A 72,089-nucleotide genomic window follows, 5' to 3' on the forward strand; every position below is an offset into this window, starting at 1 on the left:
ACAATTGTCATTATCCACAATATGGCTAAGTGTGTTGGGCCAGTAGTCAAAGACAAGTAGGATCCAATTACAATGCTACCAACCTATGACAGGAGGCTGACGATTTGAGGTCAGACCATCCAATGTCGGGTAGGACCATGTATACTATTGGACAACCTAGAAGAACCAGGGTCCCTAAGCCACATACTTGTTGTTTAAAAATAAAAGGGGGAAAATGTAGAGAGCCACAAACAAGTCAAGATGGCGCCTGGCACTTTGCCAAGAGGAGTGGTGTGAGGTAAAGTTATGGAGTCATTAAGATGATGTTGATTGAGTTGAGCTGTGTATAACTGTTAAGATGAGAGGATTGCTGTATCTGAATGATGTTAACTAATTATACACAGCTTGTTTCAATTAGGTGTATATATACCTCTACTCTCCTACAATGAAGTGGCTCCCTCTGTATCAACCTTTACAAGTTGCTTGTCACGTTCCTCCCCTCCCCCCCCAGTTTTTTGCCCAGCCAGCCAGACTCCAGCACAAAAGCAGAATGATATTTTCAGAATGCCATGTTATGTTTGTAGATAGACAGATAGATAGATAGATAGATAGATAGATAGATAGATAGATAGACAGATAGATGATATACAAATATGAGAATGGTCTGGCAGTATATTTTTTTAAATAATAACATCTCAGGAGTGTGGAGGTACTAGCAGATAAAGAGGACTGTAGCTACATGTGCAATGGTTTAACTTCTAAAGAGTTTTTAAAAGGTTTACTGACAAAAATTTCAAAGGGTTTCAGTAAGTTTTGAGGTGTAACTTAGTAAAATGAGTTTAGAGGTGACAAGGAATCATGTGCAGTTCAATAGAACCAGGAATAATATGCATACACATGAATCCATGAATAAGAGGAAAGAGGAAAATTAAATAAAAATCAGAAGAACTGAGGAGAGATTAGGAATATGGAGGTGTATAGGAACAGCTGGATAAGAAAGCATGAAGTGGGCAGAAAAAGAGGAAGAAAAGGCCTCCCAGCTTGTAAACTGATCCATCCCTCCTGGGTAGTACAACTGTATAAATAACAGAGTGGATGGCTTAGTGGGAATGTACTTTTGAAACTCTGTTGACACAGACAACAGAAAGTGCCATGAGGGTGGCAAACTGAACCCGGTAAGCCCAATTAACCCCTTTGCCTTGGTATTATAAAGTAGCTATCTATCTTACAGTGCCTCTGTTGATCTACATTGATATGTTTTAGGACCAAATGCAATGATAAATCATTGTTTCATGTATTGATGAATTCTCCCAATTTCACAAAGCACACATCCATTTTATTGTGTGTTCTGAATATCTTCTTTTCTACTCACATCTGGTTTTAAGAAACATTTTGAAAGGAAAGAAGATATCACTAAGCCACCCACATCCTTTATTATACTACAAATTGAGTGTTATTTCAAGTTGTTTTTTTTTTTTTTTTGCTCCTCAAGATAGCATGTCAAACATAGAAATTGTCATTCTCCTACTAGGTGTACAAATATTTGCAAAAAAACACGTTGTGCAGAGTTGAAATATGTGAAAGCCTCCTTTTTATAAAGTACAGTAAATACAAAAGCTTGTAATTGTCCAGTTAAAAAGGAAGTCAATTCTCATAAATGCTTATTCATCAATTCTACCACTGACTCTTCTTCAGTATCCACCATGCAAAGGTGTCAACATCATCCCACCATCAACTGAAGTACCATGTCAAATTTTCTCCTGGCCATATTATTTATCATTGGAACCTATTAATAATTACTTTCCTAAATGCTAGTCAAACAATGGGAATTTAACAACAGGTTCTTTTGAGGAGGGCAATTAAGGAATAATACACTGTGTTTCTTATCCCAACAAAGATCAACAGCACTCTGAAAAGATTGAAAAACAATGAATGTTTTCCTGCTCTGCTTTTTCTCTGTGCTTCCCACTGAGTAACAAAATGCAAAAGAGCTGGAGAATCCTGTTTTCCTCATGAAAGGGATGTTCTGCTGACTTCTGTAGGCACATCAAAATTGGAGAAGGAGAAGAGATGAATTGCAATTTCAGCCTTTCTCTTAATCTTAAAGATCTCTGATTTCTCTTATTTTCATTCCAACACCAGCACAACCATTGCAAAAGCAACCAGTCAACACAATCAGCATCAGTAAAGAGGCAAAGGGCCAATGATGAGCAAGAGAAGAATGAAGCAGATACAACCCCACATGTGCTCTCTTGAATCAGTTGGGAGCTTCTTGATGTTTTATAAAGGTAGGCAGAAAATGGAGTGGACATTCCCCACACTACTGGACCCCTACTCTTTTTCAATAGTCTCATGATCACAAAAAGCAGAATACTCATACTTAAATACCAGGCAACATTTAAGGCTTTATCTTAGCAATTTAAAGAAATTACCAAACTTTATAAAGGAAAAGAAAAAAACATTCCAAGTAAACACTGTGTAGCTAAAAGCTACATTCTACATTTTCTAATTAATATACAAAGCTTAATTTCTAGAAAGGAATCATTGCCATATTATTTTCTAGAAAACTGTAGATATATATATAGAAACAAAACTATGAATTAAGTTAAAGATCCTGAAAAAAAAATCCCAAAGTAAAAAACCGAAGCAAAAATATATGTGGCTCCAAGTGTCTTTTGAATTCTTTAACTACAGGAGTCAATTTTGAACTGAATACCAGAGTAGGAGACTAAATTACATGTGCCTAGTAGCCTATCTTCAATTAGTATAATTTTTTTTCTCCATTAAACAAAGTCATCCTAATATGCCCAATAGAATATTTATATTAGAGGCTTATATTCTGTTATCTTACATGCCATTAAGATAATTACATCATTCTCAATCTCCACTTTCTATCTGGATAATGAGGATTTATAATAGGCCATCTGTCTCTTTAGGAAAGTAATAGACCATTTGTCTCTTTAGGAATGATGATAAAATTTTCTAATACAAAAATTCTTTGAAAAATCTCAAGAAAACTAGAATTTTTTTTCAAATCAACATGGGGGAAAAATCCATTCCCAAGATACTTTTTACATTCTCTATATCACACAAAACATTATATAATATTTAACTGCAAAAAGGTTATTTACTTTTTTGTTCGTGTGCCAGGAAGTGAACCCAGAGGCACGTTACCACTAATAAATATTGCCAGCATTTTTTTTTATTGAAGACAGGGTCTTGCTAAGTTGCTGAGACTGTCATTGAACTTGCAATTCTCTTGGTTGAGCCTCCGAAGTTGCTGATATTACACTAGTACACTACCATACTAGATGTTTATTTTTTAATATAAATGGGAATATCTATATACTATATAAAGACATTTACTTGATTATATTATTTAGATAAGCATAAATAATTTCTCTCTAAAATTCTTCTAAATTACTTCCATCTTTTTTATTTCTCAACAACTAGATATATATGAACAATATATTTTCCTTAATTAACTTTCTAATAAATAATATAATATTCAAGAAGTAGTAAAGAGTTCCCTAGCCACCTGCCACCCTAAAGTATATCTTCACCCAAAGAGGAAATTTGAACAGAAACAATATGTAAATTGAAAAAGATTTCTTCTTATTTCTTGAGGCAAGATTTTGTGGTACTGATCGACTCATTTTTTTAAGTTGGCTTTTTCACTGCTGTGACCAAAAGACCTGACAAGAAAAATTAGAAGATGAAAAATTTATTTGGGGGCTCACAATTTAAGAGGTCTCAGTCCATTGAAGCTTGACTCCATTTCTTGAGTGTAGAGATGAGGTTGAACACAATGACATGAGAGTGTTGTGGAGGGATATTGCTCAAGATATCAAACCAGGAATAGGGGAGTTTAAGAGGGGGGAGAGGAGGAGAGGGAGAGAAAGAGAAAGAGAAAGAGAAAGAGAGAGAGAGAGAGAAGAGAGAGAGAGAGAGAGAGAGAGAGAGAGAGAGAGAGAGAGAGAGAGAGAGATGGTGCCAGCTGGTGCTTATTTCACTAGGACAAAATATAAACATCAAAGACATGCCCCAAGGACCCACCTTCTCCAGCCATATCATACCTGCCTATAGTTACCACCCAAGTTCATTCCTATCAGGGAATCAGTGTACTGATTAGGTCAAACCTTGTCACCCAATCATTTCATCTATAAACTTTCTTGCATTCTCTCTCAATTAGCTTTTTGGGGACTCCAAACATCTAAACCATAATACTGACAAATTAAATCTATAGAATTTAGAAACCCTCTCCTTTCAGTAAATTGGGAATGTCAACAAGTGAAAAGATCAGTTCACAACTTGTTATGACTGAGGAGGATCAGCAACATCTCCCATTGGAACTGCATTTTGAAAAACTGGGCAATGCTAGGACATAGCACAAGCAAGCCTAGTGTTTATAACTGCACACAGCATTCTACCAATTGATTATATTTTGTCTTATAATACTTCCAAATTATTTTCAATCTGTAAAGAGTAGGAATTGTATGATTCTTCAATATTTTTTCTCTCATAAAACCTAGCCCCAAGTTGGGGACTAATGAAATGGGTGAAGGGATAGAAGGAGGCAGAGGAATATGAGAAAAGGAATTTAAAAGACTGTACAACTATACACAAAACTACCACTGAATAAAAGCCTCTATAACACCCAGGTATCCAAAGATTACTTCAGGAAACCACTGTTTATTCAGAGACTCTACAGGTTGAACAAGCAATATTTTAGAAACATCTAAGACTATAAAAATGCACATGTTGGAAATAGAAACTCTGGTTAAGTATTGTTATTGAGAGGTAAACATAGTAGTAGTCACTCAGCATATTGACAGTTAATTACTGCTAGAAGTTTTTGTTAATACATATAAAGTTCCATAAATTTTGAGGGCTCTACCCTAATCTATTTTTGTGTGTTTAATTCTTGTTATTTTTAGGCTACTATTTTGCAGACTATAAAGTATGTATAGCATTATAGCAGAAATACCTATACTTGGATCTCATCTATCTAAAGTAAAAAATAATGGACAGAAAGCAAATTTATGTTAGAACTCTAATAAAGGAAATATCCTCATTTGCTTTGTTTATTTTTTCACCATAGCTTTACTGATGAAGCCTTCTGCAAGTCAGGCTAAAATGGATAAAAGGATTTTTATGCCTTCAGCTCCCTTCACTGTTTCTGATAATAATCAAAGCTTTCTGTTCCAGTGAGCACAAAACTCATTGTTCTTATTATGAACACTACAGAGAGTATGTTTATTTGATATAAATTTATATATCTGAGAAATCCCTTCTATAGCATTAGCTATAAATTTTGTGCTAAATATGCTAGTTTTTAATAGTAGTAAACAAAAAGACACAAAAATCTAGATATCAAATTATAATACATATATTTTCTAATAATATTCCATTGAGAAATACGCAAAGGCACTTCAGAGACTTAAGCACATTTAGTGCCTGCATTTTGATATCTAAACTAACTATTTGCTAATAAAAAAACAGACATCCTTAGAAAAATGACTGACTCAAGGGCAAGGGCAATGGAAATACAGGACTAATACATAATATTATATAATAAGAAAAATAAAAGAAAATATCTTGAAAAATAATATGAATAAGACAAAGAAGACAGGAATCAAGGTAAATAAATTTCCAATGGCCAAATGTAGTATGGTATGAGCAACAAAATAATGATAGAAATAGAGTAAAATCCACTGAGTAAAATAAAATTTTATGTTGTTTCAATGTTTTCATTTAACTCTTAAGAATATGTTTATTTCTTTCTTGATTTCTTCTATCATTTCATTATTCAAATAGTGTATTATTTAGTCTCCATTTGTTACCATAGTTTGTATTTTTTATTTTATCATTGATTTTTAATTTCATTCCATTGTGGCTGGTTAGATTGCAAGGTATAATCTATTTTTTTTTCAATTTACTAATAGTTTCTTTCTGGCATAAGATTTGCTCCATCTTAGAGAAGAAGCCATGCGCTGCTGAGGAGAAAGTATATTTGCTTATTGATTGATGAAATACTCTATATATCTATGTTAAGTATAAATTATTAATTATATTATTTAGTTTTATAGTTTCCTTATTTTGTTTTTTTTTTTTTTGGAAGATAAGACATGTCCAGTAGTGGGAGAGGTTTGTTAAAATCACCCAGTAATATTGTATTGTGGTCTGTTTGTCTCTTGAAATTGAGAAGGGTTTGTTTGATGTACATAGATGCTCCATTGTTTGGGGCATAAATATTTATAAGTGTTATGTCCTGCTTATATATACTTCCCTTAAGAAGTATAAAATGTCCTTCTTGTCTCTTCTAATTAACTTTGGTATGAAGTCTACTTTATCTGAGACGAGAATGGAAACCCCTGCTTTTTTATGTAATCCATATGAGTGATAAGTTTTATCCCATTCTTTCACCTTAAGCCTATGGATCTTTGTCCATGAGGTGAGTCTCTTGAGGACAGCATATTGTTGGGTTTTACTTTTAGTCCCATCTGCCAATCTATGTCTTTTCATTGATGAGTTTAGGCCATTAATATTCAAAGTTATTATTGAGATATGATTTGTGATCCCTGTAATTTTATTTATTTTTGGGTTTTGATTTGTTTTAGTTTCTCCTTTTGGTTCCTTTAGTGTAGATCCTCCCTTTGTTGGTTTTTATTTTTTTTTTCACTTCATCCTCATGGAATAGTTTTTCAAGGATGCTCTGTTGTGTATGCTGTGTAGTTTTGAATTCTTTGTATTTTTGTTTATCATGGAAGGTTTCCGTTTATATCCAAAGAACTTAAAATTAAAATACTACAATATTTTACCACAGTATTTACCACATCAATGTTTATAGCAGCTCAATTCATAATAGCTAATCTATGAAACCAACTTAAGTGTCTGTCCTTCAATAGATTAATGGATAAAGAAATGTGATATATATATATATATATATATATATATATATATATATCACTGAGTGTGTGTATATACAAAATCAGTGGGATATCACTCAGCTTTAAAGAAGAGTGAAATTATGTAATTTGCCAGTAAATGGATGGAATTGGAGAATATCATGCTAGATGAAACAATCCAATCTTAAAAAAATATATCAAAGGCTGAATGTTTTTCACTAATATGTAGATGCTAGTTCACAATAAGGTGGGGGGCACTAGAGAAGAATAGTGTTACCTTAGATTAGGTAGAGGGAAATATTGGGAGGGAAGGAGGTGGGATGTGGGGATAGGAATGATAGTAGAATTAAGTATACATTATTACTTTAGGTATATACGTGACTGCATAACCAATATGATTCTACAACATGTACACTCAGAAAAATGAGAAATTACATCCCATCTATGTATAATATATTAAAGTGCATAAATGCATTCTACTGTCATGTATAATTAAAACAAATTTAAAAATTAATTTAAAAACAAAATTTATGTCTATCCTGATATAAATAAATGAATAAAGAGTTAAAAAAAAAACACCTTGTTCATCATAGAATTCCAAGGAAAAAATAGAATAGTGAAAAGAGAAACATCACCGTTTGGCAAATATTATGCCAATAATGATTGTAGGCAAAAATCATTACTGGATGCTAAAATTACTGGGTAAAAATATTATAAGTAATAGGATATTTGCATAGTCTGAAAGTACTGTCATATATGAAAAAAAAACACACTCCAAATATTAACTCTATGGTAGAGAAAAGACAGAAAATTTTAAAATGGCAGATATTTAATCAAGTGATCAAAGCAGATATCATCTGTGATGAGACATCTTCTTTAAGAGCACATCACTTCCATGGTGTTTATGGAGAACATGCATAGTCTGAATTTAGTCATAAAGAGTTTCTTTTTTTTTTTTGAGACAAGCCTTGCTATATTGCACAGGCTGGCCTCCTGCTTCTAGACTCAAGCAATCTTCCTGTCTCAGTTTCAAGAATAGTTGGAATTATTAGTGTGGCCACTAAGCTCAGCTCATGAAGACCTTTTAGTCAAACTCAAATTGAGGGACCTTCTAAAATATAGCTGTTCAATGCTCTTTTAAAAAAGGACCAAGGTCAAAAAAGCCAAAAATTAAGATAGTGTCCCCTAGTGGAGAAAATTAATGTGATAACACAACTTAATGTGTGATTCTGGAACAGGAAAAGGAAGCTAATGGGACAGTTGACAAAAATTGAATAATATGTATACATAAGTCAATACTATTTTATCAGTGTTAATTTCCTGGTTTTCATCAATTCAGTAAGGTTATGAAAGACATTTGGAAAAGCTAGGTGAAAAATATACCAGTATCCTATTCTTTGTGCTAGTTTTAAAGTCTGAAATTATTACAAAATGAAAAAGTTTAAGTGAAAATGAGCTAGAAATATATTTTTTTAAGTCTAACATTTGAAGTTAGGAATCATATATCTCCTCAGCCTTTCCTTTGTATGCTAAATATGTTTCACTTTGGACAAGATTCCCAGAACCTGTACTATATTTGCAACTCCATTATTTAAAACTCATTTGTCAGTAGCCCTTCTAATGTATGTTACCAGGAATGTCTATAATATACTGATACAGAATTTTTTAAATGTAATTTATGAAATTTAATTTAAATTTTAATCAAATTTGATGTCTTATTTTTTTTAAATAAAAGAGCTGAAAGTTTATTAGTTAAAATTGCAGTTAAACTTTAAAAACAGATTAAAGCATACAGTTGGATTAATTCAACATGAATTCAAATTAAACTTGAGGATTTCTTTTCACTGAGGTCAAACTATATTTTCCCATCTTATCCTATGCAATTGATTGGTTTAAGCCAACTGTAAAATTACATTTTCCCTTCAATATTCCCATCCTTTTAATTTTAACTTATATTTTACACTGGTTTAGCAATGTTAGACTAGTCTGATTATTCTGATTATATCTGACTATGATGAATATATTTTTTGTTTTCAATTGACAAAAAGAAAAAGTATATATTTGTGTCCTACAATATGACATTTTAATACATGTACACAGTGTGAGATGATGAAGTCAGGCTAACTGGCATATCTGTCATCTTAAATATTTTTTGTTGTTGTTCTGGGAACATTCAAAATTATTTTTACTACTTATTTAAAATATTCAGTTAATCTTTGCCAATTATAAATATGCTGCTGTACTTGTAAAACTTAAGAAGTTTTTCTACCTACACTCTGTTAGCCATCATCTCTTCATAACCCCTTCGCAGGCTCTGGACTTAACAGCCTAGCGAAAGCGACCTCACAAACTTGGGTCCCTGGAGGCTCGGGGCCCGCCCTAGCGACCAACTTGGGGCCCTGGAGAAGGGAATCTCTGCCTGGAGGGGCGGACGGAGGCGTCGCACCCTGCGGTTTCCTGGGCAACCAGCGCCGCCTCAACTCCGTCTCCGCCCCTAGTGCCTCGCTGCAGCGCCCCGCCTCGGCGCAGAGGCACCAACAAGCGCCCTAGATTCTTTCCAGAAAGCATTCGGCCTTTCTCACCTCTCAGTGCGTGGTGCATGCCACCAATGCCGCTGTACAGCTCAAGGACCCGCAAGGGCTCCATTCCTCCAGCCGCCACCTCCAACGCCGCAGCCTGGGATCTAGGCCTGCCGGTCCCTCCACTCCTGCTCCCGCAGCCCCCACCGCTCCCTCTGCCTCTGATTCCGCGATTTTTCGGTTCCCTCGACTCTGTCGCTGGGCTCAGGACTTTACTGGGCAGCGCAGGGCCTGGGGACTTGACAGATGTGGTGGTGGTGGTGGGGGGAACAAAGCACAGAAAACTATGAGGCTTTCAACTGAGTAGCAGCCATTCCAGAGCCTGATTGACGTTCATTCTTCACTGATTGTTTGCTGTGGCCTTGAGTGGGAAAGAAACCCGGAGCTCAGTAGAGGAGTGAAAAACTGCCTTGCCTTCGAAGTGAATCCAGAACAAATTGTTTTTCAGGCGGGCTATTTTTCTGCCCCTTGGAAGTCTGAAGTGTCCAAACATTCCTTCTACTAATCTTGAGCAGGATCACCTACTCAGTGGTGTGTGGCTGCAGCTGCCTGCTGGGATGATGCAGATAAATCAACCAGCCTATTCTCTAGAGAAACTTCCAGAATTAGAAGCAGAACACTGATTGAGTGACAATAACTCCAGCGATGCTTATTGTCATCATTAATAGTGTTAATTATATTTCAGCTTGGGAAATAAGCCCACATAGGATACATTGTTCTTAATAGTTCTCTGCACTATGAGCTTCCAGGAACTAGAGACTTGACTCTCCAGGATGGTCCTTGTGATCAAGTGGTTAGAGGTTCGATTATAAACTAAGATAAGTAGCCAGGAAAGAGGAAGAGGAAATATTCTCATGGTGAAGAGAATGTCCTTCTATTTGTTCTCAATACTGCCACAGGTTAACCTTTGTTAAGATCAATTTAGAGGTGCTGCTTGTAGAGAAAATGATTTGTTAGAAACTTTGCATGCCTGCTAATGTAATGGTAACAAAAATTTTACTACTATATCTGAATTATAGAACTGACTGACTGATCCATTTTGATGTGATCTATTTTTAATTGCAAGTGTATGTTAGTCTTTAAATATTTTGTTTTTATTGGTCACTTATTTCAGATAAGAAGAGTTTCTATGATAGAAAGATACCAGAAAACTGAATTTTAGCCTTGGCATTGCCAGTAACTGATTGTGAGTTTGAGATAAGTGGTGTTGTCTCATCTGTAAAATAAATGGGAAGGAAGGAAGGAAGAGATGAGTGCTGACAGTGTTGCAGTTCCAAGATTCCATGGTTGGTTTAGTATTTGAAAAAATAAGTTCTTTTTTGGCCCCATGATAAGTATCTCTTCCAATTAAATATCTAGAAAGTTTTTTTATCTGCCTTAAACAAATATAGTTTTAAACAAACTCATAAAACTATACATATATACACAAATATATACACAACATACATGTAATGCATGAAACAAACTCATGATATTTATTATATGATATTAACACCATAAACAATTTTCCGCACATAAAGTATAAAGGGGGCTTGATAGTTCCAGAGATTTATATATAGTCAACAGCCAATTTAATAAATAAACCTAGAATTTGTTCAGCATTAGCACTATAAATCAAAACATACAATGGAGAGCCTTCCCTTGAAGGAGGGGCCAGTACATACATATGTGGCACAGTTGATGAAAAATACCAACCTCCTAAAAGAAAGGAGGCTAAACCACCATTCCTGCACAGGCTAGTATTTAAGTATTCAATCTGATACTTGAGAGTCTTTGCAATGTAGCCTGGAACTTATTTTTCTTATTTTGATTTCTCCCTTTCTTGAACTCTGTTGTAAACTAAGTTGATCAGCATTCCCTAGACATACCTGTCACTTCTCTGCCTCTTTCCTTGCTGATATTCATTACCTTACCTAGAAATCTCCTAACCGTCTTTAATGCCTACACTTCAAGTGAAGCCTTCCTTTTAAATTCTCAGGCTAGACACCTTAACTCATTTCAGTTTTCTCAATCTCCCTCCTTTGCTGAAAACACAGGTTCCTCCCTGTTCCTACACTAAATCCTTTTAGTTCCTTCTAAACCTGTTTACAGCTCCCATGAGCCACATCATCTCTTTTTGTGATATTTTCTCTCTAAAGTTCTTCGTATGTGATAAATTTTTCAAGAAAAAACTTTCTGCATAATCATAATTCATAACTACCTCCATGAAAGTATCTGCACAAGTTAGGATCCCTTGGATTACATGCACTCTCTTCCAATTTCTGATACAAACTGTGTGATTTAGGAAGAGAACCAGGAGGGTTGACACAATGGGGAGCAGCTGAGAAGAAAGATAGGATGAACAAATAGAGGTGGAAAAGAGAACATATATTGACTTATTTTTTTTTCCTCAAACTGAATCTAGAATGTTCACAGGGGAGAAGAAAAACCTCTCTAATCCCCTTGTTTCCCATAAAATTATCCTTACCAACATTTCCAATAATGCTTATATTCTAATAAGAGAAAGTCAACACATTTTCAAAAATACAACTATCAAATCTTAGATTTTAGTATATTCAGTGTATTTTCTTTTAAAACATAAAATGCATCTTTAAGAAATAAAAATGTTAGTGAATCCATGGAAAATGAAGGCACATATAAAGCATATCAGAATTCACCAAGAGCACTTTGTAATACCAAGATGAATATTAAAATAATAGCAGGACTCTCAGTTATAGAAGGGCACATCATGCAACTTGGAATCCAGTGTCATTTTCTTCTTCCTTTCCTGCTTGTCATTATTGTCTAACAAGATTAAATAGATCTGTTTAAAATACTTTTGGCAATCACCTTAGGGTTTCCATGATCCAGCTCATTTTTTATTCCTCAGTGAAAAGTGAAGTGGATTCCTCTACAGGTTCACCTACAGTGAGAGAATACCCTCCTTCTGCCAATTTAGGTAATAAACAAATTCCATTCTGGTTTTACATAGAAAAAAGAATCATCTTATAAATTTCATAGAAAATGAAAGCTCATCATATAGAATAAATTGATAATAAATGTCCTCAAGAGACAAATTATAATCAGAAGAAATTTGAATTGGAAAGGTCCCTAGCAGGCATGTGCCACTCATGAGCTCCCATGAATTTAAGAACTCTTTCTACCAAGTTACTGATATTTGAGCATTAAAAAACGCAGGCATTCAAGTAGCTAATGAGGGTACATGGTACTACCTAGAGTGAGCAGTTTGATCGTGAAGACCTTGAATTATTAGAAAACTGTTCTTTATAATTACTAAACTCAATTCCTTTTAGACTTGCCCTCTGTACTGACTTTTAAAACTCTATTTTATTATGCATTATAACTAAAAACACAAGCTCAAGAGCTAGAATGTAGATAGGAATCACAGGTCTCTACTTCTTACCTGGGTGACCTGGATTAAGTCACTTAGCCTCTCTGAGCCTAAGCATAACTCTAAAATATACAAATAAATTGGACATGTGATTGCTGAAAAGGTTAAATGAGGATCATTTAATTATATTCTGGTATGCAACTTTGCCTGTTGCATACCAGAATATAAATAGCTGTATGCTTATTGAATAGTTTCTATATACAGTAGCCCCTCCTTATCTGCTGTTTCACTTTCTGCAGTTTCAGTTACCTGCAGTCAGCTGGGGTCCAAAAATATTAAATAGAATTCTCCAAAAACAGTGCTTTAAATTATGCATTATTCTGAGCAACAACATGAAATCTTGTGCAGTCCCATTCCATCCTGCCCTGAACATCAATCAGTCCTTTGTCTGGTATACCCATGTTTGATATGCTACCTGCCATTGACATCTTGATTATCAAATAGACTGTTGAAATATTGCCATGCTTGTGTTCAGTAACCTTTATTTTACTTCACTGCAGCCCCAAAGCACAAAAATAGTGATGCTGACAATTTTATTACAGCATATCATTATAATTGTTCTATTTTGTTATTATTGTTATTAATCTTTATCTGTTCTTAACTTTTAATTTTAACTGTATCACAGGTGTGTATATGTGGAAAAAACACTATGTACACACACACACACACACACACACACACACACACACACACATATATATATATATATTTAGAGAGAGAGAGAATTTTTTAATATTTATTTTTTAGTTTTCGGTGGACACAACATCTTTATTTTATTTTTATGTGGTGCTGAGGATTGAACCCAGCAACCCGCACATGCCAGGTGAGTGCATTACCGCTTGAGCCACATCCCCAGCCTCCACATTATATTTTTTTTTTTTTAAAGAGAGGAGAGAGAGAGAGGAGAATTTTTAATATTTGTTTTTTAGTTCTCGGCGGACACAATGTCTTTGTTGGTACGTGGTGCTGAGGATCGAACCCGGGCAGCACGCATGGCAGGCGAGCGCGCTACCGCTTGAGCCACATCCCCAGCCCTCCACATTATATTTTGAGTTCAGTACTACCCATGATTTTAGGCATCCACTGGGAGTCTTGGAGCATATCTCCCAAGGATAAAAGAGGACTAATGTAATGGTCCCTTCAACTCTGATGTGACATGAATCCAATCTTTTATGTCAGTTATACTCCAGTTTGGTGATGCTCATTTTAGGAGCTAAAACTGAACATTGGACCCTGAAAAAGGTCAAATATTCAGACTATAGAATGGTCCAGTTAGCTACAGTCTAAGGGCTCTAGGAACGGGTGGGCCTTGTTGTAGGTGTTCAGGAGTAGCCTGGGCTTGGGCCAGGGTGAGTAAAACTGGAAACTAAAATCCATAGACCTTGCTGAGAAGATGATGAGTGTGAAAACACAGGAAGTCAAAGACAGACTTTTCCATAGGTAGTAAGAGACACCTCCTAATTGAGGTTAAGCAGACCTGGTGTGGAGGTGGAGGGTACCACTAAAAGCATAGTCATTTGTTAACTGTTTTATGTTCCCGGCACTGAAGAAATATTTAATCAAAAAATTTAAAAATTTTTTAAAAAATCTATTTCAAACCATAAATTGTCAATAGTATTTTAAAAGTGGGGAATGTCTTCTATTTCCTAAGCATAGGACTTTTTACTAATTTCACTGATTGTTGATCAAAATTTTCATTGATTCTCTAGAGCTAAACTTTACAATAGAAGAGCCACTACCCACATCTGATGACTTATTTAATTCACAAAAAATGTAGTTCAGCAGTCACATTGGGTAGATTCAAGTGCTCAACAGTCACAAGTCGCTACTGGTTACCCTATTGCTTAACACAGAGAGTATTTTCATGTCACAGAATGTTCTCCTGGGTAAAACCACTCTAGAATGATGGTCTCCAAGTTACCACTTTTATGTCTAGGACTTCCATAAAGAAACTGTGCCAAAATGTCTACAAACTGCTTAATAATTCATATTGAACACTGATTTAAAATAAGACCCCCAAAATAGGACTAGAAGGAACTCAAATAAAGCAAGTTTTGCATCGAAACTCCTTCCCTTTCTCTAGCATCTAGTTACCTTTTCGATTGACTGTCACAACAGAAAAGAGCAGATGTGTTCTGTCAGCAGCATGATAAATTTTCAAGAGAAAAAGAACAGATGGAAAGTAAACTTTCTGGTGTCTTCAAGGAGTAGTACTTTTCTATTGAAAAAGAATATTCTGGTGACCTCTAACTGGGAATAATGTTATCTTATACTTACCCCAGAAGAAAAAGAATGCTTTTAAAAAAAACAAGAGGAAATTTTATTTTAATTTCTACTGGAACACATAAATACCATGCAGCCTGCCTGATATCTTGCCATAATTTTGCTACTTGAGATTATTTTTGAAATTTCTCATTCAAAACTGTTTGCAGCAATATTAAATATTATATTTTAGTCAAATTAAAGATAGAGGGGGTCTTTGGGGGCTGGGGTTGTAGCTCAGTGGTAGAGCACCTGCCCAGCCCATGTGAGACACTGGGTTCAATCCTCTGCACCCCATAAAAATTAATTAATTAATTAATTAATTAAAGGCATTGTGTCCAACTAAAAAATATTTTAAAAATATATAGTGGGAATCTTTCTTTAAAACTGCTTTTACCAGCTCCTTCCTCTGGAATGAACCTTAAGAACTATTTGGTCCAGTGTTTTCCAAATTCTTTTTTCCCCCAAACGTTTGTTCAAACACAAACTCATTTAGAATCAGAGCCAAGAGAGATGGAGACATAGAACAAGTGCAAGGTCCCATGCACACAAATCCTAACTGCTCTGTTGTTGAAGCATGGATGGTAGTGGGCCCAGAATAATGCTAGATTACCTCCTATTCTCCATCAATTCCTATGGCTTCCTCCCCAAAAGACCTATATCGTATACCACTGATTTCATGTAATCTGTTTTAAAGATGAAGACCTGGAGATCCAGAAAGTTTTAATATTTTGTCTGGTGTCACAGCTAGGTGGAAGAAGCCCAGCTCAGTTCCCTCTCAGTTCCCTCTGTCAATCATGGCTTTGCCATAATATAATACAAAACATGCTGAGTAGGCTCAGTGGACCCAGGCCTGCTGGGCCCCTTGACACAGAAGCAAAGCCAGGAATCTAAAGTAGCTCTAGGATGAAGATCACATTGCTTCCTGAGAACAGGCTGACCTGAGAACTGAGGGCAACTTTTGAGATCTATCAAGCAAACCAAAGCCAACAAAGCAATGCATGTTATAGAGGTCAGACAAAAAAGGTTAACATTGCATAGTAAAAGAGGACCAATCCACAGACTAATTAGCAGCATGTGTGATAGCTCTTCTGCCAATCACTCTAGCAAGACAGCCTAATACAGTGCGAGAAACATGGCCCTTAGAATCAGATGGGTTAATATGAATCTTGCTTCTTGCTTAAAATACTCAGTTCTCCTACAAAATAGGTAATATTTGCTAAAAGGTAGCTGTTTGTACTCAATTTTATACATATGTACTTCATAGATGTGGAAGATGGATAGATACATATAATCAATAATAAGCCTAAAACATTAAATAATTTTTTCTTCCAATTTTCTGAACAACTTTGTCAAAACATAAGATATAACCCATTCTTTTCTAATAGAGGAAATTCTAGTATGCTTTCAAAAGCAGTATATTAACATGAGATCAGTTTGCATATTACACAACAAGATTTCTTTCCTCATCTATTTCTAACACAGCTTTCATTCTTCCATGTGGGCAAATATAGCCCATGTTGGGACCACAGGAGAGCTGTTGTTACTTTGTTCCTTTTGTCTAGCAATTCACCCATTCAGATCTGCTGGAGGGAACCAAAACATACAATCCAGAACTATCAATATTAAGAAAAGGAAATAAATATTCAAACTCCATGAACTCTTTATTCTTCTTCATAGTCTGTTTCTGTTTTTCATTGCTACATCATTAGAATGATAAACTACAATACAAAAATAAAGGAAATACTTACAAGATTTTTTCTATCCCTGTTTATTTAGGACTAGATTAGTTACATGAAAGTATCACTTAGAATCATCTGCATATGATCCAATCATGATTAAAATAGCTAAAATGTAATAATAGTTCCCTGGAACTACAATCAATCTATTCTGTCTACATAAGAAAAAACCCTATACTTATTCTAAATTGTTAACTTATCAGCTTACAAAGTCAGTTTTAGAGTCTAATACAAGCACACTTATTCCCCAAACTCTCACTTCATATGCAGAATCTATCAATCCTTATTTTACAGAGCTAAACTTTTTCCTGCAGACAGACCATGAGTGTTTCATTTCCATGTAGGGTAACTATTGCTAAGCTAAAATATCTAAATTCCCCAAAGGAACTTGTTCTATTTTTACTCACTCAAAAAATACTGAGTGGCTAAAATAGGCTATATTTCAATTGATGGCAAGAGTACATTTTACCAGTAGGGTGGTATAACTAATAAGATAATCTAGGCTTTTAAGTTTCAAAGAATTTTAAATAATTAAAATGTTTATTAATCAGTTTTAGACCTATCAGCTTTTCTTGTTGAATATTCAGTTTTTTTATGAAGAAAAAAAGAAAAACTTCATGTTTATAAATTAACATATATTTGCAAATCACATAATCACATATATAAACAAATGAAAATAAAAAGATAGCACCAGCTTTATCTTTAAAAAAAACCCCTACAAGTTATCAAATAAAAAAAAAGAGTTGGCAAATATTTTAAGGAAGAATTCCATATTAGGAGTTTTAAAAATGATTCTTGTTAGGAAAGAATGTCAGGAATCCACATATCACATTCTCTCTTATTCCTTTCATTTTAGGGACTACATTCTAAAGTAGGGTGGAAAAATGCAACAAAGACCATTTTGTATAAATCCTTGTAGTTTAAAGATTTAATATCCAAAACTTAACATCACAGTTGAATCATATCACTTGTTCCTTCTAGGGCAAGATATTACTATTTGGAAAACAATTTTTAAAATATTACCAGAAGCGAGAGGGTCCTGATGAGCAGTAAAGTAAAAATAATCAGTAAACCTCAGAATATTGGGAGCCCAATCCAATTGTAAGAGTCTTCTGACCATTGTTTCTCAATTTTGCTAATAAGAAAATGTTTACCAATAACACATAATTTAGAAAATGAAGAAATATATAAACAAAGAAAATCAGAACTACATTAGATACCCATGGCTGAATTTTCATGTTTTTCCCTTTAATATTTGCACTAATTGTCTTTTACCAGACCTATTTACCACTAATTATCTTTTAATCAGAACATTATTGCAGATCCATCCTACATATATGAGCCCTCTCATCTAGTATTTTAACATGATCAGTTCTGTTTTTCATTAGACATACCAAAGAGACCTGTGATTTTTAAATTTATTTTTATTTTTTCTGAATTTTAGAAAGAATATGTGCTGATGGTGAGGGGTAAAACAAATGACACAAATTTAACATTCAAAGCTCCTAATATATTCTTCAGATAGAGTCTACAGGTGGGATTCCTGGGTAAAGACTTATAATTATAACCTGAGTTCTTGAAACTGGTTTCCCCCTCTGCACTGTCATGAGACGTGAGCCAAAACAGCGTATCATTTTTATTTACCATTACTGATTAGTATTGAGGGTTAATTATTGTCATCTGTTTTTTTTTATTTTGTCAATTACTGGTGATATGTGTTCTTTTCTGATGAAGAAATATTGTGTTTCTTACTGAATAATCATAATTTCATTTTTATCATTTATTTTTTAAATGAGCCAAATTTGCCTACATGTTCTTATTTTTAAAATTTATTTTCATGTAGGATGTGAAATGAGGTTTTAAGACTAAACTTTTCTCCAAATATCCAGTTTTTCCTTTCATATTGTTTTGTGATACTTTTTAAAAACAAGTTATAATTTTATTTGGTATGATCTGTATTCCTGTCATGTGTCTGCTATTTTTTCTGAAAATTTAACCCAGTAGTCCCCCATTTTCCCTGAAAAAAAATGAAATGTAGTCTTTTAATTCAAAGGATACAAAATATTAGACTTGCTTTCTTTAATGAAAAAGGTGTATTTATTTCCACCATTTCATGAGAAAATGGAAACATTCCTTCAATGGAGCATTAGAAGACAAATAAACATACCTATTTTTTATAACCTTAAAATCTGCTGATATGCATACTTATTCTACATTCCCAGGTGATGTCATCATATCAACAATCATGAAACTTAACCAACCCAGACACAAAATAACAACAATCACAACAACAATACTTAAAAATGGTATGTTCGATTTTTAAAAGCTGCATTTTCATACTTACACATTATTTTCACAATAATCCTGTAAGTAGGCATTATCAACATGATACTTTAGATGAAGAAAGTAAAGTTAAAAGCTCTTAAAAATTGTGATTTGTTGGGGCTTGGGTTGTGGCTCAATGGTAGAGTGCTTGCCTTGCATGTGTGAGGCACTGGGTTCTATCCTCAGCACCACATATAAAAAAAACAAAAAAAAACAAAAAAAAACAAAGTTACTGCTACAACTAAAAAACATTTTTTAATTGTGATTTTTCTAAAATCAAACAGCTCATATATGACTGAGTCAGCACCAAAAGGAACCTCTATCAAAGAGAAATTAAAATAAGCAACTAATTTTTAAATCAAATCTACACCCCGGACTCCCACAGAGTCAGAGAGGAGACCCACGGTGCCAGCGCAGCGACTCTCCGGGAATTCACGCCAGGCTCCCGGTTTGGAGAGAACTTGCCGCCTGGGGATCCACACTGGATCCACCGCAGCTGACCAGGTTTTCAGCCCAGCACTTCTCACCTAATTCAGCCGACTCCTGACCTAGAGTCCCGCACTCAAGGGCGCGATCTGGGTCCGGCCCACGGTTTCCAGGAGGACGTGTAAACCCTGAAGGGGTCGGATCCGAAATGGGAGCTCCCGGAGTAGGTAGAAAGCCCGAGGGCGTATTCTCTAAGAGGGAGGTTAAGGAGGCTAGGGCGCAAGTGGAGACGGCGGTCACCTGCCTCTCTCTCCTGGTGCAGAGGCCAAGGTGCTAACCGGAGGGTCCCCATAAGGGAAGGATTCTGGGGAAATTTAAAGGTTCTTCTATCCTTCCTTATGCCGCCTCCTCAGGAGCTTTCTGGCTTCCTCTGGAGTTGGCAGAGGCAAGCCTGGAGTCTCCCAGTCACAGCGGCTGGCCCGAGCGCGCAGGGAAAGAGGACTCGGATGCGCAGGGCTCCCATTCCCCTGACGCATTTTCTGCACCACTGGTGGCCGTCGGGGAGGTGGTGGGGAAGAGTAGGAGGTTCTGGGGATGAGGCGGTTAAAAAGCACAGGGACTGGGGGGCTCCGGATTGTGCAAGAACCGCCCCCTCTCCTTTACCTTCGAGCCTACCCTGGGCTCTCCAGGCTCTGGGCCCGTCCCGCGCCCGCCGCTGGCGGATATGGAGCGTGTTTCCCGGAAACCCCCAGGTAAACCTTCCTGAGTTTGGAAGGGGGACAGCTCTTCCGGGAAGCCAGTGAGAGCCGAGAAGACTATGGGATAACGTGGAGGGGAGGGAAATTTCCTTTTTCTTTTCTTTTCTTTCTTTCTTTTTTTTTTTTTTTTTTTAATATGGGAAAAGCTGCCCCTGGACGGCGGGGCCTTTCCATCTGAGGCTCTCTGTCTTGGGGAAAAAGCAGAATTGCGGGTGACACCTGGGAAGGGAGGAAGAGAAGGTCCTTAGGGGAATATTTACAGGTCAAATCGATATCCCCGTTGGGCTACGAGGATGGCCAATTTCAAAGCAGATTAGATTACTTTGTGGCATTTCAAATAAAACGGCAATTTCAGAGCCTTGAGCATGTGGGCGACCTGCGGGAGCTGTCCGCCTGCTTGGCTCAGTGAGCGCAGGGGCACTCTGCTGGAGCCCTCGAAGGGAATTCCTCCTCAGGTATTTTTCTTTTAAACCAAGGGCAAAGGGGCGGCTGCGAGGGCACAGGCTGCAGCATGCTGGGCAGAGGAGAAGCAGGGGCACGCTCCAGCCTCGAGGAGCTCAGGGAGCTCAGGCTCTGAGCGCTCTGGGTGGCGCCACCGCCTCTTGCTGAACGCTGCCGTTTACTGGTTGTTTCATTTCCTGGTCCAGGTTTAGGAGATGCATGGGGACAGCCGAGTCGCACCGGGCCTCTGGATAGTGTCGCCAAGGAGCTGGGATCGCACTTGCTGCAGGTAGAACCACCGCGCCGTGGGAGGAGCGCCGCCGCCGCCAGTCGCCCTGGCGGGGGCTCCCTTCCAACCCTGTCACCCGAGTTTCTAGGTGCGCGGCACAAATCCACAGGCCGCCCCCAAGCTGAAGAAGTCCCAGGGGCGGGGGTGGCTCCCGCCCGGGAGGGTCAAAACCCAAGCGTGGATGCTTAGCCTGTCCGGTACAGCCTCAGCCCCAGCCCCAGCCTGCATCCCTCTCCATCCCAGCGCCCCAGGGGTTTCTAGCTCACCCAGACCTAGGCGGAAAGGCGCCCCTGAACGTGGTTAAATCGTTTCAACCTTACTTCGGTTTGTCCCAGAAACCGGGCCAGGCTCTGGAGCCAGAGAAGCACCGTTCAGGAAGCATTGTGCCACAATGTGGCAGCGTTTAGCAAGTGTGAGTGTGTGTGTGTGTGTGTGTGTGTGTGTGTGTGTGTGTGCGTGTGCGTGTGTTGTTTTTGAAAATACATGTGCGAGGGAGAAGGGAATGGGGGAATATTTGAAACCCGGAACTTTCACAACTAAAGAGAACTGCGGTGGCATAGCAGCCGGCCAGGTAACACTCTCTGGGAGCCTGGCCCACACGCCCTCGGCTCGCCGTCTGCCCGCCCTTCCAGCTTTGCGCTGCATGTTTTCCGTGTTTCATACTGTCCACATTATAAGTGACACTAATATCAGGGAAAACTAAGTGCTTGCAGGGGAACTTCAGAGAAAGTCTGGTGGGCAAAGTCAACACTTCCAGAGGTCTTACATTTAATTAATTCCTGGGTGGTGTGTGGATGGCTGTCTTTGCAGTTATTATACATGTAAGTGAATTAGGTAATTGAAGCTAGGAAAGCACACTCCATGTTTTCAATTAAGAATATTATTTTTTAAGCTACTGCTGGTAACGTTTAGAATTTAATTATGATAATTTCTTCACTTTTATTTGTTTTCCTAGATGTTGCAAGAGATCTGTTTTGTTAAATGTATCTCTAATGGTTTTAGAGTTTAGCAACTATGCAAAATACATCAAAGTGTCTGTAACTTTAGAAATTGCTTTATAGTTTGTCCCAGATTCTGTTAGGAAAATGTGTTGTAGCTGAGTTAGAAACCTGAAAGTAAGACATAATCAAGTTGCTGGTCTCAACCTAGCACAGGGAAAGGTAGTGATAATTTAGTTAGCAAAGAATTTTTGCAGCAAACGGTATTTGAGACAGCAGAATGTAAGGATATCTTTCAAGTTTCATTTCTGCTACATTCTTTATAGCCCACCTCCAAGGGGGAGAGTAGAAAACCCAAAGGTAATCTGGTTTCAATTACATGCTGTAAAAATAGAATTTGTGGCCAGAAATTAATTTGTAATATTTTTTTATGGGAGTTGCACTGCGGATTGTATGGGTCTTTCACAAACTTTATTGCTTTTCTTTGGTTCTGGATCTAAAATATGAATGAGTAAATAAAGTACAGTTTCCTTTTTCAAAAGTTAAGTCTTTGACACAGAAAAATAATCATTACCTTTTTATTTGTCTTAATTATCTCTTATAGTTTTATCTTATTTTTAGAGGGATTAGGTAAAAATCAGAATTTCATTTGGGTAGTTTTAATTTTTTTGGAAGATACTTTTTCTCCTTGAATTTGGCAAAAGTTATTCAATCTTTTACAAAGTTGAAATAGTTAATTCTATAGACTTTGTCTGGTAAAATAATCAGGTATTTTGTTTTATTTTCTGGGGAGCAGCAGTGGTCGGAATTTATTATTCAAATGGTACTTATGGGTAACTAGAATATTGTGGCAAATAATGAGTATGTCCTAGTGGTATAAATGACTGCCAATTATGACTTAAATGGTCTATATAGTAGTGGATGTTCCCCTAAGTACCATAGAACTCTGGATTTGTGCTAAGTGCTAAAATAACTCCAAACAATAAAGCTACTACATTTAAAGTGAGCATGATAGGAATTCTCAAATGTTTCAGATGATTTTTGTGATGTGGATGTAAGTTTTTTTTTAAAGTGCTTTAAAAACATTTCAGAGCCTGGCTTGGGAAATAAACCTTGAATGTTGTCACCTGTGGTCCTCATGGCCCTGACTTCTTTTTTGAATTTAACAAATATGCATTGATTTTTTTTTCCCCAGTTCTGGGCTCATGGATGCTGGCGAACACTTCACCACTGAGCTTTATGCCTTCCTCCCACTTCACCTCCAGCCCAGTGACAGCAAAATTTCTAGATTTAATGCTGGTGTAGAACTAACATCTCTTACCCTGATACGTTTTCTGTTTCAGACTTTGGATGGATTTGTTTTTGTGGGAGCATCTGATGGCAAAATCATGTATATATCCGAGACGGCTTCTGTACATTTAGGTTTGTCCCAGGTAGGTATGGCCTAATTTTATGTACAATCAAAATATTCGATTATATTGTAGCAGATTGTGACAGCTTTGCCTAGCCTGAAAATGAGTCTGCATTAGTTTATGAACATTATTCATAACTGCAAAATACCCCCACCCTCACCTAGTGCTGGGGATTGAACAAGCTCTATGACTGAGCTCTACCCCCAACCCCAAATTTCTCTTTAATAGGATTCCCATGCAGTTTTCTTCTTTTTCTTCTTCTTCTTCTTCTTCTTCTTCTTCTTCTTCTTCTTCTTCTTCTTCTTCTTCTTCTTCTTCTTCTCCTTCTCCTTCTCCTTCTCCTTCTTCTTCTCCTTCTCCTTTTTCTTCTTTGCATTTTTACCTTTTTCCTTTCTTTTTCCTTTGAGGCTTGTGACAACTATGTCTTCACTGTGGCCAGCCCTGTTCTGAGTCTGTCCTATGTATGCCCTGCCCTACCTGCTCACCTAGTGATGTTAGATGGCACAGAAAAGAGCTTCCCCAGGGGACCTACAGTCAGGCCACACATGCTGGGCTGCACATGGTATTGTGCGTTGCTGTGAGGTGAGAGGAAGCTTCTGTAGAACATGGATTTATGCGGCATGTGTTTTGGGGAGACAGAAAGGGAAGGGGTAGATTTATGAGTGTTCACATGGAATTCAAGGTCATTTTTCCTGAGTTTTTCCAGTTCAGTGGTTGTTTCAGTAAAGCATTTTATATGCTTGTGATAGAAACTCATAAAATTCAGTTTACTACTGTTTTGCACTGCGAGGTTCTGGTTTCTTTAGAACATTTAAATATTACCCATTTTTCTGGAAAAGTGAAACCATCTTCTGAAAAGGGGGTTCCTCCCTTAGAAGGAAAAGATGACCTCAGCTTGTGGACCCCCAGCCAGATGAGGGTTGGGTTGAGGGTCCGGCTGCTGTCTGGGCCTGTGGATGGCCCGGACAAGGAGAAGCAGACTGGGTTTCCCTTTCACATCTCTGATTTAACAAGCGTGGGGAAGAGAGATAAAAGTCACATTTTTTTATACATGCCAGGACTAAACGTTCCTTTATATTGTGAGCTCTCAGCGTGACTTTTCATCACAAGTGAGGACATACTTCAATGAATGACAGAGACAGAACAAGGGCTCCTAAAAAGCGTGTGAGTGACCTGTTCTTTCCATCCTTCTCCCACAGTTAAGCCCAAATGGAACATGCCTATTAATGTTTCTTGAGTTTTTCTCATTGAAAAACAAAATTACCAAATTTGGGAACCCGAGTTTGGTGTATTCCTTTTCTTTTTCTGCCAGTACATTAAAAAAAAAAACAAAAAAACTTTTCATTATTTTACAGCCATCTCTTCCAATGTATGCACATCCTTCTCCACATCCAAATGGGCTTATGTGTTTCCTATGCAAAGTCTGTTAAAGGAGATTGCATATTAAAATAGTTTAGAAGGTTGTTTCTTACTCTCTCTTCTCTTATGGGACCTGCTATCCCAAATAGTTTATCAAAGCTTGATTCTTTTTTTAATGTTTATTTTTTAGTTATAGGTGGCACAATATTTTTGTTTTATTTTTACATGGTGCTTAGGATTGAACCCAGTGCCTCACATATACTAGGCAAGCACACAAGCCAAACCTCCAAAGCTTGACTCTTGCATCTATGTGAACTGAGGGATAAATATGTGTACAGACTGAGAAATGTTTTGAGAAGATTAGATTTACTATTTCTATGGGATTGGAGATTGTAGCAGCTTAGTGGTAGAGAATGTGCTTAGCTGAATAAGTATTGCCCACTCCTCATCCCCAATCCTCCACAAATAAATGGAAAGGAAAGAAAAAAGAAATTTATTACTTTACATTTTTTAGAATTAATCAGAATTATTTACTTGCACCTAGACTGGTTTCTACTTCTGACCTAATCTGTGGATTATTTACCTTTTAAAAGTATAATTTACTTTTGATAGTCTTACAATATTGTCACAAATAAGATAAAACATTTCATATACTTTTAAGATGATTTGTCAAAACATTTTTGATCAGGGGCTCACACTGGCATTAAAGTGTTTTTGTAGCTGCAGATGGAGGCTAACACAACCTCATCGAGGAATCAGAAGAAAACCAGTTGCCCTGCATGATCAACTTGACTTATTTTTTTTGCAATTGTCTTCTCTTCAGGGAACAAAGAAGCTAAAGGAATCTACAACTTTCTTAGAAAATGGTAGTACTGGCCCTTCCTCCCTTTTAAAACAAGGATACAAAGTTTTATTTCTGCATATGATCACAGAAATCAATTTGACCACTATTTTTCAGTATTAAATTTATATCTGAGATCCCTAGCAGTCAAAACAAAATGGGAAATAAATTCAACTATCCAGGAATTTTATGTCCTGGGGTTATATTTTAAATAATATGGTAATGTCTGCTCTGTCTCTCTTTCAGATCATGCTGGGAAACAGATCAGAATAACTATTTTGTGTGATTTGTGAAGTATAGGGAGCTATACAAAAGCCAGAAAGCCTCACTTTCATTAAATACAGTTTGCAACTAGAGTACTTTGGTGGGCATCTCTTAGGGTTGCTCGGTCACTTGGAATATGTGAGCACATCTTTAGGTACTGAGCACAACTTAAGCAATCTGTCACTCAGGCAGCTCAGCCTACCAGCCTACCTTGCACCCCACACAGACTCTTTTTATGTGGGAAAAAGATTCTGTTGATTATGAACACAATAATTAAGAATGACCAACACATTGGAAAGGTAATGACTAAGCCTTCTGTCAAGATTAACTCCACATGAGGAAATGGAGGCAACATAAAAGCATGATGTTTCTTTTTCATCATATGCAAAAATACAACTTTGTATCGTTGTTTTAAAAGGGAAAAAAGTCCAGGTATGACCATTTTCTAAGCAAGTTGTAGAGATTCCTTTAGTTTCTTTGTTGCCTATGAAAGGACAATTGTAAAAAAGATAAGTCAAGTTGATCATGTAGGGCAAATGATTTTTTTCTGATTTCTCCATGGAGTTGTGTTAGCCTCCGTCTGCAGCTACAAAAACACTTTAATGACAGTGTGAGCCCCTGGTCAGTGGCTGGGGAGTGTTCCACAGTGAACTGTTTAAATAAGCAACAACAAACTTTTCTCTTAGATCTGCCTTCTGTTCATGATTAACTCCATAGAAGGAAATTTAGGTAGAATTGCAATGTGTATTTTTTTCTGTCTTCTTTACTTAAACAGTAAAATAAAGTATTGAATAGGATGTCAAATACCCAACTACTCTTTAAAAAAATGTTTTGCACCCTTTAGATTATTTTCATTATTAGCAAAGAATTGGACAAATATAACAAACCAAAAACCTTAATAAAATAGGCTTACGGACTGGGGATAGTACTCAGTAGTAGAGTTCTTGCCTATTCTGCGCCAGGCTCTGGGTTCAATCCCCAGCATACACACAAAAATATTAGTAAAATTTTACCCAGTAGACAGAGTAATGCTTTAAAATGTTTTCTGGTGAATAGCAATTGTAGTAATAGCTTATATTTACATGGTGCTCGTCTGTATTCCTAGAACTTTCAATTACTCTCAGTGACATTGTCTCATTAAGTGAGGTTCATGTTAAGTCAAGGTTACACTCCTCGGTAGAGGGTCACAGGAACATACCTTCCCCCATCAGTTCTGCCATAATCGTGTGAAAATTCACAGCAGAAGGGAATTGTTCTGTTTTGTCCTGCTTTTGATCTGTACTATCTAAATACCTGAATTATACATTTGAGGATGTAAAAATGATTCTTTATATTCTTCAAACCCAAAGCCTTTTTTTTCCTTTTAAATGCTGGAGATGGAACCAGAGTCTCTTCCATACTAGGCAAGTGCTCTACCACTAAGCTATACCCCCAAACCATGTTTATTTTATTTTGAGGCAAGTCTTGCTTAGTTGCTCAGTCTGCCCTTGAACTTACCTCATTCTCCCAAGTAGCTGGGATTGTAGGCATGTGCCACTGCACCAGGCTTAAAAAGGATTCATTAAACTTTTTTTAATTCCAGTATTGGAATTTTTAAAAATCTACGTCTTATGACAGTGTATTTTTTTTTTAAATCTTAAGCTAGTAAACAAGAGGTCATTGTTGTTAAACTGTGGTATTAAAAATGGCAGAGATAAGCAGAAAATACAGTTAGTTTGTCCACCTAGTCCAGAGGCTGAGCATTAGAAAACAGTTGCATCCAACCTGGGGATTCTGTCAGGTTTGCAGCACAAAAACATACAGACATATTTTAATATGTTGGAAAAAGTAGTGCCGGGAAGCACTCTTATCCATAACATTCACTGAACATTTACCAACGGATTTGATTCCTTTTTTGTTCTTATTATTGTAATTATTTTACTTATATTTAAGCAAAAACAATCCCTGTATAGCTGCTATATATAGTTTTAAATATCCTTGTGGTTCAGATTTCCTTACCAAAGTTCCATGTTATATAACATTGAGGTTACTGGTATACATTTTCATATAAAATAGCTGTTTATGAGACACATAAAGAAAAATGTAATATTTGAGATTGATACCAGAAACACAATAATACAAACAGCAACCGTGTAAGTTAGAGGCACAAGACCAAATTTTTTCACTTTTGAAATAAAGAGAAAGGACGATGTTTTATGTTTGTTGACATAACTTGAACCCTGAAACCCAAACCATCTTAACCATCTTATTTTTAAATGCTCAATTTACCATACTCAGCAAAACATCCAAAACAGAGTAATGTGCATTTCCCCAGTGCCGAGTGACTCTGCCCTTCCCCACAGAATATACCCTTTTAGTGTTGTATTTATCATAGGCAGTTTTCTTGGCAGGAGGAAAAGCTATTCAGCAAAACATAAAAAAGCTCTTAGTAGAAAAGTCATTCATTTTGTAGTTAGCAGGGTTCTACAAATAATAAGGGATCACATCGAAGTTCTGTTTTAATAAGTCTGATGTATGAGTCCAGGGAGTTTTATGGCAACAACTTTCTCTCCTTCTCTAGACAGACAGACAGACAGACGGACACACACACACACACACACACACACACACACACAATATTTTTCCTGCAAGGTAGTCACATTTCTTCTGGCATTGAAAAGCATGAATAGATAAATAAATACAGGAAACATATGTCAACCATAATTTTGAGTTAAGGTCAGCACTGTTTTATCATTCCAGAATTTGTTCTGTAAAAACATTTCCTTTATTTGACGGCTATTTTACTTCCTAGACAGTCTTAGTGTTTTCCTGTCCGTTTTATAATGGACCCAAGAACTCAGAAAATCAAGCCCTCCTTCCCTGCCTCTTGCCCCTCCTGGTTCTCCAATCTCTGATGAGAACAGGAACTTTGGAAATAGATGAAAATATTTGGGGATTAAAACCCCTAATTAGTAGAGATACAAGTTTTCCTGCAAGTCCCTAAAGGTGTTTCTCAACAGAGACGTTAGTAAAGTACTGTTTTTTTTTTAAATTTTTTAAATTTTTGTTGTAAATGGATAGAATATCTTTATATATTTACTTCTATGTGGTGCTGAGGATTGATCCCAAGGCCTCACACTTGCTAGGCATGTGCTCTGCCACTGAGCTACAACCCAGCCCCGCAAAATACTATTTTTCTCTCAAAAAGAATTTCAGGAAAACCACAATGATCATTTTTTTTCCCTTAAAACATGGATAAGAGTATCCATTACAGGCCAATACTAAAACATTATTATTATTATAATTATTTTAAAATAAGCTGGACCTCAATGGCACAGTGCTTGTCTAGCATGCTTGAAGTTCTGGGTTCAGCCTGCAGCCCCCAGAATAAATATATAAATAAACACATATATAATAAGCCATTGAAATAATGATTTTAAAAATCCAGCTCCTTTAGTGTTTAGCTCGAAACTCCCCATTTTGATAACACTCTATAATGTGCCCCATAGCTCTGTCTCATGTGGCTGGCTTAAATGTTGCTGGTTTATTTAAAACTTTTTAAGGGGTAACAGGAATGACTTGAAAGAAGAAGGTTCATATCTCTCTCTCTCTCTCTCTCTCTCTCTCTCTCTCTCTCTCTTTTCCCAACAAAATGACATAAACGTTTTTCACATGGGCCAATCTCCATTGAGGTCGATTACAGAGGCCCAGATTCGGGAGGTGGCTGTGAGGAGGTGACAGGGGGATGTCTGTAACAGGATTCTCTCTGTGCTCTGCTTGCCTCATATTTGAAGGAGATGCTCCAGGAACGATGCCGAGAGTGGAGCCATGCAAGCCTTCTGAGGGGATGAAATTACTTAGCAGACCAGAAACAATCTCTTCTGAATAAAGAAGGCAGTTTGCCACATCTTGACAGATTAGGAGAACTGGCTGGGAGGAGCGGGATACATTACTTCACCTCTCCAGGGCCCTTTGGTTCCAAGTGAAGAGCTGAGGGCCCTGGAGGCTCCAGGAGAACTTCTCACTGAGCCACTTGGCTGGCCTTATGCAGCTGTGGGACCTGGCACATGGCACCTGCAGGGCTACCCCTTCGTAGATGACCCTCTGACTGACAGCAGGTAGTCTCCAAATGTGCCCTGGCCAGACACAGGACAGCCACAGCCTCCTTGTGCTCCCTAGGGTCACACCTCCCTTGGGCAGGGCTGTGAAGACTCTTCTGACCCACTCAAGGTCCTTTGCCTCCCAAGGGCACTATTTCAGCTGGGCTTTGGGGTTCCCACTGGCTGCGTTGAAATTACCGTCATTCTTCTTTATGCTCCTCCAAACAATACTGGAATACACTGACAACTGCCCTTATCTGTCACTCCCAACTCTACTAATAGGAGTCTTAAAAACAGGACTGTGTCCCAGTACTCAGAAGACTGCCCTGGTGGCTCTTTCTGAAACTTTCTGTGCCTTTGCCCATTTGTGAAGGGGTGCAGGTCTCCAGGACTCAATAGCGTATCCTTGAGTGGCATCCGTACTTGGGTGAACATTCTAAAGATGCTCACAGTCAGGAACAGGACCCCCAGGGCCCTCTGTGCAAATATCCCAGTAGTGGAGTTTTTCTGGAACCACCCATTCCTGCAGAGCCAGGTCCAGGCCGACACAGACACGGCTGGAGGGCTGCCATGGGGCCCCCTGTGGGGCATGTCTGGAAGGAGGCGTTACCCTGGTGTTGAGGTAGCAACCCCAGGAAATAACCACCACATCATGTGGCTGGCTGGAGTGGCCCCAATCCCTCCTGCAGGTCACACAGAGACACAGCCGCACCCTTGGGCCAGAGCTGTAGAATTTGCACAGTCATCTTGGACCAGGAAAGCCAGAGATACATTTCTGGCAATGTGAGAGAGGCCTGGCAGTGCCTGAGGCACACGGTTCAGAGCTGCTGAAGAAAGGGGCTTTGTCAGAGTAGAGCCTCCCGTGGTCCCTTGGTCAGCTCTGAGAGGTGGAGTGGACGCGACTCTGGGAGGGAGCACAGTAGGGCTGCAGTGGCTATCTCAGGCAGGCAGCATGTGAGTGGGGGTGCAGGACACAGTCCAGAGAGTTGGAGTCCATTTTGAGCTGTCTCTGAAGGATGCTGCCCAGGCCCCTCCAGGGCGTTCCTTTGTGCTCGGGCCTCCTGGGCTCTGAGCTCAGGCCTGGCCCTCTGGCTTCTCAGGCATGGAAGGCAGTTCAGAGCTGGGCTGTGGGGAGGCAAAGGTTCCATGTTTGACACAGGTGTGGGTTGTGGGCAGACTCCAGTCCTGACCCCAGCGGGGTGTGAGCATGTGGCACACCCTGCACTTTCCCCTGGTGCCAACCCTGGAGAGATGGTGACATTTCTGTTCCCACCCCTGCAGGTAGAGCTCACAGGCAACAGTATTTATGAGTACATCCATCCATCTGACCACGACGAGATGACGGCTGTCCTCGCCGCTCACCCGCCTCTTCACCATCACCTGCTCCAAGGTAGTTCCTCCAGGTGAAAGTAAACAAGGCCACGTTCTTAACTATGACCCAGGGCTTGGCTTCCAACACCTGCCAAGGTCTAGGGGTTACCAGGGCAACACTTGGCCCCATCAAGTGGGAGGTGCATTTTGGCCTCTGTCTTTTAAACCAGATTATTTAAACCAGCCTCCATTACTGCCAAAGACTATTCAGAGCTGCCGGGGACAAAGGTGCTCGTGATTTAGAATTGCAGGTTGCAGCCTCACAGGTTTAGACCTGGGCTGCAGCTTCTGAGGATACAGCCCAGGGGGCTGTGAAACTGCCTGGGGGAAACTACACCTGAAATTCCCCTGGGTGACAGCAGTTCCTTTGCTATGACCACAGACTGTAAACCATCCTGAGAGGAGGAGGACAGTGGCTTTGCTATTTTCATGTTACCTTGTAGCCATGGTGGACATTTCAACATATCATTTATGCTCGTGGCTACTGCAAAATTCTGGAAGTCATGAGACCCACCACTGAACCTTGTTTTTTAATGTAGTGATAAAATAGCACACTTACATCCATGTTCAGGGTGTGCCACTATGTGTTTAAATACTGGGATAACTACTTTCCTACATAGTTGGTTTGTTTTGTAACTATATGCATTTTATTTTATGCATTTAAAAGTGTTACTCTGAGCAGGGGTATGGGTTTTTTTTTTTTGCCATAGCACAAATCAGTTAAGATGCCCTGGGCATCACAAAATTAGAACAAATGCTGGGAAGATACAGAAGTTTTCTGGGACCCCGGCCTTTTAACTTCGTGGACAGCTCAGAGAGGCCAGCAGACTAATGGGTCTCACTTATGTCTTAGACTATAGTACCCAATGGGGCCCCAATTCCCCAGTGGAACAAAATGCAAATAAAAGACTTCAAAGTGGTGAGGACTTTTAGCCATGGAGGAGAAATATGGCTTTCATTCTTATTGCTCCCTCCTGGGGAAGATTACCCTCAGGCTCGGAGGAGGGACCACAGAAGTGCATGCTCAGTTGTCCAGTAGCAGTTGATCTCGCTGTTCCTTTCCAAGGAGAGAGTCTGGTGTGCCAGCTTCTCAGACAAGATGGGGCCTGACTATAACTACAGCCTGTGATAGTCGTTGGGATGGGATGGCGTCTAAATCAACATGAAAAAATGATGCCGAGAGTCATTCCCAACAACAATGACTAATCTTTCCACTCTGGTGTGTTTTCAAAGCTGGACACAGACAGCAGGAGTCCTAGAGAATTCCTCAGAACACCATGTTGTTGCTTAAAACACCGCACAGGGTGCCCCCTGCTTGGCAGTGGCCTTTTGCTACTGCCCTGGGTTTCATGTTCCCCTTCCTGTGTTGTAGCCTCTGGAAAAGTGGTGAAGGAATGAAAGTAAGTGCAGCTGGGGGGACAGTGAGGCCCGTCTACTCCTGTTTCTGTGGGGTTTGAGGCTGAGGTGGAGAGCAGTCCTAGAGGAGAGGCAACAAGCTGGGGGCCTAGGGTCCCGTGCTGACTCCCTGCAGCGCCAGCCCAGGGGTGCAGGGAAGGCTCCCGAGCACACGGTGCTCTTCTCTCTCACAGATTTTCTGCCTGGATGGAACCCCATTGTTTCATGGTGAAATGTGTGAGAAGTGCGCCCTCCCCCCAGATGAGTAAGACCAGGTGGTACTTTTGAGACGTGAGCTTCCACACCTCAGTGACATCTGTCTGGTTCAGACAGGAGGACTGTGGGTAAAGCACATAGCCTGTCCAGCTGGGGGAACCAAGGAGGCCTCTGAGTTGATTCCCAAACTTCCATGAGGCAGTGCCCTCAGGGACAGTGGAGGAGGACCTTGCTCCACTTCAGCCTTTTTTTTTTTTCAGTACTGGAGATTGAACTCAGGGGCACTCAACCACTGAGCCACATCTCAGCCCTATTTTGTATTTTATTTAGAGACAGGGTCTCACTGAGTTGCTTAATGTATCACAGTTGCTGAGGCTGGCTTTGAACTCACAATTCTCCTGCCTCAGCCTCCAAAACCACTGGGAGTACAGGTATGTGCCTCCATGCCCAGCCCAATCCTTTTTTAATGATAAATTTATCACCAGGCAGAATGGTGCATGCCTGTAATCTCAGCCTCTCAGGAGGCTGAGGCAGAAGGATCACAAGTTTAAGGCAGCCTCAGCAACTTAGTGAAACCCTGTTTCAAAATGGAAAAGGGTTGGGAATGTAGCACAGTGCTAGAGACTTGCCTAGCATGTGTGAGGGCCTTGTATTTATTTACAAAATAAATAAATAAATAAACTTATTAACCTCCAACAAATGTCTATTTAGAGTGGAGTGACAGCCCCTCACTCAGAGGTGTGGCCTTTCTCTATTGCTGTCTCTGAGGGCTGGTGTCCTTTAAAGCCAAGGAGGACTCCTGTATGTTTACAAGAGTGAGAACTCTTTATGCACAGGGCCTTTCAAAGAAAGGAAAGGAAGGTCTGGCTTAGCTAAACTGTGAGGGGTTCCCTGGGGAGGTGGAGACAAGAGTTGCTCCTTCCAGGGCCAGAAATGAGGGCCAAAGCTTTGCTCTGGCCATGGTGGTTCTCGGCACCCAGCCCCCACAGTGCAGGAGGTATGAGTGGCCGGCCCCCTCTGCCAGGGAAAGAGCCTACGCTGTGACTGACACTTAGCATCTGCTACCTGAGGGGAGTCAGACTCTTCTGGGCCTTCACGGTATCTCAGGCACCCACCCCAAGACTGCCAGGAAGTTCTCCCGATGCCAAGCCACTCTGTGGCCTCTAGGAGGTGATGGTGGCTGGTGGAGCTCTGCCAGGCCCAGCCCTTGACTCCAGGCTGGCCTCCAGGCTGTGGCTGAGATTTGAGCTGCTCTCTTTTGGGGCCTGTGGAAGCCACACCAGGACAGGGCCAGTCTCTCCCCTCCTCACCCAGACCTTAGCAAGTTCTCAGAGTCAGAGTCGGGCACAGAGGAGCAGGCCTCTGACTGTGGCCCTGGGAATTTCATGGTGCTGTGTGGGGGGAGATGGGAAGCAGGTGGGACCATGGCCCATGGAACCTCGCTCCTGCTTTCAGAGTACGAGATAGAGATAGAGAGGTCCTTCTTCCTCTGAATGAAGTGCGTCCTGACAAAAAGAAACACGGGCCTGACGTGCAGTGGATACAAGGTATGAAGGGCCCTGGGGGGACGGAGAGCTGGCCGTGTTCTGCACTGGGTACTTGGTATTCCGCCTCACACTCAAGGATGTCTGCAGAAGGGAAGCCTCGGGAACTGAACATATCATTCCCACCAGGGCAGAAGTCTCCAGTGACTGGCTCATGGCTGCTTCTGAGGCCATGTAGAGCTAGATTTCTTCTAGCTCTACAGACGATGAATACCTTGAGGGATCCTGGAGAAAGGGTTTTTGAACAGAGAACTTGAAGGCTAAGGATGTTAGTCTGTACCACTGCAGTTACGATGATTGTGATTCCAGCACGATTTTACTGACTTAATATGTTTTTGCCATCCTGGATCCCAGAGTCTCGTGCAGGCCAACAAGCTATACCTTGCAGAGCTATGCCCCAGCCTGTTACTGACTTTAACTGGCATAAATGCTTCTACTCATCAGGCTCCAGGTGGTATAGAGGTTCCTGTTTGAACTTGGTGCGTTCTTGCCTACATGGTCTTTGGCTCTAACTGGAAGGCTTTTAGATAGCCACTCTGACTTGTTGATTATTAAGATCTTGAATTAAAATACATGAAATTAAAAGACATAAAAATGAAGATTTTAAAAAAAATCTATTGAAAGGATTCTTAAGGAGGTTTTGAAGTTGCCAAAGTGTCACATCATGAAGTCCCAACCCCACCACCCCAGCTGCTGGTGATGTGTTCTTATTTTATCTGATGAGTCTGGCCTGGGAGAGGAGGGGGTTAGGGCTTGGATCTGGAATGACCCCCAAAGTCTCTTGGTGAAAGCCTGGTTCCCACCACAGCAAGGTTCAGAGGCGGGGCTTTAGGCAGTGAGTGGATCCCGGGGACCCTGACCTCATCAGTGGATCAGCCCAAGGATCAGTCCATTGATGGGTGAATGGAGCTGTTGGAGGAGGTGCTCACTGGGCAAGGGTCTGTTACTTTTCTTAAAATTTAATTTAGGAAAGTAAAATGATCAAAATGAGAAGTATGATTAATCAAAGTTCTTTTAGAATGTCTTTAAAAATCCACCATACTGAGTCCCATAGTTTGAATCATTTTTTTTCTTATTGAGCTATGTTCAAGAGGAATAAGTGTAAAATAACAGATTTTTATTTCTCTGCTTCTTCTGAAAAAGCTACAGGAGCCTCTGAGAGCCTGGCTGGGGATCAGGAGGGGCAGGGCCAACTTGCTGGTGTCTCTTGCAGACACTGTGCAAGGAACCTGGGGCAGACTGCACATGGGCTCTGGAGGATCCAGGCTCTTGTTCCACGATCAGCAGGTGGAAGAGGCCCAAGCAGCACCCTGCTTCTGTGGTCACTTTGCAAAAGATCATTGATCTAGTGTCCACCTCATGAAAATTCCAGTGCTGGCTAGGGTGGGAATCCACAAGCGAGAAGCCCTTCCACATGATACTTAGAGACACAGAAGGACCCTCGGGAGGACCTTCAGGAAAATAAATCTAACACAGTTATGATTTACAAATGCAAAGACCAGAACACATCAGAGAGAAGAATTTACAAAATGTAGGCCTGTGGTTGTTAAGGCCATCAGAAGCAAATGTCGAGTGACCAACCCACACGGCCGTTTGAGAGAGTATTTTGATTCTGCTGAGGCTAATGCTTCCCAACACGGTTTCCTTCCCTCTGGCCCCATTTCAGAGGGCTGTGAAAATGGGAAAGACTCCAACTCAAGTTGTCTCAGTGATTAGCACACAAGATCAGTGGGCTCTCTGGCCAAGAGAATCATAGATTTTAGCAAAGAAAAACAACAAAAGATGACTGACCTTTGCCCTGGGTTTGCCGGACTGCAATGGCAATTAAGCCCATTTCCTGTGGCATCTCAAACATCAACCTGCAAATGGTGGGAAAAATTGGTCAGCTGGAACAGGGAATCGTGCAGGAGGAGCACAGCTCCGACAGGAGGGGACAGGGCTTGTGTTCACAGTGTGCGTGTGGCCAAGGAAGTTGAGTCGCACAGCTGGAAGGGCTCTGCCCTCCTTCACAGACTCTGCAGTGAGAATGCCCACGAGAGCTGAAGAAATGCCCGAGGGCACCGAGCGCAGAGGAGGGACAGAGGCACCTGTTGGTGTCCTCAAGACTGGGTCAGATGATCCATCTTAGGAATATTCCACCAAGTTCTTTCTTCCCCCTCTGGTGCATGCACTCTGCTCAAGTGACAACTAGCAATTGCTGTCATTTGTTTCTACTTACAGTGAGTTTCTGTTCAAACACCAGTACACAATCACAACAGAAGTTTCTGATTATTCAGAAAACCAATATGGTGGCAATAAAGACGTTTAAAAGATACACCATCCCCTGAGAACTAATTAGGCTTTAACTATAGTAAATAAATCTACACCTTCTGAGAACCTGGAAGAACCTGGATCATTTTAGGCTTTAGTCCCGTGTTCTAAAAATCCTATATCCAAAGTGCTTATATGCTGAATACATTTTAAGAGGTGACTATTTTAATATACAATTTTAAGCTGACTTTTACACACATTTGTTGTATTAATAACTTGTAATCGTTTACATTTTTTTCTGTTTCAGTATTCCAAGCAAGGAATTGGGGATTTAATTCTATTTAGTAAAACATTTGTCTTATTTTAGTCTATTCATGGTTGTTGTCTTCCATCTTAAAATATCAACCTTAAAAAAGATCAATGTTTATTAAATATTTAGTAAAAAGTTATCCAGTCATCCTTTAAATGGAATTTCCCTGAATAACTTTAGTTTAAAAAATAAAATTATTTAGGTCTTGATATAAATTTCAGAGCTTCCCTTAACAACACACCCATGATTTAATAATCCCATTCACAGAAAAAAATTGCTTAGATTCCTTATGTTATATATAAACTCTTCATGCTCCAAACAAAACACATGTCCCCTGGTTGCATCCTCTGGAGAGATTGAGAACAGTTGGCCACCAGCCTTTCTAATAAGAACCTTTGAGTACTTGAATTTCATTACTAAATTTCCACTTAGTCAATAAAAGAATCTATTTGTAAAAGTTCCTGTTGGGGCCTCTTAGGCAGCCCAATGTTATTAAAATAACAGCATTTCCTATGTACACAACAGAAAATACACTTGGATTAGAACTTTTGTAAAAGGCTGGTCTTGCCACTGTTGAGAAAGCTTGTTAAGGAATTTTACCTTTAAAGTAACACCCTTCAGGTTCTTTGTGTACTTTTGTCATTATTGTTGTTGGGTTTTTATTTTAATTTTAATTTTATTTTATTTTTAATTTTTTTGCTGAGGCTGGCTTTGAACTTAAGATCCTCCTGCCTCCCAAATTGTTGTGATTATAGCCATGCACCATTGCCCATTGTCTTTATGTAGTTTTGCTGTGGACATTTGTTCCTCTTGCACCAACCATTTGTCTTTATCTTGTTAATATTAACTGCTCCTTTCCTTCTGAATCCCTCCCTCTCTCATTCTCAGCCACAGGTTTTGGGTGAGATGGATTCCATTGTTAACTCCAGGTGAACCCTAAGTGCTCAATTGGTCCTATTTCATTCCCCTTTAATTTTCCAGAGCACTACCATCTTAATTGATGGAAAGAATGTATCCACACTGTCTTCATTAGGTGAGTGACACACAATGGGGGAAAAAGTGTTTTCTCTGTTGCCTGAAATAGCAGCAGAACAGATGCTCTCTTTTCCAAATGGTTTATGCACTGTGGCTACTAGGAGAATAGCCACACTGGAAATTAAGCTGCTGAGGGAGCCCAGAGCATAAAACCAGGGATCTCCTGATAGAATTAACTGACTTAGGCCTGCTGCAGAACTGTTACATTACCATATACACACATAGCTTGCTTTCTTGCTTTCTTTACTGGAGGTGGGAGGTTACTGGGGATTGAACTCAGAGGCACTCAACCACTGAGCCACATCCTCAGCCCTATTTTGTATTCTTTTAGACACAGGGTCTCACTAAATTGCTTAGTGTCTCACCATTGCTGGGGCTGGCTTTGAACCCAGGATCCTCCTGCCTCAGCCTCCCTAGCCACTGGGATTACAGGTGGTTGCCACTGTGCAGGCCATGTAGCTTTATTTGTATAAATTATGCATACATTTATATTTTTGTTGTTTGGCTTAATTGCAGTTTTTGTAATAAAACAATTACTAATTCATGAAATAGTCTAGTTAAACTTTTTTAATTTCTAAAAAGTTTAATTGATAACAAGAGCCACCTAATAAAGGCTTGAGGGAAATAAATGTTTAAAATACATAAAAATTAATGAAAAAATATAGAACTACCATGACACAGCAATCTGTCTTTCAGAAATGTACCTGAAGGAAGTAAAACCACCATCTCTCTCTCTCTCTCTCTCTCTATATATATATATATATATTATGTATATATTATGTATATACGTATACATACATATACTATTAGTACTCTTTATTATCAGGAAATATTTCTTTTTACTTTAACCATAAAATCTTTAAAAATAATAAATATGATTGAATTCTCCAGAAAAACAAACTTTAATTCCCTCAAAAATGACAATCTTAAATATTGGATGTGCTAAAGACCTTTATGTGATTAGATGCAAATAAGAAAGCAATTAAATCATTATTCATCAGTACTAATGAGCATGTTATTCAGGCCTATTCTTCAATTAAAAGAAAATAAGGGCCTAACATGTGAGAAAGAGTGATTGTAAGAACAGAAATGTAAGTACAAGTCATGTTGCACTGAATGACTGGTGGGACCCACTGATCACCCCTTCCCAAATCCTATCAATGGCAACACTATCTGTTCAAGTCACTTCACATTTTATATTACTAATAGGGAAAAAACTCTCGAGAGTCAGGTGTGCATTTTTCTAAGTGAACGTTCTTTCTGTCATCTTTTATAAATATTTTTAAGGCCTCTATGACCTTGTTTTCTCAAAAATGTTTTACTATCTCTAAAAATATATTCAAAATTCTCCCTTAACTCTATTGTTTCTGTAAACATTCTTTTCCCAGGCATATTATTTTGCTATTATCACTATCTACCCCAACTGTAGCTCTCCTTTTCTTTATAAGATCTAGAGATCTCTCCATGCTTTATAAGATCTAGAGATCTCTCCATGCTTTATAAGATCTAGAGATCTCTCCATGCATTGACCTCTATCAAACTTTCCCACATGCCCACCACTTTTGTCACACATATATGCTATTTTCCCCCATTAAATAATGTTACATAAAATTGTGACTACGATAGACTTGCTGATCAACATTCATGTGATTGCCTTTATTTCATATAGTACCAATATGCGCTATTCATACATTTATTTATTTAGCAAACATTTATTAATTTTTTGGTATGGGCAATGCTTTTGGCATTGCAGATATAATTGGAAATTAGAAATTTTAGGTAGTTTTTAGCTGAGTGGTTTTGTTAGCATTTTGCTAGTTTATATGACATGGAAACATTCCAATGTGGTGTTAATACGTTCAAACTAGATTATGTGATCTTGAATTGTAGGGATATGTTTATTTCATTTGCATCCTGGGGCAAAATCTGGAGGACTCTATTGAGAAAGTATTAGGAAAGAAGGAATCTGAAGATAAGTTGTAACTGGAATTAGAGTGGTGAAAAATGCTGCATTAAAAAAATCTTGATTTTGCAAGATTGGGGGCATGTGTTTTAGCTGGAACTTTCGGCAATACATTCTGGAAGAAAATTTGCTCCTTATCACTTTGTCCTGACATCACTTTGAATATTGAAATGGCGAATTCAAAAATATTTTATAATTTTATAATATTTTATAATTTTATAATATAATTTTATATATTTATTTATAATTTTATATTTTATAATATAATTTACATCAAAGGCATAAATGCTTTAGAATGCAAAGTATATTTATGCTTTAGAATGCAAAGTATATTTCTTTCTTTTTTGACACCTCATTAAACCTTCATCATGTAATTTTATTTAAACACACTAGCCATTGGTCCTCATCAGACATGCCACAGTGTCCAACTTGCATACATTCTTTCCCATATGCATACTCAGATATAAAGCCCAGGCCAGTCAGTGTCAACTCTGTGTTCCAGACCTTAAAACCCATGGCATCATTTTCTGATAGTTTTATACGAAACGCTGATTCTGATACAATCAAGAACAAAAAAGAAAAAACATCTCTTCTCATAAAGATGATTGTATTCTCCCAAATCATCTTCCACTGTCCAGCTCCCTGTTGGGCCACATGAGGGCACATGAAAACAATGACTATAAGACAGGTTCCACAAGTCTCCAAGTTTTCCAGGAAGACTGAGCTGTGGTTGCTCTTTGTAAGATGGATTTGCAACTTTCTTCACTTCCCTATTTCAACTCCAAATTAATTTCTTGAGCTCCAATCCTTATTTATGATTGGTTTCTGAGGAAAACCCAGGCCAACATAATATAAGATGATTTTTGGGCAGCACTAAAGTGGCTAAAGAAGTTTGCTAAAGAAGGCTATGTTAAAGTGGAGCTTTTGAAAGAGGACTCATTTTTTGTACCAGCTTTTGGTGGAGGATTAGATTTTTGTACTGTGTAGCTGCACTGAATCCCTTAACGTGAAGCCTAGTGGCTGAAAACAACCCTTACCTATACTTCTCACAATGCTGTGTCCAACTGGTTGCTCTGATGCCTATTGGGCTTCCTCATGCAGCTGCCCTGGGTGGGGGGAGGTCACTGCATGAGTAGTTTAGCAGCTGAGAGACCCTAAAATTCGGTACTGGGTCTTCTTCTTTTTCTGGGGGTCCAGAGTTCCTCAAGAGCTGGGGGCAGTGGGGAAGGAGGTTGTGAAAAAGCTCTGAAAGCTGGTGAGGTCTAGATTCTGAAACTGCCCCACATAGCTTCCTGTCACATCTTATAAAAGCCAAGGCAGTTGACCAGGACAGCTCAGCATCAGAGGTGGGGGCAAATCCCACTGCTATTGGCATAAGGTTCACAAAATTACAGCTATGTTTTTTAAAGACCACAAATGGAAACCTTTGAAAACTTGATATTTCATATTAATTCCCCACCAGAGAAAAACCAAAAGCACACATATACCAGTTCTCTGTCCATTTTAAAGAAAGCTGATCTTCTGTGTTACCTTAGAATCAGGATGGTCTGATTCAAACAGCTTCCATTTTTATGGATTTAATTCTACATACTGTTTAACATGAATAAACAGGAAAACCACAAGATAAAAAACAATTGTCCATCTGTAACTTTTTCAGTCTTAGATTCTGTATTTATTAAAAATTGCATTTTTATTCAACATAACATGATTTTTACAGAAGTTAAGGCTGAGAAACTTGAAATATAGTAGTTCAACAGAAACTTATAACTTTTGGAAAATATTTTGTTTGACCTCAAATGGAACATTACTCATATGAATGAATACATAACAAGATGATAGTACTTTTCAAGTTTTATAAAAAGCTTTTTATTTTAATCAATTTGTCATTCTGTCTCTGATTACATTCTTTTAATCTGAGGAGGTTAAAAGCAAATAGATTTTAATCTTCTGCAATCATGGGTAGAAGGAGCTTCTCTCAAAGAAGAAAGCAGATATTATTTTTGCTTAATTAATGTGCTTTAAAAATATGTTGAAGCATATGAGCATTTTGCAAAAATAATTTAATAATTACTGTAAATTAATAATTGGCATCAGTTAAATCTTCTCAAGATACATTTCTTATTTGATAGAATTTTTGTAGTGAACTGATTTTATAATCCCTGTTGTTAATTTAATTGGGCTAACTTTAAAGTGAAATCAATGAAGAATATTTTATTACTTTTATTTTTATGTGCATTCATTATTTGCTTCTGGAAGAATTTAGAAATTCCAATTACATAAGTGCCTAGCACTTCAGTCTGTAATTTGTAATGGATAAGAAAAAAGCAGGACTTTTAGATATGTACACAAGTTACATAAAAGAAACCTGGCCCAGTTCCTGAAATACAGGAGAACCAAGGTGCTGCCATTGTATGCCACACGGGAACCTGTAGAGAGAAATAGCATAATCAAAGTATGCTCAGATGGGAGCAGGGACCATCATGGTAAAGTTCATGGTAGGGGGTTATATCAGGAGCTCATTTATCACACACGAAAGTAAATGAAATAAAGTCCCAGTTGAAGCAAGATTATAGAACTAAACCCAACTTGGGGGTGACTGTCTGGGAAAATCTTTGTTCAACTGTATTTTGCCCCACTGTTGCTGGCCTTTGAAGATGGAGAGGATCATAAGTAGGGATTGGAGAATGGCTGCAAGGAGCCAATAGTGACTGCTGCCCAAATACCAAGGAGGACACGGGAACCTTAGTCTGCAACTGCAAGGAACTGTATTCTGCCAGTCCCAAGAATGGGCCTGGAAGAGGACCTGATGTTCCTGAGGAAAACAGGCCAGTGGGACCTCAGTTGTTCCTGCTGTAACTCCTTGAGCTGGGAACCCAGTTGAGTCCTGCTAGACGTCTGGTGCACAGAAACTGGGAGGTAAGGAGTGGGTCCTTTTTTAGTTTCTAAGTTTGTGATAATAGGTATGGAAGCAACAGAACACTGATATAAATTCTGGTACCAGCCATGCTACCATAACAAAACCTCAAATATGTGCAAAGTGTTTTGGAATCTGCTGGTAAACTAAGCCTGCTGGAATTTTGAGGAGAATAATAATAATTTTAAAAGCCTTGATTGCTTTAAAGACTGCTATAACTATGGACCCTAAAAGGACTGCAAGGGAGTGCTCAGAAGAAAGAAAGCCTCATGTTATTGGAACAGCAGGAAGGGAGACCCTTGTTCCACCATGGCCGGAAGCTTAGGAAAATGGTTCCCTGCAGTCCTTTAGGAGGTAGGACCTGTCATTGGTGAGTTTACAAGTTGGGTTTACTAAGCAAAGTGTTGAAGTGAAAACTGTTTTCTTCTTTATATTTATAGTAAAATTTCAGGGTGGGGAGAGAGAGGGAGAAACTGAGGAAAGAGCTGTCAATGTGGGAAATCCTCATCCTGTACAGATGGCAAAAGGTGCTAAAAATAAGAGATAGCTGCTCTGGAGGTTAGCACAAAGAGCTGAAGGGGTGCAGCAGTACAGGCCTTTACTGCAATCTCAGGAAGATGGAAAGGTCCCAGCACTCAACACCAGGGGTTCAAGTTATGCCTGTAGGTCTTCTCAGTCCTTTCAGAGAGCCACCAGGGAGCTTCTTGGAATGATCCTTCAGCCACCACAGAAGAAGCTGAAAATGGAAAAGGAATGACCTCAGCAAGATGTGAGCACATGTTCTGTCTCATGAAGCATCCACAGGGGCCCACAAGGAACTGGGCTGTCTCATCAGCAGGACAACGGCCCATGGGAATGGACAGGGACAGACCTCAGGACAGGGAGAGATGCTCAGAACTATCAAGATCTCTGGCAGGAGGGGGCTGGGCAAGCCACGCGGCTACTAACACAAGCTCCCTTCCATGCAGAAGCAAGAAGACACAGTGAAGCTCCCAGAGGGCAGAGATAATCCAGGTGGGATCTTCCCGGGCCTGGGGACTTAACGTAGAGGAATTCCTCCATTGGATTCAATTTTCCCCACGTTTAAAGAAGAATGCCAGTAACTGTCAGTTTTCAATCCCCATGTAACAAATTAGCACAAAGGTAGTGACTTAAAACAGCACAAATTTTTTGGAACCTATTGAGAGCCACAGCCAAAGTCAGAATGATGCCTGGCATATTGCCAGAGGGAATGGTTGAAAGGTGCTGCCAGCGAACCATTGAGATGATGATTTGAGTTAAGCTGTAATATAATAGCTGTGGTGCTGGATTGATTGAGTTGTATATGAACCCTATGGGTGGGAGGGGATAGGCTGGCTCCGGGAATCTGCCTCAGGCACCCAACACTTTGTAGTCATGTTGCAAGGCCCTGCTTTTGGAATTCTTTTCAGAGTTTATTGGAAATTTTTGAATGGTGACATGTCTTGTTCTCTAAAGATTAATTAATTTTCAGCAGTAACTAAATTTCCAAAAAGCAAAGTATGGTATATAAATTTGGGCTCAAAATTAGACAAAGGTTATGAAAGGACTAGAAATCAAGTAGACATAATTTCCCATATGGCTTTTAACTGACTGTAAAGAAAACTCAAGAAGAACATTTAGAATAGTTGAAATCAGTTGTAACTTCCCATATTAACTTTGCTTTTATAATTAGTTTGACATTATCTTAAAATCTAAGTATTTTCATATCATATCAAACATTTTAGCAGATAACACTAACTTGAATCAGTTACTCTTAGTTTCTTTACCTACATTCATTGTATTCATATAACAATAATAATAATAATAATAATAATAATAATAATAATAATAATAAATGTGTTAGGCACCATTCTGCTGCAAAGGTGTTTCTATCAAAATTTTTGTGAAATTACAAAAGGAAAGTAAGCTTTTACCTTGTAGGTTGAGTTCTGTTGCCTACTATAATAAGTAATTGCCTTTTATAATAAGGTGATTCTGTGCAGAGTTCTGTATTTGCTGTAATTCTAAATTTTTATTTACATTGTCAGAGAAGCTGACAGGTAAGAGGTAAGTTTCATGAGTTACACTTAGACCTAAGACCTTGAACTTTACTGAAATTGTTTAGTAGCAATGAATCACAGCCCTTCATCACCTGAGTCCTTTTCATATAACCAGGACATGACTACAGCAGCAGCTGACTGTGTAGATTTTCATATAGGCTACAACCAAGAGCAATTATTAATCTCCTTACTACAAACAGCAACTCTAGAGTTAAAATATTGAATTTCAAGAGAATGTACGTGAGGCCAGAGACCTACCAAGTGACCCGATGATAGTGTACCACTCCAAACCAAATATTTCACAGTAGGAAAACTGTGGCTGATACCTAGAGTAGAGTTGGAAGACATCAAATCCAGCATGGTTTTTTCTTCTATTGATAAACTTACAGATTTCTTCTGTAAGAAAAATTTTGAAGAAAGGAATTACCTTATTTTCATAGTCAATGTGTAACTGAGTATGTTTTTCTGCCTCTTCTGTTAGTTTTGGAATGCCCTTCAACCCTGACTTCTGTTTATCCTTCTCTTTACAATGAATGCTATCAGAGCAGTCAGTTACTTTTATGTTCATGGTGCATGGCACAGAGAAGGTCATGAAAAAATCTTTTTGTTGGAACAAAGAAAAGAAATAAATTATCTTACTGGATTTTGCAAGCTTAAAATTAATTTTGTAGTCAAACTTTCTGTATTAAGATTTTATTTATTGTTATAATGTTGGTGAATAAAAAAAGCATTTCCTCCCACTGAACATTAATTCCCTTAACTATAATACTGGGGTATAATTTGACCAATCTAAAAACACTGTTGTAAAGATTAAATGAGATAATACAAATAAAGTTGATAATATAATAAGTAGGTATTATATAGTGTTCTGACTGTAAATAGCTTTATACCATTTAACTTTTATTATTTCAAAGGGATGTTATCAATCTATTAAAGAATCTAATGGAATCCCCTCATCATACCCTCATCATTCCATAGCTTTAGCAAGCTCTTCAAACTATCTAAGCACAATTCACAATAGCTAAATTGTGGAGCCGACCCAGATGACCTTCAGTAGTTGAATGTGTAGGGAAATTTTGGTATATATGCACAATGGAATATGACTCAGCAATAAAAGGGAATAAAATCATGGCAAATAAACGGAGTTGGAGAATATAATGTTAAGTGAAGTAAGCCAATCCCTAAAAACCAAAGGCCAAGTATTTCCTTTGATATAGGATACTGACTCATAATGTGGTGATGGGTGGGGAGCATGGGAGGAATGGAGAAACTTTAGATAGGGCAAAGGGGAAGAAGAGGACGGAAGCGGATATGGGGGTAGGAAAGACTCTGGAATGAGTTAGACATCATTACCCTAAGTTCATTTGTGAAGACACGAATGGTGTGAAAATAATTTGTGTACAATCAGAGACTTGAAAAATTGTGCTCTATATGTGTAATATAAAATGAATTGCATTCTGCCATCATATATAACAAATTAGAAAAAAATAAAAGAAAAACTACCTGTGTGCTCCATATCAAAAGTCACTCGCTGACACTAGTCACATTTTCCCCCACTTACATATCATGATCCATTAGTGAAATGAAGTCTACTTATTTCATAGGGACTGATTTTATTTGGGGGGTGGAATGACTTGCCAAGGATTGAATTCAGAGGCACTCGAAAACTGAGCCACATCCTCAGCCCATTTTTGTATTTTATTTAGAGACAGGGTCTCGCTGAGTTGCTTAGCACCTTGCTGTTGCTGAGGCTGTGTTTGAACTCAAGATTCTCCTGTCTCAGCCTCTGGAGCTGCTGGGATTACAGGTCTGTGCCAAGGCGCCCAGCCCCATTATATTTTTAACTAATATGAACAAATGGAATGGAGTGGAGTAGAGTGCAGTGGAGTGGAATAATAGAATAGAAGAATAGAGTCTATGTTTTGCATTTAGTGGGATAAATAAAGGTAAACATTTTGTGAAACTTCCTTAAGATGCATGTGCATAGTATGCTTATGCGCCTATATATGTATGTTAGGTTCAAATATATCTTGCTTGATCAAGATGGCTCACACAGAGCATCCTGCAGATTTCTATGCCTTATCATTTTCATCACCCTTGCTGTTCTTAGTTTCACCTTTTTTGCTTTATTTCCCAACATCTAAGCACAACAGCTACATTTGCAATACAACTGATTACAGAGATCACACTTATTTAAAAAACAGATTAAACCAACCAAGTGATCACATTATCAAGTGATCACAATAATTGTATGCTAGCTTCACTTATAACACAAAAGGTCATGTTCAGAAGGCAAGATGCATCAAATTTTGAGTGTTCCACATAGATAACCTGTATTCCAAAGTTTCTTAGAATATGACCCGGGAGCATGTCATACACAAAGCAGGAAAATGAAGGTGCACTCTTCTAGATGATGTCAGAAATTGTTCTAAGTCAAACTTTATATCAGAGCATGATGCCTTACAGTAAAATTATAATAAATAAATATTCCAGATTTTTGTAATTAAGATGCTTTAAGCCAATTTATCCACTTTCTTAACTTGAAACTAGAATCAGAACATGAATCAAATATGTCAAGTGGTTTTCTTACAACACAGAATTCCACAACTATATATAAAATGTTTTTGTTTGAATGATATATAGTAAAGACTGTTCACACACACACACACAAAAAAAAAACACTAAAATGCCTGCAGATGATGGAGACACCTTTGAAATTCTCCATTCCAACGACCATTAATCTAATTTTCTTCTTCTTCTTCTTGAATTCATATCTCTTCAAAAAGGATAGTTTCTCATTGAGTCTCTGAAATGCAGTGTAGCTGTTCTCCCTCATTGTTAATTTCTTGCTTATTAAACTTTTCCAAGAATTAATCTAATTAACATTGAGTTTACTTTTTAAGACTTGTATTGTTTCACAAGAAAAAGACATAAAAGGCCTTTGATGTTCCGCTCAGCCCCGCGCCCTTACCCGGCGCCCACAGCCCGCCCAGGCGGAGTCAGCCCGCGCTCCGCCCGTCGCGATCCGGGCTCGGAGGTCCAGACTCCGGGCTCGCCACCTCCCGGGCCGGCTCCGCGCCCCGCACTCTCCGCGCCCCGCGCTCCCTGCGCCCAGGCGGGCGGAGGGCACCATGCCGCAGCTGGACTCCGGCGGGGGCGGCGCGGGCGGCGGCGACGACCTAGGAGCGCCCGACGAGCTGCTGGCCTTCCAGGACTAGGGCGAGGAGCAGGACAAGAGTCGCGACAGCGCCGCGGGCCCTGAGCGCGACCTGGCAGAACTCAAGTCGTCGCTCGTGAATGAGTCAGAGGGCGCGGCCGAAGGCTCTGGGATCCCGGGTACCGGCGCCAGAGCACGCAGCGAGGCCGAGGTCGGGGCCGAGGCTCTGGGACGGGAGCACACTTCGCAGAGACTTTTCCCGGACAAACTTCCAGAGTCTCTGGAGGACGGCCTGAAGGCCCCAGAGTGCTCCAGCGGCATGTACAAAGAGACTGTCTACTCCGCCTTCAATCTGCTCATGCACTACCCACCCGCCTCAGGAGCAGGGCAGCATCCCCAGCCGCAGCCTCCACTGAACAAGGCCAATCAGCCAACTCACAGTGTCCCCCAACTGTCTCCTCTCTACGAACATTTCAGCAGCCCACACCCCACACCTGCACCTTCGGACATCAACCAGAAACAAGGAGTTCACAGGCCTCTGCAGACCCCTGACCTCTCTGGCTTCTACTCTCTGACCTCAAGCAGCATGGGACAGCTCCCTCATACTGTGAGCTGGTTTACCCACCCATCCTTGATGCTGGGCTCTGGTGTCCCTGGTCACCCAGCAGCCATCCCCCACCCGGCCATTGTGCCCACCTCAGGGAAGCAGGAGCTGCAGCCCTATGACCGCAGCTTGAAGACACAAGCAGAATCCAAGGCAGAGAAGGAGGCTAAGAAGCCAACCATTAAGAAGCCCCTCAACGCGTTCATGCTGTACATGAAAGAGATGAGAGCCAAGGTCATTGCAGAGTGCACACTCAAGGAGAGCGCCGCCATTAACCAGATTCTAGGTCGCAGGTGGCATGCACTGTCAAGGGAAGAACAGGCCAAGTATTATGAATTGGCCCGTAAAGAGAGGCAGCTGCACATGCAACTATACCCAGGCTGGTCAGCGCAGGACAACTACGGGAAAAAGAAGAGGTGGTCAAGGGAAAAGCATCAAGAATCTACCACAGGAGGAAAAAGAAATGCATTCGGTACTTACCCGGAGAAGGCCGCTGCCCCAGCCCCGTTCCTTCCGATGACAGTGCTCTAGGCTGCCCTAGGTCCCAAGCTCCCCAAGACTCACCCTCATACCTTCTGCCCCTCTTCCCCACAGAACTGCTTGCTAGCCCAGTGGAGTCGGCACCAACATCCCCACGTCTCTCCACTATTCTCAGTCTCCCTGCCCCTGGACCACCACAGGCCCCTCACAGCACCCTGCAGAACACACAAGTACAGCAACAGGAATCTCAGAGGCAGGCGGCCTAGCATGCACAGGACTCCTGGCCTCCTCCAGAGGCCTAACCCTTTAGAGAAAGCAGAAGCCCTAGTCATATGGAAACTGGCCAGCAGCCCTCCCAATGCTCCATGTAGGGTCCATGCCCTGAAGATTTCAGAGGCTGAAAAACTTCTGCCTGAACGTGAGGCCATCAATTCAAACTTCTGAAGTGGTGGGACCATATTAATGCCAGTGTGTCGTCTCATTAAGGGAATCCTGATGCCTGTGGCAGCCTACATTGTGGTGTCCCCCACCCTGCTCCAAACCATGTGCTTTACTAGCCAGATACCCTTGTCTCCCTTGCTTTTCTGCTATAGGTCACAGAAGGGCAGGACTAAGCTCAGCTACATTCTCTACAGAAATGCCTCATCTGTCCTCTGCCACACCCTTCCCACACCAGACACTTCCATGGATCAAGAATAACCTGTTTGATATTATCAAACAACATCTGAGCATGATCACAACCACAAAGCTCAAGATGACTATGCTTCTCCAAAGGGAATGGAGGAGCTGTTTACAGAAAACCAGCTGCTCTTCATAAGCTGGACCAGAGGAAGCCTCTTAGTATATTCTCAGGAGCTTAGAAGAGGAGGAGGGAATAGAATAGGTTTAGGCCTAACAACTTATCAGGCAAATTCGGGTTCCTGAGCAACTTAAGAAACCCTGACACCAAAGCTCAGGCACCAGATGATGCAGGCAAACAGTTCAAAGAAGTCATGGCCCAAATCTAGTGTGTATCCCTCTCTATTCAGTCTTTTTCACAGTTCCATTTCCAGCTCATTCATGTCACTTGAGCCAGCTCTTAGGCAATTTGAGAGAGTAAACCCAAAACCTCCTCCAATAGCCAGAGCTTGCCTTCTAGCATTCAGACCAGGCCAGCGTGTTTTTTTCCCTTTGGGGCTGAAGGAAAGAGGACTGTTAAAACTAAAGGAACCCAGAAACCTCTAGTGGTGGACATAAGTTTTCACCACAGCCTGCTTTAATCAATTTTTGAGCCAAGCTTCAACCCTGAGCCTTGAGAAACAAGTCTTTTATTTTAATTTAACTTTTTTTTCCTTTTGCCTTCTCCTCATTGTACATAGCCTGAATCCAAAGAAAAAGGGCTGTCTGTGTACTCGTATACACCCTTACAAAAAGCCTTTAGTTACATACTTTAGCCACTGGTTTCTCAGAATCCAAAGATCACCTATTCTTGTGTAGTGTTGCAAAAAGTCTTGAGAAAAAAGGACCAATGTAGTGTTCAAAATATTTTTGTATTGTTAATGCATCATCAAAGAAAAACTTTTTTTTTAAACATGAGAATAAAGATACTTTTTACTGGGAAAAAAAAAGAAAAAGACATAAAATTATTTGAGGAAAAAATGCAGGCATTTCTTGTTTTTTACCTGGTGCATTTTTACTCTGTTTGCCACAATAGTGATTTAATTTACACTGAACAAACACAACTCTCTCCAATACAGTTTCATTTAATGCAGCTAAATTTGTATTTGGCAACAATGTACTATATTTAAGATAGACACATTAGTTAAAAAAGCACATAAACAAAGAATTTCTTTTTGATATTCTATGAACTCAACATTAGAGATTTTAGGAAGATTTGCCAGAGGAATTCCAGAAGTTATAAGTCATTATTTATTTAATTGCTCTTCCAGGGAATGTTTGAAACTTTTCATGATTCTATATCTCATGTAGATGTTTGCCTTAAATGTTGATTGAATGAAGAATTAAATAGTCAATATGTTAGAAATTAAAAACATAACTAAACTTTTAACTTTAGCAATTCCTGGTCTGTTGACTAAAGATATGTGGATGTTCTTTGATGCACAACATCTTTAATAAGCTTTAGAATATATATGTTTTTGAAGATTGTAACTTCATATATATTATGTGAAGAGTTGAAATAAAGCAACTAACTATTCAAGCCAGATTAAGAGTACCAGGAAACATATTATTGGTGTAATAAATGGTGCTTTGTGCATGCAAATTTAGGAAATAGAATTTACAGGCATAAAATAGAATTTGTAACAATGGCAACAGAAGCCAAACAACCAAGATATAGTCACATGATGTGGTTCCTTAAAGAGCATTAGCTCAGCAGTCAGGAAGTCTTCATTTTATTTTTCTTATTGTCATGTTTATTCTTAATTTGTTATCTTTCATAAACTGAATGTCTAATTATAAATGTGTGAAACAAATATAAAAGCAACATTTTTGTTTTGGAAATAAGATACTAAAGTGGTTGCTTTAGTCACAAAGTTCATATACAGGCAATTATGACTACCCATTTAATGCCTGTAATAATTATTTCTTTCCAATAGCATAATTTTTTTGTTCCCTCAAATGGTGACATTCTTGAGTAATTTTATAAGTACAAAAATTATTTTAAAAAGTAAATGTTCTCCAGGAATGCCATTCATTCTCTCATAAAAACTGGAGAGAATTCTAACTGCAAGTTAAAAGAAAGAAGGATGGACAGACTCAGTCATTTTCATTATAATCCTTTATATCCAGTCCCAGAATATAATTTGGAGTCCAAAATAAACAGTGAGGGCAGGGACCACATTTATCTTTCACTGATCAAGTTACCAGCCCCCAATAAGATTTCAGTTAATAGAGTTTGAGTAAGTGAAAGAACAAAACTAAATCCAAGTAAATGAAACATGATAAAAACCATTTGTGCCTTTAACATAGAAGAACAAAGGCTTCCTACCAAGCATTTTTCTCTTGAAATTTCCTATTACAAAATAGTATAAATTTCTTCAGAAATCTAAGCAATTTTTTATTAATGTGTTGTCCATGAATTTAGAAAAGCTTGTGATTTTCAGAATTAGGATGATTTTCTCCACCAATAAGAAGAGGAGGAATTGATACAGTAAGTTATAATGTCTTGATCCAAAAATATTGGATGACACCAGGCAAGTATCGGTCCTAACATGCAAAAGAGTGCAGGTCCTGAGCAAACCCACACTCAGACAATCAGAACAGTTATTTTTCATGTACTCAGAAGATGTCTTATCACTCACGGCCTATCTTCTGTTTAGCTGTGGTTTTTAATTAACAGAAGGACAAATGAAAGGCTATGGGGTGGGATGGCCAAGTTTTGCAGAACACTCTGGAGATGATGCACCTGCCTGTACTATTTAGCCCAGGGACGCCCAAATTTGGGTTGACACATTTTGAAGTCTGTGATAAACGTTTGCAAAATTAAACAATATTGACAGTGAAATGAGCTTTTTATTAAAGTATTTTTTCAACTTTAAAATCTCATTTTAAACAGAAGTTTTTAAATAGAATATTATTGAATAGTAAATTTTGCTGTTTCCAAGCTCAAATAATTTTAAACTTTAGATAATTGGTAACAGAAACACATTCTGAGATTTCATTAAAAAGAAGAAAATAGAAAACATTGCAAGTGCAAGAAGAAAACATTAGATTAAAGGAACAAATTTCAGTGTCTCTATTTACAACTTCCATTCATTGATGAAGACAGAGAGTCTAGGAGTACTATGAACGGCGTTCCTTCCTTTTTTATTCATCCTTTGTAAGAATCCAGCTACCTTTGATACTTCTGTGAAAAATGGCATTCAATTATACCAAAGGAAAAAGAAAAGAAAAAAAATGAAAGGATGCCTTTTTTATTAAAGAATGAAAATGGCCTTGGTTCTCAAAGGCTCTTTTTTTTCATTAATTTATTCGGACCTGATCAAGTTATGATGGAAAGTCTTACAATTTATTGTATAATTTGTGCACAAATGCAAGAAAAGAAAAGCAAAACAACACTTACTCCAAAATAAACTCACTCTACTTAGGCAAATTGCTATTACCAAGTTATGTTGAATTTTAAACAATAACTGATGTGCCTGAATTCATTTTTAAAAGAGCTAAACATATGTTAAACTTTTCTACGAGTATAATTTAATTATTAAGAGATCTACTTCAAAGTTCAGAGATGCATGAAAACTAATATATTTACTTTCATAGAAGTCTTTTTAAGAGAGGGAGCTTGATACTTCTTCAAAATAGTTAAGCCAGGTTTCCTATGAAAGTGGTGAATTGAAGTTTTTACCCCAAGATTATTTACTGTAAAATTATTATGTAATTAAATTAATTTATCATGTAAAAGAATAAAGTATAATTTCACATAATTTCTCTTGGTAAGTAAATAAGCAAATAAAAATACATAAAACATACCTCAAATCACCAGGGTATTGGGGGACTATAGCAGAATCATGATACCTTTGAGCTAATGTCATTACCATATTCTCTCAGGCTTTAAAATAACAATTTTCCTTACACATTTACCATACATTCACACACATATACACACACAATAGGTGCATACACTCACATAAATACACACACATGCATAGACTTTAACCCTTTTGCTTTACATTTAGACATTTACAGCTAAAACACACCACTATGTTCCCTATATGACTAAATAAAACTTTAAAAACTCTCCTTTTGGGAATTGTTAATTTTTTATATCATTGAAAAATTTATTTACTGCCTCCAATCAATTCTGTAGGAGAATCAAATGAGTATAAAGTAGTCTTGAAGATTTAAAAGACTGCAAACAAGTTTGTAAGAAACACTACATCCTGAATAGGAAAGATAAATATATGTAATAATGAAAATGATACACTTAGGCAAGGGAATTTGGAAAAAGTTGTAACAACAGAGAAAATAGACATTTAAACTCTGAACTGGACCCTAGTATTTAGATTTTTCTTTTCAAAGTTACTCATATGTTAAATAAGGATAGTAGTAACTACCTTCTTGGTCATTGTGGAGATGATCAGGCATGTTAAATGACTAGCTCTGGAACAAGTATATTTATTAGAATTAGCAAATAAATGTTTGTTATTATTAATGGTACTTGATGACATTAATAGTTATAATCATACTTGGTTGTGATCTTCTTCTCCAGCATTCCCCTCACACTGAAGCTTACTTTACACTTCTCTTATGATCCTTTTCATCTATCTGATTATTAATATTCTGCTACTAGTTGTTGAACTGTGTGGGGTCAAGTATTATGATGAGCTGATATGTGCATCCTACAAAGCAAGGTCTCTCCAACTACAATCTGGTTACCATGATTTTATTGTTTTATTTTCATTAATTTATTTTAACTGATACATAAAAACATGAAAATTACACAGATTTTGGAGGCTATCATGTAATATTTTTGTATATGTAAATATAACTTACTTATTTATCTACTTAACATACTGGGGATTGAACCCCAGAGACACACTAACACTGAGCTACTTCCCTACCATCTATTCCCCCCCCCCCTTTTTTTAGAGACTGTCTCACTAACTTTTTGAGGCTGATCTTGAATTTAGGATCCTCCTGTCTCAGCCTTCTGAGCAGCGGGGATTACAGTTGTGTGCTATTGCACTCAGCTACATGTAAATACTCTCAATAGTTCTGGATGGAGTTCCAAGGTTTTGCACTTTAACAATGATTCTGGTTCCTCTCATCATGCTTATAGTACAAAGGTGCTACTGTACTTACCACATTGCAAGATAGTTTATATTTCTTGAATTAAAATTACAACATCAAACACATGATTTAAATTGTAAACTTAATGTTTGAAACAACCATTTTTCAAAGATGTTCAGAGGGAGAAACTACAGAAAACTTTATAGGAAGAGAGTTTTCTCAAGTTCTAAAAATTATAAAAACAAAAATGGTCAGGATAGAAAGAAAACAAATTTAGACTTGTAGAAGACTTTGAGCTAAATTATGGATGGAGTAGAATGGAAGGAATGTTCATGCATTAGTGCAGCCTACATGCTTTTTTGAAACATAAGCTTTAGATTAGATTAAAAATAAGTTAAAAAATATTGGTTGATATAAATGTTTTTCTGAAAATGAACAAACGTACAAAGTTTTTAAGTAGAGTCTGTGAAACTATCATGATGTTTTTAGGACAGCTATTCCTTACAACCATATAAGGTAGTTAAGAGTAAAGAGAAATGTGGAAGACAGGTGCTTCAATAAGGTCTTAGCTTCAGCTTCTATCTGTATATTCAGTGAGATTGCCAGAATTTAAATGTAAGATATCCTTGCACATGCTTCCTATTGCTATGTTAAATCTCATGCTAACCCAAAGACAATTAAACAAGAGTATTTGTATATTTTAGCCTCAAAATAAACTTGTTTATGGTTCCTTCTGCCAATTAAACATGTTAATATGATGCATTTTTCCTGATTTCAAGCATCTCCAAATTTTTGAGGTCTCTTACAACTTTCCTAACTGCATTCTATTGGGAGACTCATATTTAGCAAATTTCACACTGTTATTTTCTCAAATAATAAAATTTCAATGAAACGCTTAAAGCATGAAAATATTAACAACCCATGGATGGGTGTAAAAAGTAATCCAATTGCTTACCTTCTGCAACAAAGTGAAAAAATAGAATGCAGCATTGCCTGCTATATTTAATAACAGAGAAAACAGTCATGTTTGTGGAAAGGAGTTTTGATTGTATTGTAAAATAATTGACAAGTTTTGACCATAAATTCTTAAAGTTTATAGCTGAAAAAAAACCACTCACTAATATATATTTCAGTGTATCTAATTGCAGTTTTTCCTATTATGTGATTCATTTCTAGGGAGAAATAAAATGAGACTTGTCCCATATTATTTAGTAGTAACATCTAACTATAGGATATAGCTGGCATAAAATAATCGAAGCATAACTCTCACTAGTGATGTCTAAGATCAAGTGATTTAGTGTACTGCATTGCTTAGAACCAATGAAGTAAAGTAAGTAATTGGCAGAAAAAGCTTTTAAAAAATAGTGAAATGGCAAAGCAAGGCAGCTACCATTAACAACAACAACAACAGAAAGTAATGACCTTATTATAGACATTGTATGCCGTCTCCACTCTAATATTCACAACTCTGGATTCATTTGCCAGATTTGTAATAATGTTTTCTTCTACCACATAAATTTTATCTTTAATTCAAGTGTAAAATAAGAACACTGTTTAATATTGTTTAGATCTTTATTACAGGTTTTACACTTAAGTTACAGTGTTTCATATGCCCATGTGCAGTATCGATTAATACAGTTGCTTTCCTGCCCCTTCTTTTCTAATCTGAGATATAGTAATTCATTTACATATAAAAGTCTGAAGGTAAGCATCCATTAATTCATACTATGTATGTGGTAGAAAAGATTATTTTACATGTGGAAAACTCAATAGAAATAACAGAGAATTCAAAAGATCATTGTTATAAGTCCTTTTAGAAATAGATCTCAGTTTTTTGAACTGTGAGATCTAATTTAAAAATTCATGAGAATAACTTTCCTGTGAGAAGGCTTAGGGAATTATGAATGACAGATAAAATCAAAATAAAAATAAGAAACTCAAAAATCTGGAATTCATTCATTATGTTGGTTTTATAGTTTATTATCACTGATTCAGATAAATCTTGGACATTTTTCTTCAGTTCACAAACTGAAAAGAGGAAGTGTTAAACTACCTGTGTAAAATTGTTTTGGAACCATGTAATTGTAATTAGATAGGTCAGGATATATGAAAATGCAATCATATGCAGTAAATTTAGAGTGGGACCTGCTGGAACTGCAAGGGGCGGTACTCCTCACTTCAGACAGACAGAAGCCTCCGCCAGGGCCCAGGCACAGCCGGACTCCCTGGACTCCAATCCTCAGCCGCCCACTTCAGAAACCTGCCGGATACTTCCCTGAAGGGCTGTCCCTCTTCCACAGCTCAGGCAGTAGCGCTGTATCCGTGACTCCTGAAAGCTTTACTTTCCCAGGGTAATTTGCATTCCACAGGTAAGGGAGTCCAACCAGCAGAGCGAACCAGGTTAGGGAAGAACATGGTCCATTCATTTGGAAAATAACTCGGAGCATCCACTTCATGCTGAGCACCATAGGACTCCTAAGTGTGACTCAGACAGACCCTAGTTCTCAAGGACCATGTCTAAGCTGTGAGCAGCCAGCGTTAGAGAAACCAAGGAGAGAGTAAGAGAACCCAGCTTCTTCCCATCACCCTTGCCCACCTGCAGCTGACCCTGACCCCAGTGTCTAGCTGGTGCAGAGGGCCATTGGAGCCTTGCTAAGTCTGTCCTGCAGATCGCCTGGCATTCAGCTCATGCCCACAGTTTCAAGTGAGCTGGCCAGTACAAGTTCTCCAAGGAACAGGGAAGGCTACGGTGTCCTCACTCCCTAATGCAAATGCCACCTGCTGCCCGTAGAACTCAAGCCTCAGGGGCTCAGAGCAGACGCAGAGTGTCTGGGCATGCTGGAGTCCGCTGAGCAGCTGCTGGTGGAGGACCTGTACAACCGTGTCAGGGAGAAGATGGATGACACCAGCCTCTACAACACCCACTGTGTGCTGGACCAGCAGCAGGCCCTGGTCCAGGACCACCAGGAGGCCCCTCGGAACGAGGTGGATGAGGTCTGGCCCCATGTCTTCATAGCTGAGAAGTGAGTGTGTCCATGGTGGTGGTGGTGACCTTTGTCTCCCCTCTGTTAGTGCCTGGGAGAGGTGACATTCCTTCAGCTTCCGCCCACGGCCCTCGCAGCTCCAGCCCCCGAGGCTGGCTAACCATTTGCCCTTCCCTGGCCTGGCCTGGGGAGACACTCCCCAAACCCTCAAACAGATGCCCAGGCTCCCTGATCTAGCCTTGCCTCATGGATGCCTCCTCTGGGCTTCCTTTCCTGACACAGACTCCTGACACCATGTCCACCATCCCTGGACACCCATAACAGCCATTGGACAGAACGGCAGGAGCCGTCCACAGTGCTGGTCTGCACGCGTGCTCACCAACACACGAAAGTGTGTGCCACACAGTGGGCGGGAAACCGGGTTACAAAAGAATACTGAATGCTCACAGATAGGTAGAGGGGTGTGTGTATGTGTGTGTGTGTGTGTGTGTGTGTGTGTGTGTGCTCACACGTGCACTTTTCCATCAACAAGTTAGCAGGAGGAGTCTCTGGGAAGTGGTTTTACAAGTGGCTTTAGTTTCCTGTCTAGGTTTGTTATGAATTTTACAAGTTCTCAAGACATTTATTGTCTTTGTGATCAGAAAAAATGTTATTTTTTAAAAGTTTATGAATGGTTTCCAGAACAAAAACAAAGACAACTTCCACATTCCACATATTATCCCTCCAAGCCTTACCAGTGCATAATTGGTACCAGCAGGTTAATATAAAAAACTGATTTTGGCTGATCCACTGCCTGCTGAATGGATGTGCTCCCAATGTAATTACCCAGGTGTCCACAAGCACAGAGGGACCCGGGCCCAGGCGGGCAGTAGGAGATAGCTGGGGACATGAGGTCTGAAACTCCTTCCTGTTGTGATGGGTGCCTGGGGACTGTTCCCTTGGGCAGGGACCAAATCCTGTGTTTTCACCACCAGAAGCACTTGACCTGTGGCCCCAGGCATCTCCAGCCGCCCCAGCTCACTGTCCTGCTCCTTCCTAGGCAGGCCTGTGCTCAGGGCTCTCAAATTGAGCCCTTCAAACTCAGTTGCAGCACAAAGAGCTCAGAAACACTGGTTCTTGTTCCATCTTTTTCTTCTTTCATGGTCTTGGGCAGTTATTCATTTTTAGAATCTTTGAATGGAGTTAAAATTGTTGCCTTTGAGTTTACTCTAAGGGGAAAACGAGATGATGCATATGAGGGGATTTGGGCAATACAGTGTGTGTCATCCGTGCACAACACACCTAATGTCTTGTCTGCCAGCTTTGTGCTTGGGTGAGTGTGCATTCCCAAGGTATGGGATTTGCAACTAGAGAACCCTGGACCACCCTAAAGATTCCTTGCACCCCAATCTCATTCCCCCCATCCTGCCCATCCAGCTCCGTCTCTTCTCTCTCTCGTGCAGCAGTCAAGTCAGGCCCCTTTAAACACAGGTGTCCACAGTGCGCCCCAGTGCCAAATGCCAATGTCTCGGCTTGGGACAAGATCATGAGCCACCACACAGCTTTGTAGGTTCAAACAGCAATTCTTTATTTCCGATCTCACACCAGCGTCCACACACACTCAGGGGAAATTCTCTTTTTCTCCCCCACAATACATGTCCTAAATACTTTTTCTCCACTAGAACTCAGCGGGAACTCAGGCAGCAGGCACGCCCTACTCCCAGCAGCAATAATCTTTAACCTCCCACTTCCCTAAAACTCCTTTTGTCTTAAACCGGAAACACCCTAAGGAGCGGGATACTTCCTCAAACCTTATCAGCTCTAAACCCGGATCCGCCTTGGTCCTTGAGCAAGGTCACCTTGCATGCAATGTCAACAGCGAAATGCATTTAACATGGGGTACACTGGCAAGGAAATTTTGAAGCGTCATTCCTACTTGACAATGGCCCTCAGCACCCCATACCTCCTGGGGAGAGGAGGAGGCACCCTGCTGGGTCTCCAGGCCCAGAGGCAGGCTCCCATCATGGTGGTCAACCTGCCCGGCTCTCCCTTCAGGAGCGCGGCTGTGAACAAGGGGCAACTGAAGAGGCTGGGCATCACCCACATCCTGAATGCTGCCCACGGCACCAGTGTCTACACTGGCCCTGAATTCTACACTGGGCTGGAGATCCAGTACCTGGGCGTGGAGGTGGACGACTTCCCCGAGGTGGACATCACCCAGCACTTCCGGAAGGCTGAGGAGTTCCTCGATGAGGCCCTGCTGACCTACAGAGGTGAGGGGCTCTGCTGCTCGGGCTGTGGACTCTCCCTGGGTAGAAACAAAGGGGGTGTCACGGTTATCTGAGGGGATCTGACAACACGGTTGTTCTCTAGGAAGTGGAGAAAGAATAGGATGATCACTGACCCCACAAGCAATCCCGGGGGCCTCTCGTGTGTGGGTGCTTGGTGGCACCCAGGCAACAGATGGACACACTTAAGCTGGCCAAGGAGAGATGACAGGGAGGGCGGGAGGTGTGGGGTGGTGACAAGCGCAAGGCAGGGACTGTCCTGCGATGGCTCCCAGGGCTGACTGGCTCCTGGGAGAGGCCATCTGGGAGGTCCTTCTGAGTCCCTGGTCCCCAGGGGAAGTGATCTGAGAGTAGCCACAGTAGAGCCTGGAGGACAGGCTGGAGCCAGGACAGTGGCCACAGAACGGCACCCAGAGGACAGGGTCTCAGTCCAGGATTCGTTCGGCTTTTTCCACCTGGACTGGGCTGTTTCCCTGTCCCGGGGAGCTCCAATTTTCTTCAACACAGAACAAAGATCAAAACATCTGATTCTAAAGTTGTCATGAGGGGCTGGGCTGGGCCTCAGAGGGAGAGCACTCGCCTAGCATGTTCGAGGCCCTAAAATAAAGATGCTGTGTCCAGATAAAAAATAAATACTAAAAAAAAATTTAAAAAAATAAAGTTGCCATGAGGGATAAAAATCTTTAATGCATATTAGGGTTTATTTAGCACAACACCCAGCTCTTGGTGAATGCCTGAACGTCATGCCATTATTGTAATAAACCATGTGGCATTCCTGGGAAGGGCATTTCCTGTCATCACCAACATCAGAGATAGGTCACATCTAATGGGACATGCACACACGTCACGTGTGTGTGTCATAAATACACACATGCACACACACGTAATGCTTAAAATTCTCCTACTTTAAAAAACATGAGCCTTTGGACACATTGGGGTTGCTGGCATCTGTCCAGGGTCTGTGGGAGGGGACCTGTTCCTTCCACTAGACCTGAGAGCAAGGCCAACCTCCCTGTGGAGAGGGAGCCCAGAGCGTCAGACACAGGGTGGGTGGCAGGTACCCACAGCATCCAGAGCAAAAGAGTCTTCAACTCATTTTGGGGGCCACTGAGGCACCACGAGAGCCTGTGGGGAGGCGGAGGGAGGATGTTGCATTGGGTGCAGGAGCTGCGGCTCCAGGAGGAAGCTCCTTGCTGTGTCTATGAGGGGCCAGCCCACATTGAACACCCACGTTGGTGTCAGCAGGCGTGCACCCAGTCTGCTGGTGAGGTGACCTCTCCTGCCAGGTTTCTGTTCTTACGACTAAAAGGCTCAGGGGTCACTCCAGTTGCACTGGGCTGACTGGGCTGTGCAAGAGACAAGAGACCCAAACACCTTTTTCTTTGGGGTCGCGGTGACAGCTCCTCTGAACTTAAGGGTCCACAGGAAGAGAGAGAGTGAGAGCATGCGCTGACCCCTTTTATTGAGGAGAAGCTACTCAAATGAGGCAAGGGGTCAGGTTTCAGGGGGCTGAAATGATGTCCACTATTCATGATGCCCACTATCATCAGGTTGACTGACACCTGGGTAGGCCACACACCAAGGGCACAGTAAGAGAAGGGGACACACACAAGGCACTTCCATGGAATATTCTATCCTAAACAGGGCAAGGGGTTACATTACAAAGGAACAGGTGAGCATAGCTCCACCCATAGGGCTGTAGGAAGTCACACCCGTGCATGACACATTTCTGTGACTGAGCGCCTCAGCACTCAGCAGGGAGTGTGACTCAGTCACGTGCAAAGTTGGCCTCCCACAGTCTCCTGTCCCTCAAGCCTTGCTCTTGAGCGGGAGCAGAGGGCCATACCCTGACTCTGGCTGCTGCCTGTAGGGTAGGTCCCACTCGTGAACGTCCCTACCCTAGAGCCTTCTTCCTGTGGCTTCCTCTGCTCTTAGATGCTTGGACACTAGCTTCTGACAAGGAGGAGGGTGGAAAGGGACACCCCCGACCCCTCAGGACAGTGCTGTTATCCACATCTAACTGTCCTGGAAGCTGAGACCCACTGGCAGTCTGGTGACTTTGCCAGATGTAACAATCAAGATGCCCTTGGTTGCTGGTAACAGAAAACCACCCCAAACCCTTCACAGCAGCAGAGGCCTTCAATAGGAGGCCACAGGAGGATCCAGAGACCACAGGAGTGTGGCACCGAGTGGCTAGGAGCAAGGACAGGCAGGGCACTTTTGGTCCCACCCTTACTCGCTTCCCTGGGTGGCAAACAAAGGCTTGGCATTAGCTGATCACCTGCCTCTGCCCATCGCCATGGGCTTCTACCCACCAGCAGTCCCTCAGGCCACCCTGGCTCCTCGGACGGACCCCAGGGTACAGTAGGCCCAGAGACACACGGAACCTGCAGCCTCGTCTGAGTGGGATCTGATGCCCTTATGAGGAGGACTGGGTGGTCACGTGCAGGAATGCGTTGGCAAGTCCTTGGTCCTGCCAGATGGCCCAGGGAGGGACCGTGGAGCCCTGGGCTGGAGTAAGAGGGGCAGTGGCCTGAACCCCTGAACTCTGCTGTCCTGTGTCCCTCAGTGGGTACCAGATATTGGCAACATACCCTGCAGCATCGCTGAGCCTCAGGGCCCATCTCATCTCTGACCCCTTGTGTGACAAAGGCATGGCCTTGGCTGGCAGGGAGACAGAATAAGGAGACTCGCCTCCCATCTCATCTAATCAGGGCTCTCAGCCGACGCTAAAGGTCCCCCAAGACTGTGGGCAGACAGACGGTGACGGCCAGGAAGTAGGTCTCCAGGAGTCTGGTCTGCACTATAAGCCAGCACTAGAGCGGTGGTGTAGACCCCAAGGCCATCCCGTTCAGGGCAGAGGGGAAGCACAAGGGAGGGGCAGATGACTGACGTGCTGAATAGCAGGGTCACGACTGGACTAGCCCCGCAGACTTACTAGCAGGTCACAGCTGCCGCAGTACTGGAAGGAATCTGTGAGATGCCATGAGATAAGGAAGACAGAATTGGAATTTTTTTTAAGTTTTATAGATTTCGGTTGATATAGAAGACGACTTGAGCATATTGTGTGACATGCCCACCCACACAGACCACAGGCCCGGGCACGTGGTGCTGTGGTTCAGGTTGGTCTGAGTGTCGCCCAGCACTTCCCATATTGGAATTTAATCATCCCATTGTGAGGTGTTAAGAGGGTGGGAACTTAATCAGAGTATGGTGTTCAGAGACCTTTGTGAAGGATGAGGTTTGGATGCAGGCATTAGGGTGGAGCCTCATGATTGAATCCTGGAAACGTTTGAAGAAGGGGGTAAGATGAAGGCAGACATATATGCATGCTCCCTGCCTCTTATCCTGTAAGGCTCTGCACTGCCTTGGGACTCTGCCAGCAGGAGGGCAATCACCAGATGAGGCTACTGAATGTCGCACTTACAGAACCATAAGCCCAAATAAACTATTTTCTTTGTAAAGTAGCCTGCCTCAGGTATTTCATTATAGTAATGGACAGCTGACTGGTACAGAATGCATGAACGAAGGCTATGTTCTTAGAGTCAGAGTGGTGAGGGTTCCACCTACTGTATGCCATTCAGTCAAACATGACATGTTTGGCTCCATCCTAGACCCAAACTCCTCAGTGACCAACTGATAAGTTTAACTCTTAACCTGGAGGAGAGTGTCTAGAATAGCATGGAAATATGAAAAAGAAAGTTTGAATATTGATTGAAAGACACATAATAGCCAGGAAAAAAAATCCTTAGTGAAGAATATGATAGTGATCCTCTCGAGGAATTTTGCACATAGGTTGTGATCATATGGACGTATTCATTCTTGAATGCAGAATGTCAGAATAGGAGCGCTGACTGCTGTTGCATTGTTATGCTTTGCCCTAGATAGGAAAGAACTGCCAAGACTCGAGTGATCCCACATGAAGGGAGCCATGTCCACCTGATTCTGTGAGCCAGTGAGCTCCAAATCGCAGGAAGTATCCTGCAGAGGCTGGTGGTGGCCACCCAGCATGAGGACACTGTACAGGGCAATCCCAAGCTCTGACTGACTGGGGGTGCTCTTCCACCCTGGGATCTGCTGTGATTTGGGGACTCAGGCGATGATGAACACCAGCTCCAAGCACTGGGTCCAGCACCCCGAACAGCACTTCAGAGAAGCAGGACCGGGCAGCCGCCATGGTGGCATCACGTCTCTGTGTGTTCTATTTGCAGGGAAAGTCCTGGTCAGCAGCGAAATGGGCATCAGCCAGTAGGCAGTGCTGGTGGCGCCTACCTGATGATCTTCCACAACATGGCCATCCTGGAGGCTGTGATGACCGTGAGCAGGAAGCAGGCCATCTATCCCAACGACGGCTTCCTGAAGCAGCTGCGGGAGCTCAACGAGCAGCTGATGGAGGAGAGAGAGGAGGACTGCACCCCAGAGAGAGCCAGCGAGAGCCAGGAGGCCCGGGGCACCCTTGGGGCGCGAGCGCAGCTGACTGTGGAGGAGGAGGACGAGGCCACCAGCCACCTCAGCGGCTGCTCCCTGGGGAAGGCCAGCCAGGCCTCCGAGCCCCTCATCCTCATTGACGAGGAGGAGGAGGAGAAGCTGTACGAGGAGTGGAAGAAGGGCCAGGGCCTCTCTGCGGGCAGCGAGGCCGGGGGTGGACAGTGTCCAGGGCCGGCCTCTTCGCGCCAGGCCAGCCAGGAGCAGGAGCAGGAGCTCAAGGACCAGGGCGTGGAGAGGATCATCCAGGAGTGGCAGAGCCGGAAAGAGAGGTACCACACCCAGGGCCACCAGTGGTGGGCCCTGGAGGAGGAGGACAAGGAGGTCGAGGAGGAGGAGGGCAAGTCCGCGCGGAGGCTCAGGAGGACGCGGAGCCAGAGCAGCGTCTCCAAGAGCGAGAGCATGCTCAGCCGGGAGGCGTGCTCCTGCGGCAGCTGGAGCTCGGTGGCCCCAGCCCAGGCACCTGGCGCCGCTCGGACTTGATGTCCACCGAGTGCACGTGGGACCTGTGGAACGAGAGGCTGCAGGACATCGAGAGGGAGGCCGTGCGGGAGTTCCGCTCCAGGAGCAGGAGAGAGGAGGAGGACGCGCGCTCAGAGGCCGGGAGCACGGTGCCTGAGGATGACCAGCAGAGCGTGTGCTCCGAGGCCAGCTCCTTTTACAACTTCTGCAGCAGGAACAAGGACAAGCTTACTGCCCTGGAGAGGTGGAAGATCAAGAGAATCCAGTTTGGATTTCACAAGAAAGACCTAGGGGCAGGAGAGGACAGTGGTGAGGTGCAGGGCCCGGAGGATACCCCCGGGTAGAGGAACCCCCCCCCCATGTCAACCTGATGGCCTACCAGACCTGGAAGCTGAAGCACCAGAAGAAGGTGGGCAGCGAGAACAAGGAGGAGGTGATGGAGCTGGGCAAGGCGGAGGATGCCGTCCTGGCCAAAAAAAGACAGCGGAGGCTGGAGCTGCTGGAGAGGAGTCGGTGGACGCTGGAGGAGAGCCAGTCCATGGCCAGCTGGGAGGTGGATGGCTCCGTGGCTAGCGGGAGCATACCCTGTCCGCCTTCTGCTCTGCAGCCTGCTCTGTCAGTGCTAATGGGGACACAGGTCAGTACTGAGTGCCCAGAGCCACCACTCCCACCTGTCCCAGGCCGCCAGCAGCATTGGGGGATGCTCACCCACCAACCCCAGCACTCCCCTGCCCAGCCTGCCAGTGAGGCCTGGAGACACCATTTCCATTGCCAGCATCCATACTGGATTGCCAGCGTGGTCAGTGAGACCCTGGCTCAGAAGCAGGGTGAAATGCTGCTGCTGTCTCGCTCACGGACGGTGGCAAGCATGAGGGTAGGGCCAGCCACCAGCTGCCTGGGGGATGGCCAAGTCTCCATGCTCAGTGGACAGAGCAGCTCCCTTCTGGGTGACTGCCTGCTGTGTCAGAGCCAGGCAAGGCCCAGCTCCAACTCCCAGTCCGTGCTGTCCTCCAGCACTTCACTGATCTCCAGGGCCAAAGGGGCTGGGAGCAGGGTGAGGGAGACCAGCAAGCCCATCTACAGCCTCTTTGCTGACAATGTGGACCTAAAGGAGCTCTGCTACAAGGAGAGGGAGATGCAGATGGAGCTGAGGGAGAAGATGTCCAAGTACAAAATGGAGAAGCTGGCCTCCGACAACAAACGCAGCTCCCTGTTCAAGAAGAAGAAGGTCAAGGAAGAGGATGATGGTGCCAGTGATAGGGATGGGGACACAGACAGTGCCATCAGGAGCTTCCGACTCTCTTCCCGCAGTAACTCCCAAAAGCCTGAAACAGACACCTCCTCCTCCCTGGTGGTCTCTGACCACTGTAGGAGAGGCAGCAGAGGAGATGGACAGCAGCATCAATAAGTGGCTCAGTGGCCTCAGGACCGAGGAAGACTCTCCTCCCCAGAGTGACTGGTCTGGCAGCTCCAGGGATAGGTACAGCAGATCTTCCCTGCACCGGGAAACCGAGTCCAAATCCTGCAGTTACAAGTTCTCCACATCCCGGTCAGAGGAGCAGGACGCCTCCTCCTACCACGACGCGGAAGGCAGCTCTGTGAGGAGTACTTCCTGTTTCTCCTCGTCCTCCACCAGGGAGGGCAGAGAGACCCACAAGTTCTCCAGGTCCACATTCAGTGAGACCTCCAGCTCCAGAGAGGAGATCCCGGAGCCCTACTCCTTCTGCCGGACCCCTGAGTCCTCCGAAGGGGAAGAGTCCCCAGAGCCATGGCGCCGGGACTGGGCTAGGCCCAGGGACTGGGAGGACGGGGAAGAGTCATCCAAGTTGGACTTCTCTGAGTTTGGAGCCAAGAGGAAATTCACCCAGAGCTTCATGAGGTCTGAAGAGGAAGGCGAGAAAGAGAGGACAGAAACAGAGAGGAGGGAAGGTTTGCCTCTGGGCAGAGGAGCCAGTATCGGAGAAGCACAGACAGAGAGGAAGAGGAGGAGATGGACGATGAAGCCATCATCGCTGCTTGGAGACACTGGCAAGAGGAGACCAGGACTAAGCTGAAGAGGAGGAGGGAGGACTGAACAGGGCCTGGGCCACCTGCCACTCAGCAGAGCACAGGGCTCAGGCACACCCTGCCACCACCCCTCAGGGGCCGAGGATGCAGAGAGGATCTCTCCAACAGGCAGAGTGGCAGTGCCCAAGTGGAACGACACCGGGGTGCAGGGTGGGAGGAGAGGAGCCATGCTGGGCCAGCTCGGGCCGTTTTCTGTCATCCAGGGCCCTCTGTGCTTTGGTGCTTATGTGTTCGATAGTGTGTGTCCTGGACTGGAGAGGAGAGCGTGAAAGGAATTGCAGTTTGTTGGAGACTCCAGTGTACATCCAGAAGGCCATAAGGCAGGACTTGCTTCTGTTCAAGTAGTTTCATAACAAGTCCCAGGAAATCTGTCAGCAATGCCCAGCTCTGTTTAATATCTTGGATCTCCATTAAATTGGTTTGTTGTGAAATCTTCCTTCTGCACCCTGGTCACTTTAGCTCTTTAGATGTTAGGGGAAACTCACTTCAGAAGTCATGGTGGGTTTTTATGGGCCAGCCTCACCTTGCTTCACAAAATCTGTGCCTCCAGGCAATGCCACCACCGTCTCATTGTTATATAATAAAGGAAGATGTGGTGCAGGATGGAGGGCAGCTGAGAGGCCATTTCAGGACCCACCCCCACCTCGCCTGGGAGCAACAGAAGGAACTAAAGAAAGAGTGAGGTTAATGTGTGAGCGGCAAGGTCTGGGGTACAGAGAGGGTCCCTTGGAATGACAGGAACACAAAACCAGCCGGAGGGAGACCAGAAAAGCCCAACAGTGCCAGGTGGAGGTGAGTTTTTATAAAACCTCGCGGCCATCCTTGCTTTCATTTCTTGAAGGCTGATTGGATAATGAGAGTGTACTTGGTCCTTCCTTACCCTGTGGGTGGGCTGAGCTGGTGAGAAGTCTTTACCCTTGTCACCAAGACATTTCTGTCTCCAAGACACAGGTTGGCTTGCTGGAGCAAGCAGAGGACTTTGAACACCTTACAACCTCCACTGGTGGGCTGCTCTCCAGAGCTGCTGTGGGGCCGCAGACCCTGGCCAGATTTGAACAGGCCTGTGCCATGCAGGGGTCTGAGATGTCTTGAGTAACCATGAATCCCAGCCCAGGGACGCAGCTGGCCATGACTTGATTATCGAGAGGGCAAGAGTAAGGAGGAATACACCAGTGGGTAAACAGTAACTGGTGATCCTGGGATCCCTTTCTCTAACCTGAGCTGCCCGGGACATAGAGATGAGGCAGCCTTTATGCATGGATTGGCTCAGCATCACATGCCTCATGGCTTCAAAGATGAAAATGCTAAGGCGAAGGGTGCCAGCACGATGCCTGATCCCTGAATGACACACAGCTGCTGTCGGAGCGGCTGAGTTCATTTTCTGCCTCCCCCTCCCTGTCCCTGCAGCTCAGTTGCTGCGGCCCCATCTCCCCTCATGATGGACAGGAGCTTGGCAGGGCGGGCCAGGGGGCTCAGTCTTTATCCCATTCCCCCCATTCCCCCCTTTCCTTCTCCCTGTTCACCGTGGCTTCAGTGGGCTCCCCTGGGCCTGTGTACTCCCACTGTGTACAAAGGTGCCCTTCTGGAACCATCTGCACCAAGAGGCTGCTCCCACGGGCCCTGGGCCTCCAGGAGCTCCGGGCTTCCTCTCCTTCGTGCTGTGGGGAGGCTTCTGACCCAGGCATGAGCAGCTGGGCACCCACAGAAGGAGCATCTTCTGAAGAGAGGACTGAGGATCTCACTGGATGGGCCCTGTGCCGTCTCCACGGAGCCAGTTAACCCAGGTGTCTGCCCAGGCCTCATTTTTAACATCACTCACACAACACACAGATGGGTCCCCGTCATGTCAAGGTAGAGCAGAATTCTCACAACTCACTCCTGGTCCATTCCAACTTCCTTCTCTGAATGTGGACCAAGCAGTTGAGGTGTGTGGAGCTGAAGAGTTGCCAGCCTTCCTCCAGCCGGGATGTGCACTGCCCACTTGGGTAGAGATTTCAGGCTATAAGGGCACCTGTAGACCAGCTTGGCTTACTAGCAGAGGAAGCCAGAGAGGTCCTTTGCTGGCCTTGCTGGGGACCCTGCCGCCCAGGGTATCTGTCTGAGAATTCAAGACTCTGGATTCGGCTTATTCCTGGAGTCGAGTTTATTTTTGAAAACCACAACAATAACAATTGTATCTGATTTATGATGAACTTGAGGAAATATCTGGGATTGAACTGTTAGACTCCCAAGTGTGACTTCTGTATCATACCTAACCGAGGGTGACAGTGGCAGCCCCGCATGCTGTCTGCCTGTTGGTAAAAGCCCCACAGGAAGAAGCGGGCACATCCACAGTGGTGACTGAGGAGAGCTCCAGGTTGGACGTTTGCAGAGCACCAGAGGAAAGGGGTCAGAGGGAGAGAGTGGCCCCACCCTCGTGCTGAGGGACAAAGTGAGGAAGTTGTTTCCAGAGCCCCACAAGAGCCATGACCAAGGGAGAGGGGCCCCTGACCACCTGGAGGTCAGGGAAATAAATGTCCCAACCCCTGTCCCCCCATTGTGGTCTCATGTAGTAGCACCCACCACCAAACCTGACTGAAGGCAGTAAGTGGAGGAGTCTGAGGGACAAAATGTGGGTCTGGAGAGGCCGCGCCACTGAACTGAGAGGAAAGAACATCACGCAGCCCTTTCCAAGGACGTGTCTTGGATGAGGGAGACGCTCTGCACTGAACACAAAACCCACCCGCCCTAAGATCAGCACTTGGCACCGAGTTTCAGCTACATGGAATCAACTTTTGGAGACGCTGAGTTTGTTTTACAAGAAAACAAATAAGGAGAACAAATCTGAAGTTTGGCCTCTGCCCTCTCCTAAGGTACTAGAGCTCACTAGGAGAAAACTCCCCACTTCCTGGCTGTGAAAGGGTTTGGGAGACCCAAAGGCATCTTGTGCACCCAGGGCTGGGCTCCACCTCTTGGCCAGGAGGGGCAGCTCCCTCAGGAACCCCAGAGACAGAGAGGGCTGGGGACGGAGTCACAGAACTCCAGCCTCTCCTACCCTGGCGACTGCCTGCCTCCCACCCGCAAATCCCTGCGTCAGTCAGCCTGTGACAGTGTTGATAACAGGGTGGGGAGAACCTGCTTTTAGTGTTTGGAATGTCACCAGAATAGAGAGTGAGGGTTTCTCTGGGCTCCCTGAGGCGGACCCCTGGAGAGTCATTAACCAATGACAACTGAAGAACAAATTTGTGCTACCATCTGTCTTAAAGCATGTGTAGAGCTGCCTTGTGAGAAGCACCCTGAGTGCCACACCTGTCCCTTAGGGTTGTCTGCTCTGCTGCTACCAAGAGAACACCATATGAAGCCATGGAGAGTGGACAGTCTCAAGTCCGGGAAAAGCTCAAGTCCCTCACAAGAAGTAGCTAGGTGCCGTGGTGGTGGTGCAGGCCTGTGTCCCAGCTACTTTGGAGCCACAGCAGGAGGATGGCAAGTTCCAAGCCAGTCCCAGCAACCTAGTGAGACCCTGTCTCAAAATACAAATTCAAAAGGGCTGGAGGTAGTTCAGCCCTAGAGCGGCTCCCAGAACCAGCAACAGCAACAACAAAAGAGTTGTCAAGCGAATCAGAAGAGCCCGGCCAGGTCTCCCACCTCCTCACTCCCACCTGCACCTGGGCCAGCCGGATGGCTCCTCCACGCATCCACTCCCTTTATTCTGCCACCACCCCCCAAAACCAGGCCTCTTCCCCACCCCTGGCGTTTGCAGTGGACTTATAAACTAGTTCCACCTCACCACCCCTTCCTTATCTCAGGACCCAATTAATCTCCCCACAGCTCACATTTCTGTTTCTGTTTACTACTGTTTGTATGGACTCTGAGGGCTCCCGACCCGGGAGTCTTAAGTTCCTGTGCATGGCCGTCATCCGTCCCCCTCTGGCTGCATGTGGGCCCCATCTGGAGCACTTTCAGCTGTCCCTCTGTGTGGCACTGCCCTGTTTACCTGCTTGGGTGCTGCCCTCCAAGTCCTTCTAGCAGCAGCCCACACTTAAATCCCTCCCAGCCACTGGGCCACACAGTCTCCTCCTCCTTCAACGTCACACAGCACTCTGTGCCTGACTCTGAGCTCACCCCAGTCTGCTTTTCTTCATAGGCATCTGGTATTTCAACTTTCCTAACTTTCACCATGTCTGTGGTGCTACAATTAAGTAAGATTATTTTAATGTGCCGAGGCCGTCCATAGCATGCAGGAGAATTTAGTGGTTCCACGTTGCTCCATATAATTCTATAACAATGATCAGTTATAATTATTATTATAGACATGGTGTGGTAAGTAGTTAAGAATACAGCTTTGTGATCTAATTGAAAAACTGCCAACACTTATACAAAGTGTTCACCGAGTTCCAGGCACTACACTGAGAGCTTTAGCATGGATTATCCACTTTGTGTCTACTGTTATCAACTTGATCTCTCCCCAATCCTACCCTTGGTTATTATTAATTTTTGAAGCACATGATGTACAAACACCGTGCCAGCCACTGGAAATTCAGCAGAAATCAAGGCAGATCAAAAATGGCCTCAGCGAGCTGGCTGTCCTGTTACAGGAAACAGTGGACAAACAGGCTTTTCGAGATCTAGAACACTGTTCACGTCTGTCGGCCTTTGCATCGTGTCTGCCCCCACTAGCAGGGAAGCTCCCAGGGAAAGGGTTATTCTGGGCTGCATCTCCCACAACTTGATACCAAGTCTTCTCTGGATGAAGACAGAAAATGCTCTGAAGGAAGTGACGGGGACAGGCATGGGGTGGCGTGGCTTTAGGCAGGTGACATGAAACCTGG

The 72,089-nt window shown here is 41.8% G+C and overlaps 1 protein-coding gene, 1 long non-coding RNA gene and 1 pseudogene across 2 annotated transcripts; all 3 read left to right on the forward strand.

Moving 5' to 3' along the window:
• The first annotated feature begins 20,901 nt into the window (after positions 1–20,901).
• LOC144373676 (uncharacterized) lies at positions 20,902–37,725 on the forward strand. Its single transcript, XR_013433267.1, has 4 exons — positions 20,902–21,097; positions 23,379–23,468; positions 31,272–31,380; positions 34,428–37,725. It is a non-coding gene; the product is annotated as an uncharacterized LOC144373676 (long non-coding RNA).
• A 10,439-nt stretch (positions 37,726–48,164) lies between these two features.
• On the forward strand, positions 48,165–50,475 carry LOC144373696 (transcription factor 7-like). The gene is given in 2 exon segments (XM_078036726.1): positions 48,165–49,254; positions 49,257–50,475. Coding segments are annotated over 2 exon segments (1,374 nt in total). The 5' UTR covers positions 48,165–48,179; the 3' UTR covers positions 49,556–50,475.
• Positions 50,476–57,815: 7,340 nt separating this feature from the next.
• LOC144373683 (serine/threonine/tyrosine-interacting-like protein 2) lies at positions 57,816–67,712 on the forward strand (annotated as a pseudogene).
• Positions 67,713–72,089: the final 4,377 nt, after the last annotated feature.

This window comes from Ictidomys tridecemlineatus, unplaced genomic scaffold, assembly GCF_052094955.1.
Source record: "Ictidomys tridecemlineatus isolate mIctTri1 unplaced genomic scaffold, mIctTri1.hap1 Scaffold_46, whole genome shotgun sequence".
NCBI classification, from domain to species: domain Eukaryota; kingdom Metazoa; phylum Chordata; class Mammalia; order Rodentia; family Sciuridae; genus Ictidomys; species Ictidomys tridecemlineatus.